This window comes from Zingiber officinale, chromosome 10B (assembly GCF_018446385.1).
Source record: "Zingiber officinale cultivar Zhangliang chromosome 10B, Zo_v1.1, whole genome shotgun sequence".
Taxonomy (NCBI): Eukaryota; Viridiplantae; Streptophyta; class Magnoliopsida; order Zingiberales; family Zingiberaceae; genus Zingiber; species Zingiber officinale.
This window is the reverse complement of record NC_056005.1, coordinates 17,911,946-17,984,034: the sequence shown is the minus strand read 5'-3', so window position 1 is coordinate 17,984,034 and position 72,089 is coordinate 17,911,946. Positions and strand designations below refer to the sequence as shown.

The following is a 72,089-nucleotide window of genomic DNA, read 5'->3' as shown; positions in this document are numbered from 1 at the left end:
AGCGAAAGATAGAGGGATTTACACAATCTACTCACAATATGAAAACTAAAATTGATTGTATACCGGTATGACTTACACAACAAGTACAAGTCCGAATAAAAGGATACCACAAAGCTAAAATCCATGAATGAAACAAAGTATAAATATAAACAGCAAGACATAGCGGAAAAAACATGATCTCAAATGTGATGTGTGTTGGTTGCTACTCGGAAAGCCTAGAGGTTCCACTGTACAAAAATTTTATACAAAGGTTTGAACCTTTTCCTAGCTACCATGTGTTCTTTAAATTAAATTTTGGATCGCCTACGGAACTTAACACGTTTGATCCAAAACTTAATCTATTTGTTCTTTTAGGTTTTGACTTGGATCTCCTGCGGAACTTAACACGTTCGACCCAAATCACCTTAAGTTATTAATTTCATTAAATATTAATTTCCATAATTGGTTCCCAGTACTGACGTGGCGAGGCACATGACCTTCTTGGATATGGGAGCAACCACCACCGACTAGACAAAACCTTTTATAGAAATCTAATATTTAATTTCTTAAAATAACTTTAGGTTAACCGAAAAGAACAATCAAATCACAAGGAAAAAAATCAAAAGAACACAACTTCGAAAAACATATTCGAAATACTAGAACGTAAGCCTCTTGTATTTGGTATTATTTCCATAAATAACTAGTATAATACGGAAAAGGAAAAACTACTAGTTATACCTTCTAGAAAGACCTCTTGATCTTCTACCGTATTCCTCTTCTAACCTCGGACGTTGTGTGGGCAACGATCTTCCGAGATGAGAAACCACCAACCACCTTCTTCTCCTCCTAGCTAGGTTCGGCCAACAATAAGGAAGTTTCACCAAGGAAGAAGATCAAAACACCAACCAAGCTCCAAGAGATGCTAGCTTTCTCTCCTTCTTCTTCTTCTTCTCCAAGTAGTATCCGGCCTCCACAAAAAATCCAAGCAATAGGGATGTTTCGGCCACCACAAGAGGAAGAGAGGGAGAGGATGATGATGGCCGGCCACAACAAGGAACAAAAGAGGGAGAGAAATAATAGAGGTCGTATCTCATGAAGGCACCCCCACCCCTTCTTTTATATTCCTTAGCCTAGGCAAATTAGGAAATTTAATTACAATAAAATTCCCTTAATTTCCTTGACATGATTTAATTGAGAAAAATAAAATAAAATTTCCAATTAAAACAATATTGGCCGGCCACATCAAAAGAAATAAATTAGACAAGTTTTAATCAACAAATTAAAACTTCCTAATTTGTTTCCGGAAATTTTAAAAATAAAATTTCTCTTCAAAAATCTCTTCATGGTTGATAAAAAGAAATTTCTATAATTTTAATTTAACAATATGTGAATAATTTTTAAAGAGAAAATAAAATATCTCACCAATCTACAAATAAGTAAAGAGATCTAATCTCTTTCTTTAATCTTTTGTAGATCTTTTACAAGAGAGATATTTTAATTTTAATTCTCTTTTAATAAATTATATCTTCCACATAATGAAATTAAAATTAAAATCCTTTTTAATTTAATATGGCCGGCCCCTCTAGCTTGGGTTCAAGCTAGGCACCAATTTATGCTTAGGTCGGCCCTAGCTTGGTTCCCAAGCTAGCTTGGCCGGCCCCTATTAAGTGGGTATAGAAAGTGGGTATAGGTGGGTATAGTACTCTATAAATAAGAGGCTACGATAGGGACCGAGAGGAGGAATTGGTTTTGGTCTCCCGATAAAATTAAGCATCCCGTGTTCGCCCCGAACACACAACTTAATTTTATCAATAATAATTCATTCCACTAGAGAACTATTATTGAACTACCGCACCAATCCCAAATTACATTTTTGGGCTCCTTCTTATTATGAGTGTGTTAGTCTCCCTGTGTTTAAGATATCGAATGTCCACTAATTAAGTGAGTTACTGACAACTCATTTAATTAATATCTTAATCCAAGAGTAGTACCACTCAACCTTATCATCATGTCGGACTAAGTCCACCTGCAGGGTTTAACATGACAATCCTTATGAGCTCCTCTTGAGGACATTATCAACCTAGTATCTCTAGGACACGGTTTCCTTCTATAATCAACAACACACACTATAAGTGATACCATTTCCCAACTTATCGGGCTTATTGATTCATCGAACTAAATCTCACCCATTGATAAATTAAAGAAATAAATATCAAATATATGTGCTTGTTATTATATTAGGATTAAGAGCACACACTTCCATAATAACCGAGGTCTTTGTTTCTTTATAAAGTCAGTATAAAAGAAACGACCTCAAATGGTCCTACTCATTACACTCTAAGTGTACTAGTGTAATTATACAGTCAAGATAAACTGATACCTAATTACACTACAACCTTCTAATGGTTTGTTCCTTTCCATTTTGGTCGTGAGCTACTGTTTATAATTTATAAGGTACTGATAACATTATCTTCTGCATGTGACACCACATACTATGTTATCTACAGTATAAATTAATTGAACAACTACAACTAAATGTAGACAATTTGACCAAATGTGATTCTTTATTCATAATGAATGTTTACAAAGCTTAGGCTTTCAGTATACACTCCAACAATGTGGGACTAGCAGCTAGGACCTCTGACCGACACAACACATCATCTATTCACTAACCTGGAAATAAAAGGGAAAGAAAGGGGGTAGTAAGTATAAAGTACTCAGCAGGTATAAAACAAATAGAGCATGATCAATATAGTGTAAGGAAATCAAAGGAAATATAGTCTCAAGTAAAATACTTACTATAAGCGTAATACCACCAACATATTCATCCGCTAATTAAAAGTCTAACCAACAACATAGACTCCACTAACCTGCTCAATTAAAAATAATCAACAAATCGGGAGTACATATAATACATCTAAACCTACATGAATAAATACATGACTAGCATATAGAAAGCATATGATAAGTCCCGACTAACGCAACAACATGCTATCACGAATAGGTCTTGTGGGCGATCAAGGTATATAAATAGTCATTGTCTGTGGGAGAACGCTCTACCATGGATGGTCCCGTAGGCGGACAGAATAAGGTAGCTATCTAGCTCCTCAACCTTTGACTAATAGAGAACGCTCTAACACGGATAGTTCTTTGGGTAGTCATGGTATGTAAGAAGTCACTATCCGCAAGAGAATGCTTTACGATGGATGGTCCCATGGGCAAATAGGGTATATAAGTAGTCACTGTCTGTAGGAGAACACACTACCACGAATGGTCTCATGGGCAGATAAGGTATGCAAGCAGTCACTATCTACGGGAGAAACTCTGCCATAGATGGTCCTGTGTGCAGACAGGATGTATGAGTGTACAAACCAAAAATAATAAGTAAGAAATGACAATCACCTCCAAGTATAGACTCTGCTAACTACACCATGATATGGTCTCCCTAGCATATAGTTACCGACTCAACCCACCAACAAGGGGTCAAATACGATGCTTAACTTGTAACGACCACCCTTCTTACTACTACTACTCTCTAAGGATGACCGTTACTTGACTACTAACTCTACTTAACCGGTATGCTACTTAACTACGAGAAATCCCTATCGAAAAATTTCGGCAGAGTCTCCCCTGTACCGGTGACCAAATCAACAATACAAACAAACTATACTCAGCCACAGGCGGCTGGAACATATATTTTCACAACCAAAAGGAATAACATCACCACGCAGTTTAATGAAATCAAAGCATGCAAGTAATAAATAGCGGAAACAAAATAAAAACATACAGTTAACTAACAGCGGAAGACTAAATGACTCATCTAATACATTCTTAATAAATTCTTAAACTAAGTCCCAAGGCTTCCATAGTCCTGGCATCACACATCCCTCGAACACCTCCTTGTCGCCTTCCTTTCTATATCTTTTTCTTTCCTGTATCTGCAGTAAGAGGAAGTGTAGTCTATAAGCAAAATTTGCTTAGTAAGCGCTATCTAACTCACAAAAACTCGATATGCATGTATATAAATAGAAACATGCTAAAACTGAATGCTAACATGCAAAGCTACTCATGCTCATAAATAGCAAATAACAGTAAGCTAACTCATGCTCTCCTAATAGTAAAGAAACATACTGAAAGGCTAAACATGTAAGACAAGTCTATACTATCATGCTAGCATAAAGAATTTAACTTACTGAATTCTAAACACTTTCTGATTCTTATTAAACTTACTTAATAACTTATTCTTTTATTTTACTTATTTAAAACTTATTCTTTAATACTTGTAAACTTTTGTGAACACATTGTTTTATTAGTTCAAAAGCTTATACTTATAATACTTCAAAATAGTAATCAACTTCTTCTTGGGCCCAGGCATAGTACCATCTTATGCGCGTTCCCTAATAGGTTGGGGTAGCGAGCCACCAATCCTAAAAGAGCAGACCTCGGTCTACCAGGGCCAAGACCTCGGAATTGAACACCTGGATTTGTTTAACGACAACCTCGGAAGTCGGGTACTAGCCTCTTCTTAAAAGTAAAATACTTATAATCTTAATTACTTCTTCTTTAAATGCCTCGGCATTTTAATAGGCACCTTGTGTGCCAAAAATCCCTCAAGTCTTGACTTTGGGATCTACTTAAGGCCTCGGCCTTTTCTTTTCTTTTCTTTATCTCTTTTTACTCTTATCTTTTGGTACTTTTAGTAGGAAACCACAACTAAAGCCGAAATAAATCTGTCCATGCTAAATGAGGTAGTAATGAATCAACAAGATCTACTAACTGGAATTTAAACTTGCTGAAATTGAAGCGTAATACAAAACTAGACTTGCTGAACTTAACATAAACTGTCCATGCTCATAATTTGAGTTCACATGCTTCAATTAAGGAATTAACAAGGAGAAACTAACCTTAAAACTAATCATGTGCATAGAATTAGCAAGGAAAAACTAAGCTACAATGACAAATTCTGCATACCTAACCAATACAAAAGAAACCAGAAACTGATTGCTTTAGAGGAATGCCACTCATGCACATTTAATTACATAAGGAACTAGAACTCTAAATCTACTCATGCTCAAACCTATAGCAACGAAATAGAAAATGAAATCTAATCATGCATATTCAATAGCAAATGGGAAAGTCCAAACAGCATGCTAGAATAAACCAAAAAAAAATCTGAAATGCTAATCTACAATGCTAACCATTCAAAATCTGCCATGCTAGACAATCAAAAATCTGCAATGCAAGCTCTAAAGCTAGGATAGTTTTAATGGGCTGTTCTTGTTCAACTTATAGCACAAAAGGAATGAGTTGTTCTTATTCGGAATTTACTACAAGATTTTGAAACTAAACTTCCAAATCACCCAACTGTGCAGGCTTGTAAACTACAAGGAAGCCAACCAATAAGACTAAATCTGTTACAGGTTCCAAAGCAAAGACAAAGTGCACTAATTCCCTAACAACATAACTGGTTACAGCAGAAAACAACAAATTGTTAATTCAATCTAAAACCTTGTAATGATTTCTGGAAACGAAACTAAACCATCTCGAAACGGCAAATCTCATAGCAAGGGATCACAAGCTACTAATCTTATCCACCGAATTCAAACTTCAATTCAAAGAAATACAATCTGTTTCCCTTCTTCGTACCCTTTTGAGACTCACGGCAACAGCCTCACAACAAGCTCCTTGCGGCATTCATCACAGAAAACAACAAGTAAAGCAAAAACTCGATAGCTACTCTTACCGCAGGTGAGTAAGCAACTTACCTTAGGCTTTTCTTGGACTTACTGCCGACGAGATCAATTCTAGGGCTTCGGAGAACTCGAGCTCTCGGTCCCTCCTTGTGCTTATAGCTTCTTCTTGACGAGAGGATCTCGGGAAGGCGAAGAGCTCTCGGATGAACCTTGGCCGGCCGCTGGAAAACTATGCCCTAGTCGCGACTTTGTTCTCCGCCCGAGAAGTCGCCGCCGTCGCCGCGTGAGAGAGGAGAAGGAATTTTGTTTCGGGTAAATCAAGCCCTAAGTTGCTCTTTTATAACTTGGTGTTCTGTTAACTTGTTAAATAATTTTGCTACCAATTCTAAACAGAACCATCCGCTGGAACAGTTGGTCAGCTAGGTTTTGACCAAATCACAGGTCTGGGTTTCGAATCCCTCAGCCGCGCACCTTTTTTTCCAATTTATTTTAAATGTCCCAACTTATGCTTAAATGGAATTCTTCTCCTTCTTTAATAAGAAACGATCGTTGGATCAGTTGGTTGGCTGCGTTCGGCTTAAGGCGCAGCTCGTGGGTTCGAATCCCGGTTGCAACTTACTTTCTTCCTATTATTTCTCGCTATTAACTTCTATTACTTAAATAAAATTCTTCCTTTATTAAATCAAATAATAACTGCTAGCCCAGTTGGTTAGCTGGGTTTTGCTTAAGGCTCGGTTTGCAAGTTCGAAACTCGGCTGCAACCATTTTCTGCCCATTAATTCTTCTTATTAACTTCTACTCATTAAATAAAATTCTCCCTTTATATGATTAATTAATAACTACTATCCCAGTTGGTTAGTCGGGTTTTGCTCAAGTCAGGGGTTGCCGGTTCAAGCCTCAGCTTGGATATTTTTTTGTCGAAACTTCTTTCGTTTAGTAAAAATACCAAACGACCTCCAAAAATTGCATAAAAATATTCTATAAATTCCTAAAAATCTCTAGAATTTTTCTAAAACATTTCTAGATTTTAATAAGATCTTTTAGGACTCCAAATCATGAAATTTGGGGTGTTACATAACTATCTAGCTACAGTCTACCTACGATAGCTCAATAATACTATTTGATCTAATGGTCAGTTCAAATGCATAGACATGCAATAAGTAACAAGTCTAATGACATGTGTCTAAGTACTACTGTCACGCCCCAGAGGAGTCCCTGCCAGAGGAAATTCCGGCAGCACCTCCCCTGTACGGGTGACAATCTGAACCATTTCTATAGACACAATATACCTCAGCCACAGGCGGCTGGAATATACACACAACCACGCAGTTTATATGCAGCATACTCGGCTGATACAATAAAAAAACACAACCACGCAGTTATATGTAAATCTAACAGCCCACTCGGTTGTACCAAAACCAAACACAGCGGAAATACAATAGACAATACATACAAACTAAAAATGAAGACTACTAGCCGTCTAGGCTTACACCACACAACAAAACAACACTCCAAAAATAAAACTGGAACACAAAGCTAAATACACCAAGTTCATATACCAAAATAAAAGTAACAAAAGCGGAGACAGGTCTTCTGATATGACGTGGGAACTGGCAGGCAGGATACTCCAAGCGACTCCATAAACAACCTGGTACCTGAAAAAAATAGTGTCCACGGGGGTGAGTTCAACAACTCAGCAGATATCTAGTTGACATGTATAGTAAATTATAACAAATAGTAATAACTATGGAGTACAGTCTCCTAGACAAAAGCTGGAAATGCACAATAGAAAAGGCTGAAGAGAACTGTACTCACCAGGACCTCCTATCAGAATAGTCAGGTCGTCAGAGCAAGAGTATCATAAATCCTGTATGCATGTCAAACATATGCATCCATCTAAATGCAGCAAATAAGTGCAGCAAACACAAGCAATAAATGCATAAATGTGTATGATGCCAATGACATGTCCTGGTCACCCCTACTGCCAGTCAGTCATCTCACACACGATGGTGAGACCGAGTGGATAGGGCTGTGACAACCGTGCACTCTGCCATCACTGCTCCTGATGAGTGACCGAGTGGACGAGATGCTGTCGGAGTACATCTATCCTTCTACCCCAAATCATAAGTGGGGGAGCACAATGCTCTCATCTCCCGGTACACGATAACGGGGAGGGATCCCAGCGTGCTACCACGTTGCAGTCACACTACCCATGAGCGTCCCAGCGGAGCACTATCGAGCACTTGCTGCAACACATCCTGCCTAAATATACCACTAACCCATGAGTGGCGGTGTGTGCAGATCCATGTAACTGGCGATGTGCTCAACAATAATGGAGCAGACAATCGCGCAGCATGTAATCATGCGAGATGATGCATGACACTAAGGTAATCCTGAACCTATATATATATATATATATATATATATATATAAAATGTGTACCCTAGCGTCAATGGGTCAAATCTGAAGATCTAAGGTACACCTGTCAGGTATGATAAAAAAAATCTAGTCCGGTATATCAAAAGGCATGGTATGTCATTACCTCTATGATCATAAATAATCTGAAGGGTATAAACATGAATGCTAAACAAGTAACAATCAAAGCATACACAGGTAATGGATAATGACATACCGATGCAGATATAAAACATAATTATCACTACTTGTTAAAATCTACTAAGCATATCAACATAACATATCAAAAGATAAGTCAAGGTACCCGCCTCCAATAGAAAGGATCGTATCCGCAATAGATCCCTCGTCAAGACACCATCTCGTATCAAAGTCCTATAATAGATGGTATACATATTTAGCTAATTACATATAAATTAATTAGCTAAATCAAATCCTCGAGAAGATATCATAAATCCAAATCCAATTAAGCATGATATACTAATACAGAAAGTGTGATCAGATCCTTACAAGTCTGATACCAAACACGTCATACCCCAAATCAAGTCCGAAGCGTCCTCTCTGGTGAAAATCCAAATGGCAGTGTGGTGCTGAGCCGGGACAGAGAAGAGTGGAGACGATACTAGGGCAGAACTCGACGATACAGCAGGGAAAACAAGGAATGAGGTCGGTAGAAGACCTACACTGAAGAGGAGGCGATGGTCAGCAATGTCGCAAGGCAGCGCTGGATCAACTCTGGTGGCCGACGACAGTGCTAGGGTACGGGAGAACACCGGCGGTGGTACTCGGGTGCCGGCGAGAAGGAAACATCGGTTGGAGACTAGGGCACAGGTAAGACAAAGGAGAGTTGGCAACTGCTCTAGGGCAGAGACGCGATGCTCGATTTCCGGTGGTGATCGACCGGAGCAGGCAGCGGTGGAGATGACTAGGGCAAGAGGGAGATAGGGGCCAGCAATCGGGTGGCGCCGGGCAGTCAAGTCGGTGTCGCTGGAGGGGAGAGGGAGGCAGCAGCGCGAGAGGGAAGGGGGGAAGGAAAGTGATCAGGTTTGGGAGAAGATAAAGAGATCAGGAGAAGAAGAGAAGGAAACAGCATCAGGGAAACCGCTCGAGCACGCGGCAGAAATAAAAGAAAAGGAAAAGGAAAAAAATCCAACTTTTCCTCGTTAAAACGGGTAACTTAAACAGGCTTTCCTTGGGCCCAATTTTTATCCCCGTAACCTAAGTCATACGGGCTCCGAAAAATTGCCAAAAAATTTCCAAAAATTTTGAAAAATTCCCTTATGGTGTTTCGCCTATTTTCGATATTTTACATTCTCCCCTACTAATAAAAATTTGGTCCCCAAATTTTGTTATCTATCATCAGCAAGTAATAGCAAAAGCTAACACAGTATAAATGTTGAATGGAACCATAACTTACATACCTCTAGTGAAAAGGTGGGGGTATCGATATCGAGCTCGGATCGTAACCTCAAGCTCCCAAGTAGCCTCCTCGTCCGTATGATACTGCCATCCGACTTTAACTAGTCGGATAGTCTTGTTTCGCAGCTGACGCTCCTTCTGGTCCAGAATCCATACCGAAACCTCCTCATAAGTGATGTCAGGCTGAACGGGAACTGAGATATCTGTCAGTACATGTGTCGGGTCGGGTATGTATCCCTCAGCATAGACACATGGAATACATCGTGAACACTTGCCAGGGACGATGGTAGTGCCAGACGGTAAGCTATCACTCCAATCCTCTCCAAGATCTGGAAAGGTCCAATGTATCGCGGAGCTAGCTTACCTCTGAGGTCAAATCTCTTCACCCCTTTCGTGGGTGAAACTCGCGGAAATACATGGTCGCCTGCAGAGAACTCCAGGGGTGCACGTCTCCGATCAGCATAACTCTTCTGGCGATCCTGCGCCTCTGACATCCTCCATCTGATAATACGAACCAACTCTGCCTCCTGCTGAGCTCTATGAGGTCCCAACAACTAGGCCTCCCCAACCTTATCCCAAAGGGTGGGTGTCCTGCAAGGCCTACCATACAACGCTTCAAACGGTGCCATCTGGATAGCCGAATGAAAGTTGTTGTTGTAGGCGAACTCTACCAATGGAAAATGGTCCTCCCAACTGCCTCCAAAATCCAATACACAAGATTTCAGCAAGTCCTCTAGAGTCTGAATGGTCCGCTTTGACTGTCCATCTGTCTGCAGATGGAAAGCTGTACTGAATCGGAGCTGAGTGCTCAAGGCCTACTGCAGACTCTGTCAGAATCGAGACGTGAACCGAGGGTCTCTATCCAAAATGATAGTCAAAGGGACACCATGTAATCTGATGATCTCCCGGCAATATAGATCTGTCAATCGATCCAGAGAATCAATCTTCTGGATCGCTAAGAAGTGTGCCGATTTGGTTAATCGATCAACGATTACCCAAATCGCGTCATGATCTCGTCGTGTCCTCGGTAAACCCACCACAAAGTCCATGGTAATATGTTCTCATTTCCACTCAGGAATAGGAATCCGCTGAAGTAAGCCGGCAGGTCTCTGGTGCTCGACCTTCACCTGCTGACAAACAAGACATCTCGCTACAAATTCCGTGATGTCTTTCTTCATACCATTCCACCAATAGGAACGCCTCAAATCTTGATACATGTGGGTCCCGCCTGGATGAATCGTAAATCGAGAGCGATGACCCTCCTGAAGTAGCTCCTGCAAGACCGGGTGAGACTGAGGTACGCATAATTTGCCTCGGAAGTATATAATACCCGCTTCATCTCGAGTAAACTCGGTCTGCTGCCCAGAAGCTATCTGGCTGCCAATGGACTGTAAATGTTGATCTCCAGCCTAGGCCTCCTGAATCCTCATCCTGATCGACGACTGAGCAACCATGGTAACCAGAATACCCTGCTCTGTCCGTCCCTGCTCCTCAAGGCCCAATTCGGAGAATCCCTGCATCAAATCCATGACCACTACTCGGTGGCAAGCTAAAGTCGCTCTGGACTTCTTGCTGAGTGCATCGGCAACCACATTAGCTTTCCCCCGATGATAGCTAATGGTACAGTCATAATCCTTCAGGAATTCCATCCATCTCCTTTGTCGGAGATTAAGTTTCTTCTGGGTGAAAAATATATTTGAGACTCTATGATCCGTGAGAATCTCAAAGGTAATGTCGTACATATAATGCCGCCAAATCTTCAAAGTAAAGATGATGGCGGCTAGCTCTAATAATGTACTGGGTAGTTCTTCTCATGCGCCTTCAACTATCGAGAAGCATAGGAGACTACCCTGCCGTGTTGCATCAAAACAGCGCCCAAACCTTGTAGAGAAGTGTCGGTGTAGTGTATGAATCCGTCCTCTCCAGAAGGTAAAACCAAAACTGGAGCCGACACTAATCTCCGCTTCAGCTCCTGGAAGCTGGTCTCGTAGTCCTCGGACCACGTGAACTTCACATCTTTCTTGGTCAAGCGTGTCAGTGGCATAGCTATGCGGGAGAACCCTCGATGAACCGTCTATAATATCGAGACAGACCAATGAAGTTGTGAGTCTCCTGTATAGACTACGACTACTATCCACTGGTAACAAACTCTATCTCCTGTGGATCCACGGTATTTCCTATTGGTAACCATGTGTCCCAAAAATCTCACAGAAGACAATCCCAAAACGCACTACTGAACTTCACATACATATGTTCCCATCGTCATCTCTAGAACTATTCAAAAATAGTGTAAGTGATTCACCTCGGATCTGAAAGAGATCACAATATTGTCAACAAAGACAATGGAAACCGATCCAAACATCCTAGAAATACGAAAATCATCAAGAATAGATCATCTAATGTGAGAGCAACGCTCCATCACAAGAAATACTACATATGTGGGAGCAATGCTCTACCACCAACAAGGCAACCTATATGGGAGCAGCGCTCCACCACCACAATCCAAAATATGTAGGAGCAACGCTCTACCACAGACAATCCATAACATGTGGGAGCAACGCTCCACCACAACAATCCAAAATATGTGGGAGCAACGCTCCACCATAAACAATCCAAAATATGTGGGAGCAACGCTCCACCATAAGCAATCCATAATATGTGGGAGCAACGCTCCACCACAAACAATCCATAATATATGGGAGCAACACTCCACCAAAACATTCCATAAGTGAACAAGACCTCTAACTATCCAACTAAAGACTGCACGAGATCACTCAACCACATATCACTGTGGGCAGGCAAGGGTATAACAACCTAGTAAGTAAATCAAATCCATTGTCAACTCTATCAACATCCTAGTGAGTCACCCACCAATAGGAGAATTAGTTGACAGGGTAATACAACAATTGACATAATGTAGACACTTAACATTCTACATTCAACATAGGTAGAATCATCATGATGCTACCAGCAATACACCTGGCACACGTGCACACACAACATACGTATGATCGACATAATCCTCCAATTAGTACACACCCAACACATTCATAACACAGGTATAAATCAGTGTGATACCTCCAACAATACATACCGAACCCGTGTGCATAAATCAACGTAAGTATAATCGACAATACACCTCAAACAATATTCACCTAACATATATATACACCTATGCTAAGAGTATAATCAACGTAATACTTCCAACAAATCATAATAGACACGAGTGTACACTCAGAACAATTATAATCAACAAGATACCTCCCATAAAACACAAAACACATGTACACATACTATAACACAGATTTAATCGACATGATACCTTCAATAATACAATCAGACACGTACACCTAACTACATAGCTATAATTCACAAGGAACCTACAACAACCATATCGGAACATGTATACAAATACTACTTGCAAATGGATAATCTACCACAAGACTCCTACAACACATAACAATCATATGTACACGCAACATAGATATGAATAATCAACATATTTAACCCAATCAACCCCATATTCCCTATGCTACCTTCTAAGTTATCCAACTAGGTACATACAGTCTAAAATTAAGGTACCCATGGAATAGGATACATCGATCCTCTATAGACTAACCAAACCGACAATGGTATACGGCTAATTCAGTCCTTTCCCACGTCAGTACAAGCCATGTACCCAATGTGCTCAGGATATCCAAATAAGCACGAATAACCCAAAGATCAGCATTTTTATAAAATAGAGTAAGTCAATCCCCTGCTGATCGGACCAACCAAAACAATGAATCGGTAATCGACTATCTAAATCTAACAAATGTACGTTAATCCTCCACAAGCAACTAAGGTATATCGATCTACGACTACCCAAGTCGACAAACGTAAATCAATCTTCTACTGACCGATCTAACAAGAGTAAATCAATATCTACTGATGAAATTAACTAAGATAAAATGGTATACTACTGGCTAAGTCAACATGAATATATAGATACTATCCACTACACAGCTAATAACAGCAGAGGCTGGTGTGTGCCTCCATCTCCTAACCAACTAGTAGTAACAGAAGCTAAAACTACTAGTGGTATGATATTAAAAATCACCAGAGATTGTAATCCTTGATCTATATTAGGGTCGACCATGATCAGTGGTTTACCTAATACATAAAATATATGCTATATCAACTAGACAGGTACTAATAAAGAATGATAATACATGTCATAAACTATAATAGTCAACAGTGCATATACTAACAAAAAGGTAGGATAACAATATACCAACATACCTCCTATAACTTGGAGATGACCTACTGCAGCCAGGTCCCAAAACTCGAAAAGTCACATCGAGAAAACCAAATCATGAAATCCGAAACACAGGAAATAAGTCTCGTAAACCTGGCTCTGATACCAAATAAATTGTCACGCCCCAGAGGAGTCCCTGCCAGAGGAAATTCCGGCAGCACCTCCCCTGTATGGGTGACAATCTGAATCATTTCTACAGACACAATATACCTCAGCCACAGACGGCTGGAATATACACAGAACCACGCAGTTTATATACAGCCTACTCGGCTGATACAATAAAAAAAATACAACCACGTAGTTATATGTAAATCTAACAGCCCACTCGGCTGTACCAAAACCCAACACAGCGGAAATACAATGGACAACACATACAAACTAAAAATAAAGACTACTAGCCTGCTAGGCATACACCACACAACAAAACAACACTCCAGAAACAAAATCGGAACACAAAGCTAAATACACAAATTTCATATACCAAAATAAAAGTAAACAAAAGCGGAGACAGGTCTTCTGATATGACGTGGGGACCGGCAGGCAGGATACTCCAAGCGACTCCATAAACAACCTGGTACCTGAAAAAAATAGTATCCATGGGGGTGAGTTCAACAACTCAGCAGATACCTAGTTGACATGTATAGTAAATTATAACAAATAGTAATAACTATGGAGTACAGTCTCCTGGACAAAAGCTGGAAATGCACAATAGAAAAGACTGAAGAGAACTGTACTCACCAGGACCTCCTATCAGAATAGTCAGGTCGTCAGAGCAAGAGTATCATAAATCCTGTATGCATATCAAACATATGCATCCATCTAAATGCAGCAAATAAGTGCAGCAAACACAAGCAATAAATGCATAAATGTGTATGATGCCAATGACATGTCCTGGTCACCCCTACTTCCAGTCAGTCATCTCACACACGATGGTGAGACCGAGTGGGTAGGGCTGTGACAACCGTGCACTCTGCCATCACTGCTCCTGATGAGTAACCGAGTGGACGGGATGCTGTCGGAGTACACCTATCCTCCTACCCCAAATCATAAGTGGGGGAGCACAATGCTCTCATCTCCCAGTACATGATGACGGGGAAGGATCCCGGTGTGCTACCACGCTGCAGTCACACTACCCATGAGCGTCCCAGCGGAGCACTATCGAGCACTTGCTGCAACACATCCTGCCTGAATATACCACTAACCCATGAGTGGCGGTGTGTGCAGATCCATATAACTGGCGATGTGCTCAACAATAATGGAGCAGACAATCGCGCAGCATGTAATCATGCGAGATGATGCATGACACTAAGCATGGCAATATCCTGAACCTATATATATATATATATATATATATATATATATAAAATGTGTACCCTAGCGTCAATGGGTCAAATCTGAAGATCTAAGGTACACCTGTCAGGTATGATAAAAAAAATCTAGTCCGGTATATCAAAAGGCATGGTATGTCATTACCTCTATGATCATAAATAATCTGAAGGGTATAAACATGAATGCTAAACAAGTAACAATCAAAGCATACACAGGTAATGGATAATGACATACTGATGCAGATATAAAACATAATTATCACTACTTGTTAAAATCTACTAAGCATATCAACATGACATATCAAAAGATAAGTCAAGGTACCCGCCTCCAATAGAAAGGATCGTATCCGCAATAGATCCCTCGTCAAGACACCATCTCGAATCAAAGTCCTGTAATAGATGGTATGTAGATTTAGCTAATTACATATAAATTAATTAGCTAAATCAAATCCTCGAGAAGCTATCATAAATCCAAATCCAATTAAGCACGATATACTAATATAGAAAGTGTGATCAGATCCTTACAAGTCTAATACCAAACATGTCATACCCCAAATCAGGTCTGAAGCGTCCTCTCTGGTGAAAATCCAAATGGCAGTGTGGTGCTGAGCCGGGACAGAGAAGAGTGGCGACGATACTAGGGCAGAACTCGACGATACAACAGGGAAACACAGGGAACGAGGTCGGTAGCAGACCTACACTGAAGAGGAAAAAGGTTCCACAACCCCGCTGAAGAGGAGGAGATGGTCAGCAATGTCGCAAGGCGGCGCTGGATCAACTCTGGTGGTCGGTGATAGTGCTAGGGCACGGGAGAATACCGGCGGTGGTACTCGGGTGCCGGCGAGAAGGAAACGTCGGTTGGAGACTAGGGCACAGGTAAGACAGAGGAGAGGTGGCAACTGTTGTAGGGCAGAGACGCGATGCTCGATTTCCGGTGGTGATCGACCGGAACAAGCGGCGGTGGAGATGACTAGGGCAAGAGGGAGATGGCGGCCAGCAATCAGGTGGCACCGGGCAATCAAGTCGGCGTCGCTGGAGGGGAGAGGGAGGGAGCGCCGCGAGAGGGAAGGGGAGAAGGAAAGTGATCGGGTTTGGGAGAAGATAAAGCGATCGGGAGAAGAAGAGATGGAAACGGCATCGGGGAAGCCGCTCGAGCACGCAGCAGAAATAAAAGAAAAGGAAAAAGAAAAATCCAACTTTTCCTCATTAAAATGGGTAACTTAAATAGACTTTCTCAGGGCCCAATTTTTATCCCCGTAACCTAAGTCATACGGGCTCCGAAAAATTTCCAGAAAATTTCCAAAAATTTTGAAAAATTCCCTTATGGTGTTTCGCCTATTTTCGATATTTTACAACTACAACAACAAGTACAATAGTAGTAATCTCAATCAAAGAAATTCTAGTCATCTAATAATATCTCATCTAATAAATACTCTATAACTACACCTCAGTGTAACATCACTAGCGTATAGGCATGAGCCTAAGTAACAAACCAAGGTTTAGTAGGATATTTGATATCCTATACTATGTTAGAATCTTGCTAATGTATATGTATGAGCCAACATAACAAACAAGAGTCTAGTAGGATACTCGATATTGTACACTACGGTATGATCATCCTAACAATAAGCATGAACTCAAATCATCACCCAGGGGTCTAGCAGGATATCCAACATGTTGGTTAGTCCTAGGAAAATATCCCGGTTCCACTGTACAAAAATTTTTGTACAAGTGTCGAATCTTTCCTTAAATAACCTATTGTGTTCTTTAGAAGTTAAATTAGGAATCGCAGACGGAACTTAACATTATTGATTCCAAATTTAACTTATCTGTTCTTAATGGTTTAGATTTGAATCGCAATCGGAACTTAACACTATTGATTCAAATCCACCTATGTTATAAATTCCATTAAATATTAATTTTCAAAATTGGCTTCCAGGACTGCATGGCGAGGCACATGGCCTTCTTGGATATGGGAGCAACCACCACCGCCTAAACAAAGCCTTTTAAGGAAAGCTAATATTTAATTTCCTTAAATAACTCTAGGTTAACCAAAATAAATAATCGAATCACAAATTCGAAAAAGAAGAAAACACAAACTTGAAAAATAAATTCGATAAACTAGATCTAATTGCCTCTTGTATTTAGAATTCTTACAAAGAAAATAACTAGTATGATATGGAAGAAAATTACTAGTTATACCTTCCCTTTGTAAGCTAACGACCTCAAGATCTTCTGCCGTATTCCTCGCCTCGCCTTGGACGTCGTGTGGGCGACGATCCTCCAAGATGAACACCACCCAAAAGCTTCTTCCTCTTCTTCTAAAATCCAGCCACCACCACCACCAAGGAGAAGAGAGCAAAAGGGAAAAGAGAAGGGAGAGGGTCGGCCACACCAAGAGGGTCTCGAAGCAAGAGAATAAGAATTGTATCTCATGAAGCCCCCTCACCCCTTCTTTTATATTACTTGCCCAAGGCAAATAAGGAAAAACTTTTTACAAAAATTAAAATCATCCTCTAGTTTTTCTTTTTTCCTTTTTATTTTTCCTTTTTCCTTTTTCCTTTTCTTTCCTCTTGATTGAATCAATCACCAACATTAATTTTTGTGATAATTTTTTATTTTTAATTATGGTCGGCCCTTTGCTTGGGCACCAAGCAAGGTGGCCAGCCACCTCATCAAGGGAAAAAAGAAATATATTTTTTAAAATTTTACAAGAAGAAATCCTCTTATAAAATTTACAAGCTCTCTTTCCTAAAGTAAGAGTTAAAAAAGGAAAGTTCTAAAAATTAAAACCATGTTTTAAAATTTAAAACTTCTCTTATAAAATTTCCTTTTTTAACATGATGATAGAAAATTTTAATTTTAAAACTTATCTTCCTTTTTTCTTAAACCATGAGGATGGTTAAAAGGGGAAAGTTTTAAAACTTTTAAAACTCTCTATTAAAACATGTGGCCTAATTCAAATAAGGAAAGTTTTAAAAATTAAAATCTCTCTTTTAAAACTTATAGTTTTCTACAAAGAGAAGATTTTAAAAATTCAAAACAACCCTCCCCTTTTGAATTATTGTGGTCGGCCCCTTCATGCTTGGTCACCAAGCAAAGGGTCGACCCCTATAGAAGAGGATGTGGTCGGCCCCTTGCTTGGTCACCAAGCATTGGACCGGCCCCCTTCTTGGACACCAAGAAGAGCCTTACATTTGGATGGACTTGAGGCTATAATGAGACTACGGCAGGAACCTAAAGGAGAAATTGGTTTTGGCCTTCTGATGAGCTTGAGTATCCCGTGTTTGCCCCGAACACACAACTCAAGTTCATCAATAATAACTCATTCCACTAGAGAGTTATTATAGCACTACTGCACCAATCCCAAATTACATTATGGGCTCCTTCTTATCATGAGTGTGTTAGTCTCCCTGTGTTTAAGATTATGAATGTCCACTAATTAAGTAAGTTACTGACAACTCACTTAATTAATATCAAGCTCCAAGAGTAGTACCACTCAACTTCATTGTCATGTCGGACAAAGTCCGCCTGCAGGGTTTAACATGGCAATCCTTATGAGCTCCTCTTGGGGACATTCTCAACCTAGATAACTAGGACACAGATTCCTTCTATAATCAACAACACACACTATAAGTAATATCATTTCCCAACTTATCGGACATATTGATTTATCAAGCTAAACCTCACCCTTTGATAAGTCAAAGAAATAAATATTAAATATATGTGCTTGTTATTATATTAGGATTAAGAGTACACGCTTCCATAATAACTAAGGTCTAGTTCTTTTATTAAGTCAGTACAAAAAGTGTTGGATCGTGACGTTTCAATAGAGGGGGGTGAATATCGAATAAAGAAAATTCGTTCGAACAAAGTTACGTGCAGCGAAAAAATTAAACAATGCTAACACAAACCAATTTTACTTGGTTCGGAGCCTGTGTCGACTCCTACTCCAAGGCCCGCACACAAGGGTGCTTTCGGTGGGCAATCACTAGCAATTCAAAAAATTATTACAAACTAAGTACTGAAATGCTAATGAAAATTAAAGCGAAACCGACAAGAGAATTAACCAAAGAAGAAGGAGCGCGATGTTGGAGCTTTGTTAGCGTCGCAGGAGCGCAGAGCAGCAGAGCAAGCAGTAGAAGATCTCTTTTTTCAGTTGTGTTAGAAGCTCCCCCCTGACCCTCCTTTTATATGAGGCTCGAGGCGCCCCGGATCCCTTCCGGGCGCCCAGGTGAGACTTGGCAGGTCCAACCCGCGAGCTCCACGTGGCGACGCGCGATCTGGATAAAAACCGCCTCCCGAGCGCCCAGATCCCCTTCGGGCGCCCGTACCACCTTTATCCAGAAACCAGCTTTCCTGCAAGACAAGGTTAGTCCGAGGCAAATGAATAATGTATATCCTGCAAAACAGATCGTTAGCACAATTTATAAGTTTGACATAAAATGTAAGACTTAGATTCCGTCTTTCCGAGACCGGAATCTAGTCACGATCTCAACTTAGATATCCGAAATGGATCTAAGCCAGATTGATGCCTAATGTTCCCTTCCTGGGAACGCGTCCTCACAGTCACTCCCTTCCAGTGACTTACCTTTACTCACCTGTCAGAAGTCCGGTCTGCCCTTCGACCCGTCTGGATTTCTCACCAGCTATCCGGTCAGCCCGTCGACCTAGCTGGACTTCTCGCCAAACGTCCGGTTAGCCCGTCAACCCGCTTGGACTTCTTGCCAAGCGTCTGGTCAACCCGTCGACCCGCTTGGACTTCGTGCCAGACATCCGGTCAGCCCGTCGACCTATCTGGACTTCGTCTGCACACTCGGTCAGAGTGTTAGATCACAACAAACCTAACTTAACCCGATTTGTCATTCATCAAAACTCGAGTTAGACCGTTAGTGCTAACCGCACAAACAATCTCCCCCTTTTTGATGGAATGACAACCTGGTTAAGTTAGTAAAAATATGCGAGTAAAAAAGTTAAACATTTTGTTCTAGCATGAGGTTTAAGTTAGTTTTTAATTTTATTTTGTTTTTCTAACTTAACCATCTATCCCTCCCCCTTTGGCATTCATCAAACAAGGATATAATTTAAACATTTAAAAGTAAAGAACACATAGCTAAAGTACGATGTCAACCTAACTTGGGGGAGTTTGAGCTATCGAAAAACGTTAAATTAATTTTTAAGACTAAGTTTTTTTTTAAGGTAGCTAAAGCATGTAAAACAGTCTTTTGGAAAATAGCTAAGTTTTGAAAGAGTGGCTAAATATAAAGCATTTTAAGATTTATTTTTGCAAAAGTTAATGTTCAAAAATGACTTTGCAAATTCATAGAGGATTTTCAAATCAGAAAAAAAAGCTAATTTTCTAATATAAGTATAAGTTTCAAATTTTGAGGATCAAGGTGAATTTTCAAAATATGTTTCAATTTTGAAGTATTTTTCAAACATAAGGTTTGACAATCAAAGTTTTAAGGCTAAGTTTTCAAAGCTAGATTTTCTAAACAACATTTTTCAAATTTGAAAAAATTTTGAAACTGAGTTTTAAAAGATATTTACTTTTCAAAACTGATTGAAACTAAGTTTAAGAAAATCTGAGTTTATTAAATCAGATTTTTATAACTTGAGTTTAATAAAAATAAGATTTAATAAAATAATTGAAGAATCTAATAAAGGATAGTTTTAAGAAAATATTTGAAAAATAAGATTTCAAAAACTAAGTTTGAAGAACTTTTCTTTTCAAGACTTATTAAGTTTGCAACAATTTTAAATTTGAAATCAAAGACCAATTTGAATACTGAAAAAATATTAGAAAAAATATTATGTTTAAGGTGGAGAAAATAATGTTGGTGTTAAGTGTTGAGTTAATCCTCCCCCTAAACTGGACATCTAAAGTAGTTGTCTAACCAATTAGGTACTTACTGACTATCAGCAGATAGCAGCTTTCACTTGGTTAGTCAAGTTAAGTTCGTTGTAATAAGTTAGTGGTTGACTTAACTGAGTAACTTAGCTTGATTAATGTATGTTTTGTATTTAATGCCCAGACCTATGTCGATGCACTGATATAAGCATCTTAAGTCCAGGCAATTGGCCTATACATCTCACCCCTTTCTATGTTTGTCAATCACAAGCAAGGTAATCCTAGGGTGTTGGTGAGATGCTCAAATACTAGTCCTGGGGGAACATGATTTCTAAAGGGATTTTTCTAGTCTAAGGCTAAAGTTGTTTTGAAATTCTAAAAGTAGGAAGGTTTTAAAAACATTTTAACCTAGAATTTAAAGTAGTTAAATTTAAACAGTTTTGAATTTTTGAAAATCCTAGTCAATTAAACACATTCCTAATTTTCTATGCAGATTGCTCAATTCACTTTCAGGGAGTGGTTTTGTGAATATGTCAGCTAAATTAGATTTGGACTCAATGTATTTGAGTTCAATGTCCCCTTTAGTGACATGATCCCTGATAAAGTGATGCCTAATTTCAATGTGTTTAGTTCTGGAATGATGCACTGGATTTTTTGTTAGGTTAATTGAGCTGATGTTATCAATTAAGACTTTGACATTTGAAAGGTTTACGTTAAAATCTTTTAGGGTGTGCATCATCCATAATAGTTGTGTAACACACTCTCCTATTGCTATATACTCTGACTCAGTTGTAGATAAGGCAACATAGTTTTGCTTTCTACTAAACCAGCTGACAAGTGATGGACCCAATAATTGACATCCGCCACTTGTGCTTTTGCGGTCTAATTGCATCCAGCATAATCTGAGTCAGAATATCCTATTAATTCAAAATTATTAGTCCTAGGATACCAAATGCCTACATTTGTTGTTCCTTTAAGGTATCTAAAGAATCTTTTGACTTGAGTCAAATGAGATTCTTTAGCACAGGTTTGGTATCTGGCACACATACTGACTGCAAATAAAATATCTGGTCGACTTGCAGTTAGGTATAGTAGGCTATCTATGGCACTCCTATAATATTTTAGGTCAACTAGTTTCCCATTTGGATCATCATCTAGGATTGTGTTTACTGCCATAGGTGTTTTTATCTCTTTGGTGTTTTCCATTCCAAATTTTTTAAGTAACTCCTTAGTATATTTTTGTTGATAAATGTAGTTACCTTCATTTGTCTGTTTGATTTGTAATCCTAAAAAGTAGGTTAATTTTCCTACCAGACTCATTTCAAACTCGTGTTCCATTAAACTTGTAAATTCATCTAGGAATTCTGAATTTGTTGAACCAAAAATTATGTCATCTACGTAAATTTGTGTTATAAAAATATCTTCTTTTATTAATTTGACAAATAATGTTGGGTCAATTTGCCCTTGGTTAAATCCTTTAGAAATTAGGTAAGACGTTAGTCTTTCATACCAAGTCCTAGGTGCTTGCTTAAGTCCATATAAGGCTTTCTTCAATTTATAGACATAATCAGGGTGTTCTAGACTCTCAAACCCAGGTGGTTGTCCTACATAGACTTCTTCTTTTATTAGTCTATTTAGGAATGTTGACTTAACATCCATTTGGTATAGTCTAAATCCTTTGTGTACTGCATAACTTAGTAACATCCTAATGGACTCTAGTCTAGCTACTGGGGCATATGTTTCATCATAGTCAAGTCCTTCCACTTGACTGAACCCCTTAGCAACTAGCCTGGCCTTATTTCTAGTAATTTCACCAGTTTCACTTAGTTTGTTTCTAAATACCCATTTTGTTTCTATTATTTTCTTATTCTGAGGTGGTGGTACCAAGTCCCAAACTTCATTACGCTCAAATTGAGCTAATTCTTCTTGCATAGCTATGACCCAGTCTGGGTTAAGTAGTGATTCGGCTATGGTTTTGGGTTCAATTTTTGAGATTAAAGATATTTGACTTAGATTTCTAAAAGAATATCTAGTTTGAACCCTAAGATCTGGGTCACCAATTATTTGATCAGTTGGGTGATTTGGATTGACTCTTATTGTTCTAAGGGGTTTACTCCCTTCAGGTCGTTCTTCATCTTCATGACTTAGGATTTGGTTGGTTCCTTCAGAGTTATTATTTTCTTGAACAGATTCACTTGATTGATGTTGTATTTGTTCTAGATTTTGTTTGGATTCTTCAAATTTCACATTAGTGGTTTCTTCAATTCTTAAGGTAACCTTATTGTAAACCCTGTAGCCTCTACTATTTAGGGATTATCCTAAGAAAATTCCATTTTCAACCTTGGAGGTGAATTTTCCTAAATGTTCTCTTGTGTTTAATATAAAGATTGGGCACCCAAACACTCTAAAGTATTTTATATTAGGTTGTTTATTGTAATACACTTCAAAAAATGTTTTGTTATGGGTTTTGTTTAGTGCTGTTCTGTTTTGTACATAGCAAGCTGTGCTAACAGCTTCTGCCCAAAAATATTTAGGTAAGTTGTATTCATTTAACATCGTTCTAGAGGCCTCAAGTAATGTTCTATTTTTTCTTTCTACAATCCCATTTTGTTGGGGGGTTTTAGGGCACGAAAATTCGTGATGGTAGCCATTTTCAAGACAAAATTTGTTAAAGTTATGATTTTTAAATTCTCCTCCATTATCACTTCTAATTCTTTTAATTTTAAGGTCCTTTTCATTTTCAACTTGTTTACAAAAGTTTGTAAAAATTTCAAAAGTTTCATCCTTATTTTTTAAAAATTTTACCCAAGTGAACCTAGAGTAGTCATCTATTATAACTAGACAGTATAGACTTCCATTTATTGATTTGACTCCATGGGAGTCAAATAGGTCTAAATGTAACAGTTCTAAGATTGAGTTGGTTTGTGATTCATTAGTTGGTTTGTGGGTAGATTTTGTTTGCTTACCTTGTTGACAAGCATTACATATGGTTGAGTCAAGGTTAGGTAATTTTGGTAGTCCTCTAACTAGTCTATTTAGTCTGCTTATATTTCTGAAGTTTGTATGTGACATTCTTCTATGTCATAACCATGTTTCTTCTTTTTGTGTTAAATAACACTTGATTGAAGAAGTGCTTAAGTTAATCGCATAGATGTTGTCTTTCCTAAACCCTTTTAGGCTTATGTTAGGGTTGTCTAGATGTTTGATTAGGCATTCTGTAGATAAAAATCTAACCTTATACCTAGTATCACACAGTTGACTGATACTCAAAAGATTATACTTGAAATTTTTAACAAGTAAAATATTTGTAATAATAAAGTCAATTTTTAGTTCGATGTTACCTATACCAAGTACCTTGAGTTTACCGTTGTTCCCAAAGGCAACTGTTCCTAAGTTTTTGTAGGTGAGTTGAGTGAATTTTGTGTGATCTCCAGTCATATGTTTGGAGCAACCACTATCCAAAATCCACTTAGTTTCCTACAATAGGTAGGAATTGGGGTTAGTCTAACTATTGGACCAAAAAAAATTAAGTTTTAAAATAAATTTTAAGTACATAAATTTTTTAAGTTAAAAAATTTAAGTTAAAAAAAAAAATTTAAACACAACTTTTAAGTTTTAATTTAAAATAAATTTTTTAAGTTTAAAAAATTTAAGTTTTAATTTTTAAAATAGATTTTAAGTTAAGAAAAACTTAAGTTTTAATTTAAAAATAAATTTTTAAGTTACAAAAATTTAAGTTTTAATTTTTAAAATAAATTTTTAAGTTACAAAAAAATTTAAGTTTTAATTTTTAAAATAAATTTTTAAGTTACAAAAAAATTAAGTTTTAATTTTTTAAAATACATTTTTAAGTTAAAAAAGATTTAAGTTTTAATTTTTAAAATACATTTTTAAGTTACAAAAAAATTTAAGTTTTAATTTTTAAAATAAATTTTTAAGTTACAAAAAATTTAAGTTTTAATTTTTAAAATAAATTTTTAAGTTACAAAAAAATTAAGTTTTAATTTTTAAAATAAATTTTTAAGTTACAAAAAATTTAAGTTTTAATTTTTAAAATAAAAAATTTTAAGTTTTAATTTAATTTAATTTTAACTTAATTTTACTTTAATTTAATTTAATTTAATTTTAATTTAATTTAATTTAATTTAATTGTAACTTAATTTAATTTAATTTAATTTAATTTTAACTTAATTTAATTTAATTTAATTTAATTTAATTTTAATTTAAGTTAATTTAATTTAATTTTAATTTAATTTAATTTTACTTTAATTTAATTTAATTTTCTTAGTCATCTCACCCGATCTATGTTTTCAATCAGAGAATCCTATAATTTTGTGAGATGAATTAGATTCAATTTTGGAGTTTGTTTTTAACTTACATTAGATTCAGGTTTAGCTTTGGGTTCAACAAATAGGCGTTCTCTGAATAAACTTCTGGGCTATGGTGAGTCACTCGGGCATCATTAAAGTAACCATGCCTTCGAGGTTTTCCAAATAGTCCTATCCATTGAGTTTAGTACAAAATCTTGGTCTAACTGGTTAGGATTCATAAAGGGTAGCTTCGGTCAGTTCCACTTAGCCAAATGCACCAGGTCGAAGCCATATTTTCCTAGACATGCATAGACTAAGCTTCCCTAACGTACTATTATCCAATATTTCACCAGTACCATTTTTCAAGTTAAACTCGAACTCTTTTTAACTAATCCTAATTACCCTGTCGGGTAGGTTGGTTAGGGTTACCCTGCCGGGTAGGTTAGTTTTGGAGGTGCCAGCTATTCTGGAGCCTCCCCCTTAATTAATGGTCATTTAATTTAATTTTGGTCTTGGTTTATGTCTATTTCTTTTGTAATTATATTTTACTTGGTGATAGTTTACATTTTGTTGAGTTTTACTATGTTTAGATTTTAAATTTTTTTGTTTAGGTTTGTATTTTGGTCTTTGACTTGATTTGTTCGAGTTTATATAAAATATTTCTTCTTTAGGTATGTAGTATTGATTAAGTCCTACTTGCATGATTAAACACGCTTTCGGAACCCAAGCTTGTTTTGTTGGTTTGTGTTGGGTTATTAATGACTTGAATGTTTTATTTGAGTTTGACTTATAGCCAAGTCCGGTTTTATTATAAATTTCTTTTTGATTATTTATTATTAAATCTAAGTTTTTGGATCTTGTTGTGAATTTTTCTAACATTTCTTTTAAATTATTAATTTCATTTTTTAGTGATAAATTCTCCTCCTCAAGTGTTAGATCTTGAGTTGGATTTGAATTTTTTATTTGTTCCTTGAGATTTTGATTTTCTTCAAAGAGCAACTCATTTTCTTTTTCTATTTTAACTAATTTATTGTTTAAGCAAAAAATAATTTTAAAAAATTTCCGGTTTAAGTTTAGGAATACCTCTTCGGAACCTTCGGAAACGAGTACGGACTCATGGCTTGATTCGGGTTCAGACCCGTCTTCTGATTCTTCCTCCGATTCTTCTTCGCGGGCCATCAGCGCGAGGTAACTCTTGTTCTTCTGTTCTTCTGTTCTTCGGCTTCCGATTCATCCGAGGAAGTGTCGTCCCACGTTGCTTTAAGAGCCTTCTTTTTGGTCGTCCTTGGTTTCTCGTTTTTCAATTTCGGACACTCGTTCTTGTAGTGGTCCTTTTTGTTGCATCCAAAGCATGTCACGCTCCTCGGGTCGGTTGGAGAATTGATCCTCTGAAGATCCTTTTTGTTGAAGCTCCTTTTCTTCCTGATGAACATTTTCCTTACCAAGTTTACCAGGTGCTCTTCATCTTCAGAGTTCTGATCAGAGTCGTCTTCAGGTTCAGACTTGTTCTTTATCTTCTCCTTGGAGGAACCTACAAACAAAGCTACACCCTTCTCGGCCCCGACGTTAGTTTGTTCGTGTAGTTCTAATTCACAAAACAACTCATCTAATTTAAGCTTAGATAAATTTTTAGAAATTTTGTAGGCATCCACAATAGATGCCCACAAACTATTATATGGAAACACATTCAGTGCATACCTTATTAAGTCCCAGTTCTTCATTTGGTGGCCTATCGCGTGGAGCCCGTTGAGGATGTCCTTGATTCTCGCGTGCAGCTGACTTGCAGTTTCCCCTTCCTGTATTTTTATATTAAATATTTTATTTAAGAGTAAATCTCTTTTTGTTACCTTAGCATCACTGGTTCCTTCATGCAGCTCGATCAGTTTGTCCCATAACTCTTTGGCATTCTTATGTGGTCTGACCCGGTTTAGTTCTTCTCTAGTCAATCTGCACTGTAGGGTGTTGATTGCCTTGTTCTCTGTTGATGCCTTTTTTTTTAGGTCTGATGTCCAATCTTCTAGATCCAGTAGATTCCCGGAACTGTCTATTGGAATTTTGTAGGGTCTGGTGACGCTCATCCACTGGTCGAAGTCCGTCTTGAGATACACTTCCATTCGCTTCTTCCAATACGGGAAATTGTCCCCGTTGAAAAGGGGAGGTCGTACTGTGCTGAAGCCTTCAAGTTGAGACATTTTAATCCCTGCTGTCACGCCCCCAAAGGAGTCCCTGCCAGACAAAAATCCGGCAACATCTCCCCTGTACCAGTGACAATATGAAGCATCACTACAAACAAGATATACATCAACCACATGCGGCTGGAATATTTATATACACAACCACGCAGTTATAATAACAGCCCACATGGCTGGAATGAAACAATCACAACCACGCAGTTATATATAAAACAGCCCACACGGCTGTACACAGCGGAAAAACGAAAACGGAAAGCCCAATACAACACAATCAACACACTGCTAGCCGGCTAGGCTTTATACAACAACCACATCAACAAATACAACAACACACCAAATACAACAAATATCGAATACAAATAAAGATATACCAAAACCCGAAACGATCGTCGGATGTGACGTAGGACCCGGCAGATAGGATACTCCAAGCGACACACCAACCATATACCTGCTACCTGAAAACATAAATGTACAAATGCGGTGGTGAGTATAGGTAACTCAGCGGGTAATAGAAAAGATAATGCATGGCCTATATATAAACATAGAGATCAAAGGTATACAGTCTCAGTAGGGAATCAAAGAATATGATCCTACTATCATAATCAATGCATCTGAACATATCAGACCTACTAACCTGACATACACACTGTACAAACCACAACCGACATAATGATAGATACATACCCAATCTGGAATCAACACCTGGTACAATGGTCAGTAAACTCCCCATATCTGCAACAGACCTACTCGTGACACCTGTGCAATATAAATACGACTGCAAATACATGTAAAATAGATGACATGTATGCAGCATGACAACCATATGCAACAATCATATCGCAAACAAATGCAACATACCACAAACACATGCAACTAGTATCTACTAGGCATGTATGCAAATATATCTCCAAAGATGCACCGCACATCAAATGTAAATGTGCATGCATGCTCCATGGTCACCCCCGCCACCTCTCTAGACACCACGACCCCTGTATGGCCGAGAGGCTCGGGTCCGTGACAAACCGTACTAGCCTCCAGTACAAGCACCGCTATAGGTGGCCGAAGCGGACGGTCAGCTAAGTAGTTATATAACTACATAGCTAAGGGTCCCTGACCACTCACATATCTAGCCCTCTGACTACTGTACCCTCAAGACTCACTACTCCAGAGTGGTCGAGGCTGACAGAACACTGAGCGGCTGAGTAAGCGCGACAGGACTAGCTCTACTCCAAGCTACCACTCTCCATCAGTGGTCGAAAGGATAGCCATAAACGACCGACGACTCTCTCAACCACAAGGGACACACGAGTCGTCAGCAATGCAATGAATGATGAACATGATATATATATATAATCATGATACAGACAACATCATCATCCATGCAACCCCCAAATCCACATAAGTACCACACAGCATGAATATAATCATAATGATATATCCACATATCTCACCTAACACATGTACACCACTACACATGTATAATCACCCAAAATCTCCAATAATCCCTCTAGACACAAGTACACAGAACATCGGTACAATCAACGTGTATCCTCCAATAAAAACACATCAGGCACATGTATATACAACAAATATACAATCAACACAACTCCTCCAATCATCTCACCAGACAAAAGTATACACGACATACCAATAGACAACCCTCATATGAATACCACCAACGAAGTATCCCCTACCATGCATACTCAACATGTAAAAATACCACAGAGTATAGATAACCAAAGTGCAGACTGTATAGGAATTAAGCAGATCATCATAAGGGTCAAGCATCGGTATCAAGCAGGAAAACAACAAACAAACACGATATAAGGTACAACATCCTAAACCATCACATAAAACCATGCACTAAGCTCAATAAAAATCTACATAGAGCCAAGGAAGAAATACCCGCCTTTAATCTGTCGATCATGATAAGATAAATCCCACGTTGAGACGCTCGCCTCGAAACCAAGTCCTGCGATCACATGATATATATTTAGCTAATTACATAGGTAGCAAATAGCTAAATAAGCTCTTCAATCTAATTAGGGAAAACCCTAATCGAAATAGATTACTTAATTTCTTAATCCATAATCTATTAATTCATCCAAAACTCACTAATCCACACATCTTAAATCCGACTCACATAATGATATCAACCCACAATAACCTATCATAAAATCAAATCTCTATCATAAGTCCACAACAACCCAACATCATCATCAACAACCAACCAAACCACCACATCTAATAATCCAACCAACAATCAATCCAATGATCCTAAGAATGATCACATAACAATCTATATTAACCAATCACCATATCCATAAATTCCAACCCAATACAAACCTCAATCCATCCAACACATACCAATAACCATCATGTATCCATTTACATAAATCGTTCACCCAATAACCATTATAAGTCAACTACAAAACTCACTTATCAAACACTACTCAAACCTCCTTAAAAATCCTTCAATCATTCCAAACACAATCTACAATCCATCTACTAATCCAAACCAATGTGGGAATTAAATCAATCTTCAAAAACTCACCTAAAATCGGATATAGTTGATAGTGTTTCCCCGCCATCTCTAGAGCTATTGCTGCCCCCTCCCACTCCCATCACCTACTAACCAAACAATCCAATCAACCTTTTAACCAACAACTCTAATGCAAGAAAGAACCAATAGTGTATCAATTTAATTCTCATCATAGCTTACCTCCAATTCGATCCCTATTTTCCAGCAAGAACAGTGATGTGTAGTCGGGCTGTGTTGTCTGGGAGATTCAAAGCAGATGCTTCATGTCGGATCCAAGCAAGAAGACTAGTACAACCCCAAGGATCAGGAATGGAATCCCTCTACAAGGAAAGGATCGAAAATACAAGCACTGCTCAAAGCAAAGATCGGCTGGATGAACAGAAGACAAGAATCAATGACATAACCTACCTTCCTGTGGACGGAAGCATGATGACCATAAGCTACGACAAGGCAGTGTCAGTGATCGACGGCGCCGGATCAACAACTAGGGTTCAACCAAAAGGGTGCGAGTAGGTGCTCGGCTCTGCTCCTTGTGAGTACACAATGTCCACGACCACTAATAGGTAAGCGACAGCCAACGTCAGCAATCGGATGGAGGTTGCCTCAGATGACGCTCGCCCTAGCATTGGCTGCTCACGGATGTCCGGCGATCGGCGTGAAGCAAACATCCCGCGAAGCCCTAGTTGCAAAGCCTCCGCCGATCATGAGCAAGAACCCATCGAAGTGGTGATCACTCTATCGGAGATGGTCGGAGCCATCGAGATCCGACACCGCTTCCTCAAGCGATGCGGCTAGGACGAGATCACCGGAGAAAAATCGCTCCCCGTCTGCGTCAGGTCGACTGCTCGCGAGAGAAAAAAGGGGAAATCGGCAAAGTTACAGAGAGGGAGAGGAAGAAAGACTCCATGCCTCGGGAGGGAGAGGGAAGAGGGAGGCTCGGCCGGCGGTGGCCCAAATGGCACCGGCGATCGCGAGCCCGGCGTCGGCAGTGGAGATGAATCGAGGAAGGTGGAGATCGCGCGAGAAATGGGAATCGGGACAGGAAATCAAAAATTTAGGGCTTAAGTTTTTAATTAAATACCTAGGTTAACTTAATTAAATCTTAAGTTAACTTCTTAATTAACTCCCAACTTAAATGGGTATTCCAAACAGGCTCCGCTTAACCCTACCGATTCATCCCCTCAAAACGAGTCATACAACCTCCATTAAATTCTAGAAAAATTTCTAAAAATTCTCAAAAAATTCAATAACATTATTTCTTCAATAAAATTATTACATAATTTTTCGATATCTTACACCTGCACACAATTAAACAAATTGACAAACAAATTCCCAAGACTTAGTCTTGGATTAGTAGTGCGGGAGGAATTAAAAGATAATAAAGGAACTATATTGGTGTTGCACCAATTTAGATTTAATTGCAACACGAAAACTTTCCAAAATGATAATAGTATCAGTTTGGAATTAAACGTAAGACTGAAAGCGAGAGAAAAGAAAAAAAACAAAAAAACAAAAAGAAAATTCCACCCCCTTGTCTGATTGGTGGTTGCACCAAATCAGAGCGGTACCTGCTCTGATACCACTTGTTGGATCGTGACGTTTCGATAGAGGGGGAGTGAATATCGAATAAAGAAAATTCGCTCGAACAGAGTTACGCGCAGCGAAAAAATTAAACAATGCTAACACAAACCAATTTTACTTAGTTCGGAGCCTGTGTCGACTCCTACTCCAAGGCCCGCACACAAGGGTGCTTTCGGTGGACAATCACTAGCAGTTCGAAAAATTATTACAAACTAAGTACTGAAATGCTAATGAAAATTAAAGTGAAACCGACAAGAGAATTAACCAAAGAAGAAGGAGCGCGATGTCGGAGCTTTGTTAGCGTCGCAGCAGCGCAGAGCAGCAGAGCAAGCAGTAGAAGATCTCTTTTTTCAGTTGTGTTTGAAGTTAAGCTCCCCCCCTGACCCTCCTTTTATATGAGGCTCTGGGCGCCTCGAATCCCTTCCGGGCGCCCTGGTGAGACGTGGCAGGTCCAACCAGCGAGCTCCACGTGGCGACGTGCGATCTGGATAAAAATCGCCTCCCGGGCGCCCGGACCACCTTTCTCCAGAAACCAGCTTTCTTGCAAGATAAGGTTAGTATGAGGCAAATGAATAATGTATATCCTGCAAAACAGATCGTTAGCACAGTTTATAAGTTTGACATAAAAAGTATGACTTAGATTCCGTCTTTCCGAGACCGGAATCTAGTCACGATCTCAACTTAGATATCCGAAATGGATCTAAGACGGATCGACGCCTAATGTTCCCTTCCCGGGAACGCGTCCTCACAGTCACTCCCTTCCAGTGACTTACCTTTACTCACTTGCCAGACATCCGGTCAACCCTTCGACCCATCTGGACTTCTCGCCAGCTATCCAGTCAGCCCGTCGACCTAGCTGGACTTCTCGCCAAGCGTCCGGTCAGCCCGTCGACCCGCTTGGACTTCTCGCCAAGCGTCCAATCAGCCCGTCGACCCGCTTGGACTTCGTGCCAGACATTCGGTCAGCCCGTCGACCTGTCTGGACTTCGTCTGCACACTCGGTCAGAATGTTAGATCACAACAAACCTAACTTAACCCGATTTGTCATTCATCAAAACCCGAGTTAGACCGTTAGTGCTAACCGCACCAATAAAAAGAACTTACCTAAAATGGTCCTACTCAATACACTTAGAGTGTACCAGTGTAATTTATTAGTCAAGATAAACTAATACTTAATTACACTACAACTATTCTGATGGTTTGTTCCTTTCCATCTTAGTTGTGAGCAACTGTTTATAATTTATAAAGAACCGTCAACATGATCTACTGTGTGTGACACCACACACCATGTTGTCTACTATATAAATTAATTGAATAATTACATTTAACAAATAAATGTAGATATTGACCAATGTGATTCTTTTATTTCAAAAATAAATGTTTACAAAAGCTAGGCTTTTAGTATACACTCCAACACAACATCCTACACTATGGTATGATAATATCATACATATCAAACAAAATCAAGCATGAAGGATAATGAGACTACATAGTAATAAAATAGATCATCTCTAAGGTCAAGCAAAATAAATATCATATGAATATAGTCAAGGTAATAAAACTACCAATCAAATCACAACTCCTACACTAAGATCAAAGATCTAAAGAAATAAGTCAAGAAATACCCGCCTCATTTGTAGACCGTTCTAATCGTCTTCAGTAGTTCGTCTCGAATCCAAATCTACATATACAGGCATGAAGAATATCTAAGGTTCCATAACCAATTACTCATCCCATTGATTAAATAATCTACATATAATCAGTCAATCTATTAATTAATTAATCAATCTAATTATTAATTAACCCTAAATTGATTAATAACCTCTCAATTAAATCTAGGTTTAAGCAGACAACCTAACCATCCCATCATTATGTATCAATCCATTACACTTAATTAATCCTTAAATATTACAAATGATTTCTTAATCCAATGATTAATCACCTTAATTAACCTGCTAATAGTTAATCAATTATCTTCTTAATCACCTTTATTACCTTAATCTTTCCTCTCTTCTTCTATGATGGCATACGACGATGACTGGTGGCATCCAGGCATCAGCTCATGGTGGCTGTAGTGGAGGCAACAATGATGATCGAATCGGACTGTGGGTGGTTGTTGTTCCGGTGTGGCTGGGCTAGGATTGAGCCATACTGTTTGTTCGTGGTAAGGAGAGGAAGTGGTGTCATCAGGAAGGGAGAGAGAGAGAAGGTGGCCTCCAGGTTGGCCCCGTAGCAACTACTGTGGTGGTGAGCAGAATCGGTGCGCCGACGTCTGAAGTGGACAAAAGCGACGACAGCCGATGGTCGTTCGATAGTGAAGTAGGGTCAGCGACGTCTGGCGATCAAGCAGTGCAATGACACAAGGTGCTCATGAGCAGTGGTGGTGTCAGGAGTGCAGCTGATGGGCTTCTGCTCGGGGCCGACATTGAGGGAGGAATCGGCTGGGGTATGAGGCGTAGTGGGGCTCTCAGGTAACCGGCATGGCGCCGACTGCTTGTGTGAGCACGAAGGGGAAGGCTTCAACTTCTAGAGAGAGACACGGTGAGGTGAGTGACTCCTAGGCTTTTTCTCTGACGACTTTGGAAGGCTCTTCCTTGGTTTACTTTTCCTCTTGGTGGTGGTCGTCTGGTGGATGACCTCTCTCTGGTGGTTCTTGGGGTGATTCAGAGGGTGCCAAGGGATATACTACTAGCTACTTTGGAGTGTTCTTCTCTAGCATAGGGGTTGTCTTCTCTCCGATGTTGTCGTTCATCTATTCGGTACACCTGTTCCTCCCCCCCTCCTTTGTTCTTCATGTTTTCCTCATCTTCCCCTCCCTCCTCTTTTCCGGATCCCGAAAGAAGATATTGTTCAGCCAACTCTCATTACAGCTCACGTCCTTGGAGGTTTCCGATGAATAGATTCTCTCCGGCCACCACGTTGCATGAAAGGAAACTCCTTGGAAAGTATTTTGCATTAATGGCCATTAATTAAAGTATTGCAATTTTAGGAAGCTAGTGTGGCAAATTTAAATTGATTTTAGCTGGGGCCATAGGTCTTAATTTGCTAGATCACGGTGATTCAATCAAGCACGTTGCCTCATCCAATTTGGTTTTCAAACTTAGTGAGTGGCTGGCTTTTCTCCTTTAACTCATCCACGTTGATTGTTGTATCCAATGGGGAAAAACAAAAAAGGGTTCAAGTATTCACCTTTGAGTCAAACCAAGGACTCATTTGAAGAGTGCAGATTTAGTAAATTGCAAGATACGGTCAACATGGCAGCAATTGATTTTGACAAAGCCGCTCCACATGTTGACGTTCACACCATAATGAGGTGGCTAGTGAGTTGGCAGATGTTGGGGCTGGAAATACATCTTCTAATGACCTTCCACATGGGCCTGATGAGCAACAAACTACAACGTCACCACTGGAAGGAGGAGACTATGTCGGCAATTGTGCAACAAGGGGAGAAAGCTAATCAATTGGAAGCCAATGACGCTACAGGAGCTGATAATCATCCTACCTAATCGACACAAAAGAAGACTTGGGCAAGCTTATTCAAGAACAACTGAAAGCCAACATCAGGCATGTCTTTGGAACAATACGAAGCTAAAGGCGACAAACTATCTTTCGATTTTGACAATATGACATTGAAGACTCCCTGGGTTTTTATCTTGTTGGTTGTTTCATGGGCCAACATCAAAGAAGAAATGGGGTGTATGCAATAGCCAGTTGATGGAAGGTTCCTTATAAATTTTTCATGCACAAAAGTGGGTGGGTGGTCTATCGTTTTGATACAAAAGAGGATCGAGATGGAGTCTTACAAGGAGGGTCTTATTTTGCTTTTGGAGTTTCCATTTTTTTGAAGATTATGCCATGGTATTTTCTGTTCCATGAGGATGGCTAGCTAGTCCCAGCTTGGATCCCAATCTATGGTTTACCACAGGATTGTTGATCACAGAAAGTATTGAGTATGGTTGGTTCAGAGGTAAGGAAACCTTTATACACTGATAACTTGACAAGATCAAGGGAGCGACTGGAGTATGCTTGTCTCTTGGTGGAGGTTCCGACCATTGGGGATAGAGTTAATGAAGTATCAATCACATTACCTACTAGAGTTCAGATTGATCTCAGAATTGTTTATGAAATGGTGCCTGATGTGGATCATATTGCATGTCACATGACACTTCAAAATTAATAAAGATTGGAACCCATTGAAACTAAAGATAAGAGTTGTAATAAGGAGTCCCGAGTCATATTTTTTTCCGAGGATAACTAATAAGTGCGTGTGAATTCTAGATTCAAATCTATTTTTAGGTTTTCTTATCAACTTTGAATTAATCTCGCCAATTCAGCAGAATGAATCTGGAACTCTATCTCCCTGTCCACAGAAATAGCTCTCATGATCACTATCATCTCATCACATTAGCAACAATAAAGTTCAGATTTTAATGCATCATCGAATTAAGTAAATCAATTAACAGATCATCAAATCACAACCACAATCAACGACATATAGCAGAGGTAAACAATTAAAAGCTCAAGTAAACATTCACTATTTAAGTTTAATCTCAAGCACAATAGATTAGTTGAACAGAACAAGGGTTTGCCAAACTCAATAACTAACTAAACACATTTTCAGTAAACGAAATGGAAAGTTCAAAATAGAAAGTAAATTGCAAACTATGCTATCAGATCATCAGATCTGAGCAAGGGAATTAGAAATCAAAGGTAAACAAAAACAAAACACATTCCATATTCAAAACCAAGATTCAACCACTCACTCTGTCATGACACAGAAATGCTCCTGGGAACCTCCCTTCAGGCATCCAACGAAGATTGTTCAAGCTCTCATCTAATATCAGATGATTCTCACAGCTCCTGGGTACCTCCCTTCAAGCTCGCAACAGCTGGTAATCACATCGCCCGAAGAACAGAGGATGAACTCTGTGAATTGCTTAACCAGATTGATTGATCAAATTAATCTAGTATTGCTGCGGAATGAAGATCGGAATGGAATTAGAAACTCTTGGGTACCTCCCTTCAAGCTCCGTGGATGGCAAAATTCGCAGATTGGGAACCTCGCTCGATATGGAATGTGGCAGTGAATAGAAATCAATCTCGCGGATTGGGGTACCTCCCTCTGCCACTCTCTGACATCGGATGATGGACGCCAACAGCTCAGAGATCGCCGTCGGTAGAGAAGACTTACTCTTGGATCTGGAATGGGGACGGAAGCATCAGGAGGAAGAAGATAAACAGTGAAAAATCGCGAGGAAAGAAAATGCCCGAGCCCTAAATCACTGTAGCTTCTCACGCCTTTTAAATAAACTTCTAATCTAATCAGATGGTCCATAATTCTTCCATCTTGATCAATGGTCCAAACATCTTAGATTTGGATCAAAAGCTCTGGATCTTCATCAATGGATGTGATCTACTTCCACATGGCTTGAATGGAATAGATCTTCGATGAATAGCTCATATCTCTCTTGATCCTAGATGGACGGTCCAAATTGCTGTAAAACTTGATTGCCTTGTTTAAACTCCTATTCGAGCACAATTTTGGTTCAAATTAATTCGAGTCCAAGATCCTTTGATGCCTACAAAATAACAATCAAATATTAGCATCAAGTAACGATAATTTGTAATTAAGTCCAAGAATAAATGCAATTCATGAAATGTGGTGTAAATATGAGTTTCAACTATGAACAAGACATCAAATCATGCATGTATGAATCAAAATAGTGTAACAAAATCATGATTATCAAATCCCCCACACTTAGTCTTGAACGTCCCATGCAAGTTAAGAAAACTAAAGATCCTACTTTAATGACACCTCCTAAATAAAGTTCTAAATATGCTTAGAAAAATAAAGAAGGAAAACCATCTAAGATTATCACATTCCAAAATCTCAAGCATTCATGGACATCAAACTTTACTCTTGGTTAATAACATAATGACTTCAATATATTATGACTAAATTGAAAATGATTTCACACTAAAATCTCACAAGATTTAATTTTTGGTGGCCCTCATCCTATTTCACATGTAATCACAATGGAGGGCACTCATGCTACTTGTGCTTCTTGCACTACCATATGCTTGCTTATCTTCAACTCTCCACCATGATCATGGATATCCATCACACTATGAAGGTTTATCATAAAGAATAACAAGAAGGAATCAATTACAATTCAAACATTAGTTAGATTGAATAGGAAGAAAGAGTTTGCAATAAATTCTAGTGGAAGATATGGATACCAAAAAATGCTATCTAATGAATTTTGGCCACTCTTCCCTACTTCCATTCTCCCTCAACTCACTTCCAATTACATCTCAAATGATAGATAATCTCATTTCCAATTAATGCAACAAATTAGGTTCAGAAACTCAATGTTAGATGTGTTGTTTTTATCTAACTAGCCGAGCTTACTCCCTTAGATTTGATCATAGGAAGACATTCATTCACTCTCAATTGAAGTATATCTTCTTCACTTCCTTTCAATCCTCAGCCTTTTGAATTCTTGGCACACAAAATAGCTTCAATTCAGATTTTGTACACTGCAGCTTCAATTCTATCAACATTCCTGCACATGACTTTGTAGATTTCAAGATCAATCTGATCATGTTTCCAAATTTGTAACTTTACTTACTTCCATTCTAAAACTCTCATCACATTCCTTTACTCAAAACTTGATACCCATTGAAGAAATGGTATGGTTTTTAGTGCATAAAGCAGTTTTCCAATTTCTGCACAGCATTTGCAGATTTCAGCAATTTCAATTTTCAGCATTTCTGTCTTGTACCAAAGTTACTGCCCTTCTCTTCATTCATTTTTTTTTCAAATCTCAGATTATAATCATGATTGTCTCTTGAATGGAGTAATACTTAACCATTTTATCTACCTATCCTTTTTGCCTTCATTTCTAAATCTACAGCTAACATTTGTTTCTGCACATATTACAGAATTTCAGTTGAGCTTCCACTTGTTTGAATGTTGCATACTAAATTTTGACACATATCTGATACAAAATGCACCTCCATATTTCTAGCTTTACTGCACTTCAATGTTTCAGCAGATTCAGCTATATGCAGAATTCAGCAAGATAACTGCAAACTCATTTCTGCATTTCTAATGTGCACAGATTCAGATTACTGTTTCCGGATTCGGCAACAAAAATCTGTTATGCACAGAACTTAGTCACCTGATAAAGCTCATCATACCACCTTAAAAGTCACCCATTCACAACATTCCTGCTCAGAAATCAAATGTATCAATTCTGGGCACAAGCAAAACGACCGTTTTAATCTCAATGCACTTCCACATCTCAAACCACTCCAATCTTCAATTCTCTCTTTCAATGCCTTCCATCAATCCACCAAAACACTCAATAAGAGACTACACACCTCCCCCACACTTAATCCTTTGTCGGTCCCAGGCAAAAATTCCTTTCCTTTTCTTGCACTTCATTGGTAAAAAGAATTCAAACTTAAACATATTTATTTTAGCACTGGATTCTGCACTCCACAGATTTAAAACTGCAACTACTTCCCTGCACAATCCACTATTTCTTGATCAATTCATCAGCTATAGAATTACTACATATTACAGATTCATTTCAGCAAACTTAAAAGTCAACATTCTTGTACCAAACAACACTTCAATGGGTAAGGAAAGTTGCTACATATTTGTTTCAAGCAATAAGAGATCTTCAAATAGTCCCTCACTAAATTACAGAACTCATAATGCCAAGTTGATACAAAATTTTATACTATTCTTAATATTGAATTCTATTTTGTTCTTTGTTTCTTCATTTGCCTTTACACTTGTAAAAACCTCCATTTTATTTCTATCACAGCTCCCTTTTCCATTTGTTACTGACAATACCAAAATTTAACTTGAGTTTCTATTTTTAACAACCACACTTAATTCCAGCTTCATAGTTACTGATTCCAGAATTCTTGAAACCTGTTCATCGTTTTGTTACTGAAAATACAAGAGCTTCACTTGTGTTTCTCAATAATTTGAGTGTCGCTCCAAAGATTTTTTATTCTATCTTCAAGTGCTTCATTAGTGGAATGATACTTACCAATTGAATTTTGAATTATGATCCATTTTGATAAGATTCCAGTAGCTACAAGAGCCCACTGCTTCAGTTCTGTTTCTGAATTTCTTGCATTGAATTTCTGCAGATTTTACCCAGAGCCTTTGTCTTCCTTACTCCTTCTCAAAGTTTAACTTACATTCTGACATGCTTCATGAAATGAGTAATACCTCATCATTAAAAGTTCCAATCCTATTTTCTTCCATTTAATGCTTCAGTTTCAGTAATTCACAGTTTCTGAATTTTCTCTTCACTTGTTTTTTATTTCAGCAATTCAAATCCTTTGCTATCAAAGTATAAAGTCTGTAGAAATCACGGAAGGCCTCTGATACCATTTGTTTCTGCACCCCACAGAGCTTCACTTGACCCTTTTCACTGATTAAAATTCTACTCTTGAATCTTGATACTACTTTGATACAAACTTTTCACAACCCACTATATTTTCACAAGAGTTTCATATTTCAGATTTAGCTTCATTTGATTTCCTTAACATTCCCAAATCTCTTCTGCAACTTATGTCATTTCTGAAGCTCTTCTTGTCACTGCCCTTTACTGCATTCCACGGCATTGGCGATACTTCTTATGTACTCATTTTCATTAAATCCAACTTAATGTTGTTCAACTTAGAGAGAACTTTACAACCCTTCCATTATTGTGGGATTCCTGCATTTAATTCCTTCCAGATTTGCAACACACAATTCTGAATTTCTGAAGTCAATGGTTTCAATTTTGCTTCTTCTGATTTCCTTTTACTTGTATGGGTGAAGAACCAACTGAACTCACAGCAACACTTCCTTAAACCCAACTCATGCAAGCCCCTACTCAAGCATCAGTTAACTCTTCATCAGAATTGTTCAACTGAATTTTCAGTGATTTTAATTCTATTAAGTTCTGGAAATTGCAAATTCTATACTAACATCAATCATAAGAACATCAAGTTCAATGCAACTCAGCTTACAGAGTGCACAACAGTAATGTTCAGATTTAGCAAGCCTACATCTTCTCTTCACTGTCCATACAATTGTACCCAGATTTCAACAACCAGTCAAGTATTAATTCCTTGTCTCTCCGCTTGAACTTCCCCTTGGCTTGAATGTTGCTCCCAATTTTTGATACACCATTTGATACACAACAGTTTCCAGCTTCCTTGTTTCTGCACTTCCATGTTCTGCAGATTTCCTGTTTCTGTGGATTCATGTTTCTGTTATAAATTCCATTCTGAATTTTCTCCACTTCGATTTGAGTTCACGAATTAGCCAACCTTTAATCCAATTGCTCAACAGCAATGTTTCCAGATTCTACACCAACTCTCAATCTGTTTCTCACTGAAATTCTCACAGCATCCCAGCAGTGATCAGCTTCCATGTTTCCAAAACAGAAATGTTCAAAATCAGTGATATTTCTGAAATCAGTGATGTTCAAAATGGTTGTGACTTCCAGATTTGAGCAGTGAAGATTTCTATGGTTTTCTCGAATGGCAGTGATCAGCATGGCCGGATTTTAGCATTCAGAATTCAGTAATTTCAAAACCTTCTCCCAAACCTATCTATGGTGTTTTAAATGTATCACCATAGTATCAAATTCCAAAATTCAAGGCTATAGAAGCTTGCTCTTGACATGTTCAAACTCAGAGAATGGATACCTTTAGCACAGAATGATAAGAGCCATTCATTCACAAAAGATTTTACAGCATTTTTGCACAAGAAACACCTCCCAAAACCAGCCCTTGCTCAACCATTTTCCAAACCCTGAAACCTTCCTGAATTGTACAGAATTCAAACTCCATAGCCTCTAACATTAAACTCCATGGCATCATCCCAACACTCCATCATCATTAGCTTGAATATGAATTCCGGCCATAAACAAATGCATCCAATTACTCCAAGCACTCAAAAACACAAAACACCTCCCCCACACTTGAACTTTGTCCTCTTGGCCAAATCACTCATCATATAACATTCAAAATATCCACATCCAAAGAAAAATTAAGAATTAAGATAAAATAAAATGATATGATGATTAACAAGAAGATTAGCAAGAAACATGTGGAAGAGTGGAAAACAAAGGATACACTTTCATAAGTATGATCCCATCCATGGAATGTAGTTTTGAAAGAATCAAAGCAAGTTCTAGAGTAACAATAACATAAGTGCATCACTCAATTAAGGTTCATCCTCACTAAGTATAAATGTATCATCTCAATTTACCAATCAAGTGTCCATCATTAAGTAACAACCTTGAGAAAATTAAAAGTCCATTTATGACATTAAGCCCAAAATAAGATACTCAAATCTAGCTCACATTCTCTATCTCTAACATATCATAGGAAAATGTTAAGGGGTGTCATTTTCTTATTCAAAGTCAAAACTAAATGCAATAAGAAAACTTCCTATAGTAAAGAATTAATTTCTCAGAACCAAAATCAACATTTGCACACAAGGAATTTATTGAAGAAAAGACTAAACTCAAAGCATGAATTAAAATGCAAAAGAAAACTAAATTGGAACCAACTCTCCTTTATTCCCGGTGGTTGAAGAAGATTTAGTCAGAGAATCCACTCTGGTAGTGGAGTAATTATGGTTACAATCAAATTCTTTTTATTCATCATTTTGCTTTTGAAAATTCTCTCTGGAGGTTGGAGGCGATTCGGATTAAGTACTCATTTTAAACATCTATTGTGTCCTACAAAAGCAAATAAAAACAACTCCACCCGAACACTTTCATGATAAGAGAATAGTGAAACATAATTAATCTTTACACTAAATGTATCAACATGAGCATCACATTCTATAATTCAAAAACTAGTGCCTTAAAGAAATTTTCTAAAAAATCACAAGAAACACTAACCTTGTCATGTTGAAAGGTACATGTGGGTTCTAAAATGGTGTTTGTGACCTCCTCATCATCAAGTAATGGTTCAAGCTCTGGTTCAGGTGATTCTTGGGATATTGCTTCCAATGTGCAATCCCCTACACTTATATCATCAATATCTAGTTCAGGTGATTGTGCAACTGGAAAAAGTTATTCTTGAGGTATTGCTTTTAATGTGCAATCCCCTACACTTATATCATAAACAAGTAAATGTTCAGTTCCTGCATCATTCATAATATCTACAGCAATAATATTAGTAGAATCAAAAATCTATACAACTACATCATCATCACAAAAAATACTAGAAAAATCTTGTGAAGTAATGGAAGTAGGGTCAGGCCTGACACAATCTCTACTTTCCATCTCCCCACTGGAGTTTTATGTTTGTAGCTGGATGATAAATGATGCAATTTGATCTAATTGAATCTATATATTCAGTATCCTTGTAAATTGTTGCTCTTGATGCTCTCTCATTTGCTTTATAACCTTATTGGCTTTCCATGTTGACACTTCAAATTGAGGATCATTCTTCAAAAACCCATATGAATTTTGGTAGGTTGGATTTAGCTCAATAAATGGTCTTTGTGCATTTTCATACCTGAAATATGAATGATCCACTCAATTAAAATTATAAGTATTAGAAAATGACTCATACCTATTTTGTTGATCCATGGTTGGACAAAATTGATGCTCAAGCTGAAAATACTGACTCTCCATTCCACCTCCAAAATGTTGAAAATATCGATCCATGATAAAATAAATCTCCTGTTCTTACACTACAACACTAACAATCAATATTAGAAGACTCAAGAGCATATAATTTCAAACACATAGATATATTTGTAACGACCACCCTTCTTACCACTAGTCTGTAAGGGTGACCGTTACTAACTTAACTACTAACTCCCTAACGTGGTTAACGCTACCTACTTGACTACTAACTTTTTTTTTAAAACTATTGTCAGGCCTCGAGAGAGATTTCTGCTAGACAAAAATTCCGACAGCACCTCCCCTGTACCGGTGACAATAATCATGGATACATATATAACAATCATATTAAACAAACAACCACGCAGTTCTAATAAATATAAAACATAAAACATCTAAGAAGCTAAACCAAATCATCACATGGTGGCAAAAACTCCAATAGTCTAAATACAAGTATTTATAGATTTCTAAAACTTAGTCCCAAGGCTTCCATAGTCCACACATCACACCTCCATCAGCTCCTTGTCTCCTTCCTTTCATACTTTAGCTTTTCCTTTATCTTTACCTTTATCTGCAGTAGGAGGAAAGTAGTATCTATAAGCATAAAGCTTAGTAAGCGCTATCTAACTCACAAAACCTCGATATGAAAAGCATGTGTACGAAATAAATTCGAAACATGATAAGAACTACTCATGCTTACTAAAAACAGCAAGCAAAGTATAACTAACTGAAATACTAAACATGTGAAGCTAGTCATGCTCATAAATAGCAGTAGAAAGTCTCAATGGCATGCTAATATAAAAGAACTAACTTGCTGAATTTAAAGAGATAGAAATGACTATCTTGCTGAAATAAAACTAAGACAGTTAACTTACTGAAATTGAAACAAAAAGAACTATCTTGCTGATTTCTGAACTTAAATTAAGTTTATTTCTTTTGTTCCAAAAACTTATATATATATATATATATTTCAAAATAGATAATAAACTTCTTCTTGGGCCCGGCATTGTACCACTTTGCGCGCATCCTTAATAAGAGTCGAGGTAGCTAATCCCGAAACTACTAAGGTACTTCTAGGCCTTGTGCCTAGGGGCATCTTGGAGCTCATCCCTTGGACCTTGTGTCCGGTACATGCCCTTTAAAAGTAAAATACTTTTTATCTTTAAATACTTCTTATAATAAAATGTCTTGGCATTTTAATAAGCACCTTGTGTGCCAAAATCCCTAAAGTCTTGACTTCGGAATCTTACTTAAGGCTTTAGCCTTTTTCTTTCTTTTCTTTATCTTTCTTTTACTTATCTTTTGGTAATTTAGTAGAGGATCATAACTAAATCCAAAAGTAGATCTGTTCATGCTAAATGAGGTAGTAAAGAAACTTAAATCTAAACTGCATACTATCCTAAACAAATTCTGCATGCTTTGTTAACAAAATTCTAAAATACTATAAATACATGCTATCCATGTTCATTGCATATCTATAAAAACTAAAACTATATATTGAACACATGTTGTTCAAGTTCATTGCATATATATACAGAAAACTAAGCAAAGCAATAAGAAAATCTGCTTGTCTAACCGCAATAAGAAAATATGCTTGTCTAAAAGCAATGGAAGCTACTGGTGAAGTAAAACAAAACATGTTTCAAAATCAAGCAAAAATGAAAGTCATGTTCTTCTTCTCTTGTTCATAATATAGGCAAATATTGATTGACTTTGCATGACCCCTTGGACTTATTCCGTATACAAATCACACACGTGCTTGGAATTAATGACTTAAATGTTAAACAAGGAAGTATCCACCTCAGTAAACAAAACAAACTGATCATTGCTCATTAAGGTTGATACGGATCAAAGAAGATTCCAAGTTTTCAATATTAAAGCACTCTTCATAAACCAAAACTAGAATGAACGCTGCTATTGTTCATTTCACAACAAAAATGCAAAACAAAACCCCGAGAGCTACTCCTACCGCAGGTGAGAAGCACTTACATCGGGTTCTTGGACTTACAACCGAAGGGAAATGCTTTAGGGTTTCGGTGGAGCTTCGATTCTACCGGTTCCTTGTATCTCCCGAGTTCTCCTTGTCGGAATGGTCACCCACGGGTGAAAACCGGCCGGAAAAGCACGTCGCCGACGCCGGAGGGAGGAACCCTAGCCTTGGCTGCGGTTTCGCCCGAGAGAAGAAAATGGCGTCGCGTGCGTGGGGAGAAAAGGAGAGATTAGGTTTTAGGTTTCGGGAAAAGAAAATAATCTCCTTTAATAACCTGGATTATTTCGGTTCCATCTATTACTTAAATTAATTCCGCCCCATATATGATTAACGAAACAATTACAACTCAGTTGGTTGGCTACTGCTTGGCTCATACTTGGAATCGCGGGTTCAAAACTCGCTGCAACCCCTCTTTTTCCGAGTATTATCTATTACTAACTTCTACCTTATATACATTTTATTCCATATATAATTAACAAAACAACTACAGACCGGTTGGTTGGGCTGGGTTCAGCTGAGATTCGACTCGGGTCAAGGTCTCGGGTTCGAGTCTCACCTTCAACGGTTTTTATCAAAACTTCTTTCTTTTTATAACCCTACTGAACGACCTCCAAAAATTACATAAAAATACTCTAAAAATTCCTAAAAATCTCTAGAATATTTTAAAAAGTATTTCCAAATATTTTTATGGACTTTTAGAACTTAAAATAGGGAAAATTGGGTCGTTACAATTCCCCATACCTTATAAAAAGTTCGTCCTCGAACTTAGAATAGCTCTGGATACTGCTGTCTCATACTGTCCTCCAGTTCCCAAGTGACTTCCTCGTGCTTCTGGTTCTGCCAGATAACCTTCACTAGTGGCACTTCTTTATTTCTTAGTCTCTTGACTGCTCTATCCACTATCTGTGTAGGTCTACTCTCATAACTAAGATCCTCTTGGATCTGCACTGACTGAGGCTGAATCACTTGGCTCGGGTCATGGAGGCACTTCTTTAACATGGAGACATGAAACACATTGTGTATTGCTGACATGTCTTGTGATAATTCCAGCTTGTAAGCTACCTTCCCAATCCTATCTGTAATCAGGTAAGGTCCTACATAGCGAGGACTTAATTTGCCCTTCTTGCCAAATCTCATCACTCCCTTCATAGGAGCAACTTTGAGAAAAACTGAATCTCCTACTTGAAATTCCAGTGGCCTACGGCGTGTGTCAGCATAGCTTTTCTGTCAACTCTGGGCAGTCTCAATCCTCTGTCTGATTTTCTGAATAGCCTGAGTGGTTTCTTCTATCAGCTCTGTCTGAATACCCAGCTCTACTTCCATTTCCTTTCTTTCACCTGCTTCTTGCCAGCATATAGGTGATCTGCACTTTCTGCCATACAACGCCTCATATGGTGCCATCCTGATGGTGGCTTGGTAGCTGTTGTTGTAGGCAAATTCAGCTAAGCACAGATACTTGCACCAATTGCCTTTAAAATCTAGTGCACAAGCCCTGAGCATATCTTCTAGAATCTGATTTACTCGCTCTGTCTGTCCATCAGTCTGAGGATGGAAAGCTGTGCTGAACTTGAGTTTGGTGCCTAGTGCTGTCTGAACACATTCCCAGAAGTGAGAGGTGAAGCGCTCATCTCTATCAGACACAATAGATTTGGGAACTCCATGAAGTCTGATCACTTCCTTAACATATAACTGCGCCAACTGCTCTATAGAGTGGGACACCTTGATGGCTAGAAAATGGGCAAACTTGGTCAATCTATCCACTATTACCCATATTGCATCATATCCATTCGTAGTTCTCGGGAGACCTGTTATAAAGTCCATGGATATGTCTTCCCACTTCCACTCTGGTATTGAAAGAGGTTGTAGCATCCCTCCTGGTCTCTGGTGTTCTGCTTTGACTCTCTGACATATCAGGCAGGTACTGACATATTTAGCTACATCTCCTTTGAGTCCAGACCACCAGAACCTCTGTTTCAGATCTTGATACATCTTGGTGGAACCAGGATGCATAGAGTACGGTGTACTGTGAGCTTCTTCTAAAATTTTCTTTCTCAGCTCTTCATCATTGGGAACACAAAGGCAACTCCCCTGATAAAGAATTCCACTGTCTGATACTCGAAATTCGGAATTTTCTTCTTCTCGTATCCCTTGCTTGATCTTTTGGATATCCGGATCTTCACTTTGCTTCTTCTGTATATCCTCAAGCAGGGTTGACTCTAGAGTCAATGCAGAGAGTTGCCCATAAATAATTTCAAGTCCGAAATCTGACAACTCCTTCTGTAGTGGCAGGGCTAATGATGACAAGGACATCAGGGATGCACTGGATTTTCTGCTTAGTGCATCTGCCACTTTATTAGCTTTACCTGGGTGGTAGAGGATTTCACAGTCATAATCTTTGACCAACTCTAGCCACCTGCGCTGTCTCATGTTTAAGTCCTTCTGAGTGAAGAAGTACTTAAGACTCTGATGGTCTGTGAAGATTCTGCACTGGACTCCATACAAGTAGTGTCGCCAGAGTTTCAGTGCAAAGACCACAGCCGCCAGCTCTAGATCATGAGTGGGGTAGTTCTTCTCGTAGTCTTTGAGTTGTCTGGAAGCATAAGCTATAACTTTTCCTTCTTGCATAAGTACAGCTCCTAGGCCCATCTTGGAAGCATCACTGTAGATGTCAAAACTCTTGTCACTCTCTGGAACTGTCAGAATGGGAGCACTGGTCAGTCTCTTCTTTAGCTCTTGAAAACTCTGCTCACATTTATCTGACCATTCAAACTTCTTATTCTTCCTGGTGAGGGATGTAAGTGGAGAGGCTATTCTGGAAAAGTCTTCCACGAATTTCCTGTAATACCCAGCTAAACCAAGGAAGCTTCTGATCTCCCTGGCATTCTTGGGTCTCTTCCAATTGTTGACCGCTTCTACTTTGGCTGGATCTACTTGTATGCCTTCTCTAGAAACGATGTGACCTAGAAATGCTACCTGCTCCAACCAGAATTCGCACTTTGAGAATTTAGCATAGAGTTGTTTTTGTTGAAGGGTCTGCAGAACTATTCTCAAGTGCGTGTCATGCTCCTCTGGGGTCCTTGAATAGATTAGAATGTCGTCGATGAATACAATTACAAATTTGTCAAGGTATTCTCTGAACACTCTGTTCATGAGGTCCATGAAAACTGCAGGTGCATTAGTCACACCAAAAGGCATGACTACGAACTCGTAGTGTCCGTATCTGGTCCTGAAAGCCTTGTCCTTCACTTTCAACTGATGGTACCCAGAGCGCAGGTCTATCTTGGAGAACACTGTTGCCCCTCTCAACTGATCAAATAAGTCATCGATTCTAGGCAGTGGATACTTGTTCTTGATGGTCACTTGATTCAGAGCCCTATAATCTATGCACATCGGCATAGATCCATCCTTCTTCTTGACAAACAACACAGGAGCTCCCCAAGGTGAGTGACTAGGGCGGATGAAGCCCTTGTCAAGTAGCTCCTGAAGTTGCTCTTGTAACTCCTTTAGCTCTGCTGGAGACATGCGATATGGAGCTTTTGAAATTGGACCGGTACCAGGAACCAGTTCAATCTCAAACTCCACTTCTCTGTTGGGAGGTAGTCCAGGTAGCTCTTCCGGAAATACCTCTGGATACTCACAGATTACCCAAACTTCCTCCTGCTTAGGTCTTTCTTCTTCTTCTGTACTCACAATGAATGCAAGAAAACCAGCACACCCTTTAGCTAGCATCCGTGAGTGTGAGGGAAGAGAGGAATTTCGAGTCTTCCTCTTTGCACTCTAGAAATTCAAAGGATGATTCACCTTCGGACTAAAGATTACTTTCCTTCTGCGGCAACCGTATTTGCTAAGGAAATCCATACCCAAAATGATATCGAAATCCTGCATAGCGAGGACTACCAGATTAACACATAGCTCTCGGTCTGAAATTCTGACTGGTACAGACCGAAGCCACTGACTGGATTCCATGACTTCCCCAGAAGGTAGGGTTGTCAGGAACCTGGAATTCATGCTTTCTATAGGTACCTGTAATTCTTTGGCAAAAGGTATGGATACAAAAGAATGGGTCGCCCCAGTATCAAATAGTGCAGTAGCTATATGCTGAAAAATAACTACTTGACCTGTTACGACCGTGGAGGCACTAGCAGCTTCCTCTTTAGTAAGGGAGAATACTCTGGCATCGGCTGAAACTGGTGGAGCTTCCAACCTTCCTTGACCGAGCTGAGGTCCTTCCAGAGTTGCAAGCATGTAATGTAACTGAGGCTTGCCTCCATATTGTATTGGCTGTGGCTGAGGTGCTTTGAACTTGTTAGGACACTGTTTAGCCATGTGTCCTTCCTGACCACAAGAATAACATCCAGTCTTACCCAAAAGACAGGCTCCCGAATGTGTTCTCCCACATTTGGAGCAGGGAGGGAAATTAGTCTGCTTGTTTTCTGGTCCTCCCTTCTGGTTACTCCCTGAATTCCACTGCTTTCTCTTAGTACCCTTGCCTTTCCAGTTCTGATTATTTAACTGGGGTTTCTGACTTCCCCCAGTCTTGGTTTCTATCTTGATTGGCTTGTGCTGCTCTCGTTGTGCCTTCATGCTGTTCAGGTAATGCTCAGCTACTAAGGCTCTGCTGACCAGCTCTTCGCCAGTCTGGGGCTGATGAGTTCCACTACTCACATTAAGTGCTATTACTGGCTTCAGCATCCTGAGCATCAGTCTGACTCGTTCCTTCTCTGTGCTTACTAGCTCTGGGCAAAGACGAGCTAGCCGGTTGAATCTTTTAACTACTTCCTCCACTGTCAGATCACCCTGTCTGAACTCCATAAACTCCTCGTAGTGCTTATTGGTGATCCTTTGGCAGAAGAACTCGTCATAGAACTCTGTCTCAAAATCAATCCATCTCATCTGATTGACCGCCCTCTTGCTCTTGACTCTCTCCCACCACATGCGTGCGTCTCCAGATAGGCAAAAAGAGGCACACTTGACCTTCTCAACTTCTGGCCAGTCAAGAAGCTCCATGGTGCTCTCCAGTGTCTTGAACCAAGCCTGGGCATCCTAGGGCTCAGTCGTGCCTGAGAAGCTCTCTGGTTTCAGTTTCAGCCACTGTATGAGGTAAGCTTCTTGTCTCTGGGGTGCTGTGACGACTCCCTGGGCAGCTGGTGGAACCTCAGTTACCCCTGGAGTCTCCACAGTTACTGTTTGAGGTGTGGGAGGAACTGGTTGCTGATTCGCCATCAGATTGACGATCACTTGCTGTTGCTCTGCTACTTGTCTCTGGAGTTGAGCAACAACTTCAGAGAGATTTGGTTCAGTTGCTCCTAGCCCTTCGTTCTCCTGAGCCTGGTCCTCAGTACGAGCGGTACGGGGACGTCCTCTTCTTGACATCTAATTATGCAAAGAAAGAAAGACTTGATATATTCTTTATCCTTTCTAACCAAACTTAGGTATATGAATAAAAGAGAAACAAACTTCTATCTTACTAAAGCACATATAAGCAATTTCTCCATACTGCAAATAATAAAGAAGCATAAAAGGAAAAAACTTAAATATTTTCTTACTTGAAGACGGCAAGGATGATGCTGATGTGTGTGTGATGCTGGAGAATGGGAACTGCTCTGATACCAACTGTAACGACCACCCTTCTTACCACTAGTCTGTAAGGGTGACCGTTACTAACTTAACTACTAACTCCCTAACGTGGTTAACGCTACCTACTTGACTACTAACTTTTTTTTAAAAACTATTGTCAGGCCTCGAGAGAGATTTCTGCTAGACAAAAATTCCGACAGCACCTCCCCTGTACCGGTGACAATAATCATAGATACATATATAACAATCATATTAAACAAACAACCACGCAGTTCTAATAAATATAAAACATAAAACATCTAAGAAGCTAAACCAAATCATCACATGGTGGCAAAAACTCCAATAGTCTAAATACAAGTCTTTATAGATTTCTAAAACTTAGTCCCAAGGCTTCCATAGTCCACACATCACACCTCCATCAGCTCCTTGTCGCCTTCCTTTCATACTTTAGCTTTTCCTTTATCTTTACCTTTATCTGCAGTAGGAGGAAAGTAGTATCTATAAGCATAAAGCTTAGTAAGCGCTATCTAACTCACAAAACCTCGATATGAAAAGCATGTGTACGAAATAAATTCGAAACATGATAAGAACTACTCATGCTTACTAAAAACAGCAAGTAAAGTATAACTAACTGAAATACTAAACATGTGAAGCTAGTCATGCTCATAAATAGCAGTAGAAAGTCTCAATGGCATGCTAATATAAAAGAACTAACTTGCTGAATTTAAAGAGATAGAAATGACTATCTTGCTGAAATAAAACTAAGACAGTTAACTTGCTGAAATTGAAACAAAAAGAACTATCTTGCTTATTTCTGAACTTAAATTAAGTTTATTTCTTTTGTTCCAAAAACTTATATATATATATATATATATATATATATATATATTTCAAAATAGATAATAAACTTCTTCTTGGGCCCGGCATTGTACCACTTTGCGCGCATCCTTAATAAGAGTCGAGGTAGCTAATCCCGAAACTACTAAGGTACTTCTAGGCCTTGTGCCTAGGGGCATCTTGGAGCCCATCTCTTGGATCTTGTGTCCGGTACATGCCCTTTAAAAGTAAAATACTTTTTATCTTTAAATACTTCTTATAATAAAATGTCTTGGCATTTTAATAAGCACCTTGTGTGCCAAAATCCCTAAAGTCTTGACTTCGGAATCTTACTTAAGGCTTTAGCCTTTTTCTTTCTTTTCTTTATCTTTCTTTTACTTATCTTTTGGTAATTTAGTAGAGGATCATAACTAAATCCAAAAGTAGATCTGTTCATGCTAAATGAGGTAGTAAAGAAACTTAAATCTAAACTGCATACTATCCTAAACAAATTCTGCATGCTTTGTTAACAAAATTCTAAAATACTATAAATACATGCTATCCATGTTCATTGCATATCTATAAAAACTAAAACTATATATTGAACACATGTTGTTCAAGTTCATTGCATATATATACAGAAAACTAAGCAAAGCAATAAGAAAATCTGCTTGTCTAACCGCAATAAGAAAATATGCTTGTCTAAAAGCAATGGAAGCTACTGGTGAAGTAAAACAAAACATGTTTCAAAATCAAGCAAAAATGAAAGTCATGTTCTTCTTCTCTTGTTCATAATATAGGCAAATATTGATTGACTTTGCATGACCCCTTGGACTTATTCCGTATACAAATCACACACGTGCTTGGAATTAATGACTTAAATGTTAAACAAGGAAGTATCCACCTCAGTAAACAAAACAAACTGATCATTGCTCATTAAGGTTGATACGGATCAAAGAAGATTCCAAGTTTTCAATATTAAAGCACTCTTCATAAACCAAAACTAGAATGAACGCTGCTATTGTTCATTTCACAACAAAAATGCAAAACAAAACCCCGAGAGCTACTCCTACCGCAGGTGAGAAGCACTTACATCGGGTTCTTGGACTTACAACCGAAGGGAAATGCTTTAGGGTTTCGGTGGAGCTTCGATTCTACCGGTTCCTTGTATCTCCCGAGTTCTCCTTGTCGGAATGGTCACCCACGAGTGAAAACCGGCCGGAAAAGCACGTCGCCGACGCCGGAGGGAGGAACCCTAGCCTTGGCTGCGGTTTCGCCCGAGAGAAGAAAATGGCGTCGCGTGCGTGGGGAGAAAAGGAGAGATTAGGTTTTAGGTTTCGGGAAAAGAAAATAATCTCCTTTAATAACCTGGACTATTTCGGTTCCATCTATTACTTAAATTAATTCCGCCCCATATATGATTAACGAAACAATTACAGCTCAGTTGGTTGGCTGCTGCTTGGCTCGTACTTGGAATCGCGGGTTCAAAACTCGCTGCAACCCCTCTTTTTCCGAGTATTATCTATTACTAACTTCTACCTTATATACATTTTATTCCATATATAATTAACAAAACAACTACAGACCGGTTGGTTGGGCTGGGTTCGGCTGAGATTCGGCTCGGGTCAAGGTCTCGGGTTCGAGTCTCACCTTCAACAGTTTTTATCAAAACTTCTTTCTTTTTGTAACCCTACTGAACGACCTCCAAAAATTACATAAAAATACTCTAAAAATTCCTAAAAATCTCTAGAATATTTTAAAAAGTATTTCCAAATATTTTTATGGACTTTTAGAACTTAAAATAGGAAAAATTGGGTCGTTACAATATTAATATTAAAGAACTTGACAATTCAAGAATAAGTCAACATGAAAATATAAAAAGATAAGCAATAAAATCAATAAAGATGTTAAACAAAGAAAACCAACCAATACACAATCTAAAATAAACACACGCTACTAGTTATGGTTCCCCGGTAACGGCACCAAAATTTTGATGTGGACCATATTGCATGTCACGTGACACTTTAAAATTAATAAAGATTGGAACCCATTGAAACTAAAGATAAGAGTTGCATTAAGGAGTCTCAAGTCGTATTTTTTTCCCGAGGATAACTAATAAGTGTGTGTGAATTCTAGATTCAAATCTAATTTTAGGTTTTCTTGTCAACTTTGAATTAATCTTGCCAATTCAGCAGAATAAATCCGGAACTCTATCTCCCTATCCATGGAAATAGCTCTCATGATCACTATCTTCTCATCATATTAGCAACAATAAAGTTCAGATTTTAATGCATCATTGAATTAAGTAAATCAATTGATAGATCATCAAATCACAACCACAATCAACAACATATAACAGAGGTAAACAATTAAAAGCTCAAGTAAACATTCAATATTTAAGTTCAATCTCAAGCACAATAGATTAGTTGAACAGAACAAGGGTTTGCCAAACTAAATAACTAACTAAACACATTTTCAGTAAACGAAATGGAAAGTTCAAAATAGAAAGTAAATTGCAAACTATGCTATCAGATCATCAAAATTGAGCAAGGGTATTGGAAATCAAAGGTAAACAAAAATAAAACACATTCCACATTCAAAACCAAGATTCAGCCACTCACTCTGTCGTGACACAGAAATGCTCCTGGGAACCTCCCTTCAAGCATCCAACGAAGATTGTCCAAGCTCTCATCTAATATTAGATGATTCTCACAGCTCCTGGGTACCTCCCTTCAAGCTCACAACAGCTGGTAATCACATCGCCCGAAGAACAGAGGATGAACTCTGTGAATCGCTTAACCAGATTGATTGATCAAATCGATCTAGTATCATTGCGGAATGAAGATAAGAATGGAATTAGAAACTCTTGGGTACCTCTCTTCAAGCTCCATGGATGGCAAAATTCACAGATCGGGAACCTCGCGCGATCTGGAATGCGGCAGTGAATAGAAATCAATCTCTCGGACTATGGTACCTCCCTCTACCACTCTGACATCGGATGATGAACACCGACAGCTCAGAGATCGCCATCGATGGATAAGACTTACTCTTGGATTTGGAATGGGGACGGAAGCATCGGGAGGAAGAAGATGAATAGTGAAAAATCATGAGGAAAGAAAATGCTCGAGCCCTAGATCACTGTAGCTTCTCACACCTTTTAAATAAACTTTCAATTTGATCGGATGGTCCAAAATTCTTCCATCTTAATCAACGGTCCAAACATCTCAGATTTGGATCAAAAGCTCTAGATTTTCATGAATGGCTATGATCTACTTCTACATGGCTCAGATGGAGTAGATCTTCGATGAATAGCTCATATCTCTCTTAATCTTGGATGGACGGTCCAAATTGCTCTAAAGCTTGATCGTCTTGTTTAAACTCTGATTCGAGCACAATTTTGGTTCAAATTAATCTGAGTTCAAGATCCTTTGATGCCTACAAAATAACAATCAAATATTAGCATCAGATAATGTATTAATAAGATAATTTACAATTAAGTCCAAGAATAAATGCAATGCATAAAATATGGTGTAAATATGAGTTTTAACTATGAACAAGACATCAAATCATGCATGTATGAATCAAAATAGTGTAACAAAATCATGGTTATCAGTGCCCAAATATTGTGAGGTTTGTAAAAAGATTGGTGATCGGAAAGAAGACTATGGTGGTGCGTCGCAATCAAATATGAATATGCCTTATACAGGAAGGCCAAGGTTCAAATCAGCGGGTCATTAGGGGAGAAGGAGATCAAGATCGAGACCGAGATATAGAAGTCGGGCAAGGCAAACCAATCAACAACCGCAGAATGTGGAGGATCTAGTGGCACAAAATGGGTTGGCAATTGTGATGGTGCATAGTCCTAAGCCTGTGGTGGTTGAACCTCCCCTAGATCATGATGAGGTGGACGCGCAGCATATACATTATGAAGAGGTTCCAAACGCACAAGAGTTGTCTGCTATACCTAAGGTTTTAAGTAGCAAGGAGGCCTCTCCCTCTTCAGTGGATCATCAGTCCAAAATATCTAGTAGTGGTGCAACACGATCCTCGACACAATCATCTTCGGTTGCATCAGTGACACTGGGATCGACTTCTTCAGCATCCTCTCAGGATGATTCTATGAGCAATAGAGGGAAGAACAAGGAAGTCATTGGAAGCATAGTGCCCTTACAGAGTGGACAACAACTATAGTTCTGAGCAGCCCGATTGGGAGGTATCAAATGAAGATAACAACATGGAACATTAGAAGCTTTCACAAGTCCCTAAAATATTAGGGGAGCACACCACCTCCTCAAGCAAAAAGATATTCAAGTGATGGCATTATTGGAGACGAAGCTAGATGACAATTCTCTTAACCCTAATGCATAGGTGGTTTTCAAGTATGGGGCATGTTCATAATTTTGATATGTCTAATCATGGTCATATACTACTTCTTTGGGACTTACATAGAGTTGATATGGATATGCTCTCGATAACCGAATAATTAATTCATTGTCGGGTTCGGTGTCGGGTTTCTAGGAGAGATTTCTTGGTGACATTTATTTATGGACTTTATTCCATTGTTGCTTGGAGGCTATTATGGGAGGCTCTAACGGATCTTAGGGCGTCTATATCGGAACCATGGCTGATTCTTGGGGATTTTAACTCTATTATATCGACACTGGATAGACAAAGGGGCTCTTCGGTCACCAATTATGAAATGCGAGATTTCTAAATTTTTTCTTAGATATGCAGTTTGGTGGATCTTCACTCCATTAGATGCCGACTCACTTGGACCAATGGTTCGGTTTCTTGTAAATTGGATAGAGGTTTGGTGGATCTTTTTTGTTAATGACAGATTTTGATGTTTATGTAGAGTTTACGACGCCTGGGTGCCTCTCGGACCACTCTTACACCATAGTGCACACTCTAGTGAAAGATCAACCTCCAAACCGACCTTTTAAGTTTCTTAATATGTGGTCACTGAATGAAGGTTTCATCAAGCTTGTGTTGGACTCATGGTCGGCCCCCGGTTATTGGGAATGCTCAATTTATTCTTAAAGCAAAGTTGACCCGTTTGAAAAGAAGATTGCAAGAGTTGAATAAAAACTATTTTGGGTACATTTTAGAGAAGATAAAAAAAAAAGCAAATGCAGATTTAGAGGAGATACAGAAAGAGGTTATAGCAAGAGGAACTATTCCCATTAACTATGATCATATAAGGAGAAATGTCACTCTACTTGCGGAGGCGGAGAAATAATTTTATCAGCAGTGTACAAAGAATGTTTACTTAAGAAGTTCTGATAAGTGTACTAAATTCTTCCATGATGTAGTGAAGTGGAATAACAAGAGAAATGTCATCATCACAATCACAAAGCGAAATGGGGAGCAAACATCAAGCTTGGGTGAAGTAGCAGATGAATTTGTGGACTTCTTTCATGATCTACTTGGGAAAAAGGTGGCGTGTGACCCTATGGATAGCGGTGGTCTTCCTGGAAGGAAACTCACTCATGGTCAATCTAAGGACTTAATCAAGCCGGTGGAGGTGGAGAAAATTAAAGCAGCCTTATACGACATTGGGAGTGACAAGGCACTGGGGCTGGATGGATATGGAATGAAGTTTTTCACTTCGTATTAGGATATTGTTGGGCCAGAGTTTATCGCAGCAGTTCAAGAATTTTTTCAGAGTGGCGAATTACTTAAACAATGGACCATTCATTGATATCTTTGGTGCCAAAGGTGGACTATGCCCCAAGAGTTTTAGATTACCGGCCCATCTCATGTTACAATGTGTTCTACAAGGTCATTGCAAAGGTACTGGCCGATCGGTTAGTGGGGGTTTTGGGGGACTTGTTGGATCCGGCGCAAGCGACTTTTGTGAAAGGGTGATCTATTGGTGACAACATTAATCTCACTCAGGAGTTGCTACAGAAATATGCGCGCAAAAGAATCTCCTCGAGATGTATAATCAAGGTTGATTTGCAGAAGGAATTTGATACAGTAGATTGTGATTTTCTCATTGTGGCCCTTGTTAGTTTTGGTTTTCCCCAACGATATTTTGGATAGATTAGGAAGTATGTAACTATGACCTCCTATTCTATTTCTCTAAATGGTGTCATCTATGGATTCTTTAGTAGGTGTCGCGGTCTAAGGCAAGGTGGCCCCCAATCTCCCCTACTCTTTGGTATGTGCATAGAAGTATTATCATGCAGATTGTAGGTTGCCTCCTTGATGCTTTCTTTTCACTTCCATCCTATGTGTAAAGAGGTCGGCATCACCCATCTTGCATATGCTGATGATTTGATATTATTTGCACGGACGGATGAGTCCTCAATAAAAGTATTGGTGGATTGTTTGGAGGTTTTTGGCAATGAAATAGGGCTTCAGGATAATTCACTAAAGTCTCATATGTATATGGTGGGGATTGATGATAGAATGAAGGACTGATTGCTCCAACTTATTAGCTTCCAAGAAGGAGGATTTCCATTCCAATACTCGGGGATTCCACCAGTAGCAAAGAAGTTGCGGATTGCAAACTATGGGGCATTACTTGATACTATTACGAGGAAGATTAATTCTTAGCCAAAGCATACTTTATCATAAGTGGGGCGCTTGGAGTTAGTGAAGACGGTGTTTCAAGGAGTGAAGTTTATTGGCTTTCTATGCTCCCTATTCCCGACGGTGTCATTGAAAAGATCAAAGCAATTTGTCATACGTTTGTGTGGTCTTCAAAGCATCCTCCTATTGTTTGGGCCACTATATATCTTTCTCGACATTATGGTGGTTATGGACTTCGTGGCCTTCATGCATGGAATGAAGCTCTTCTTAACAAGACACTATGGGTGATTCAAACAAATACAGATTCACTATGGGTAAGATGGGTGCACCAACATTACCTCAAGTGGATTGATTTTGGGTAATGGGAAGTTAAAGCTTCGGACTCTCCTCTTATTAAATGGCTTGTGGTCATTCGGAATAAAATCCAAGGGGCTACGTTCGTTGGCTGTCTTCGTTATCGTTGCTATGTAGTTGAACTTTGGTGGTAAACAGATTTGAATTGGGTGGCAGATTAACTTTGGTGGCAACGTTCGTGGCAAAATGTGGAAACGTGATGGTACCATTTGATGGTATCATGGAGTTGTATTACGTGTCCTTGCATTCCTTGTCTTATAGTTTTGTACCTAAGTCAAGAGATGTCATGGACTCTCTTGTTGACTGACACCTCATGTATGTTGGCTTAGAATCGATGAATAGCACACCCAAGGCACACACTAATATGCAAAAAAAAAAAAAAAAAATAGAGCGAGGAAGAAGACAACTGATAGAATACTTTCTTAGAAGATGAAAAAAAATGAATTGAATGAATACACATCTCTAGGACCCTTTATATACACCATAAGACTAAGACTAATTCCAATGATTTATCCCTTAAAATTAGGAAGACTAATTCCAGTACTTTATCCCTTAAAGCTAGGAAAGTTTATCACCACTAATGCAAGGAAAAAAAAAGAAAACCACGTAGCCAATAATCATGTCCGGATTATGCTCACATTACCCCTCCTAATCCTGACATGGTTCTAAGTCACGGACGCCGAGTAGTTGTCGCATGGCAGCTAACTTCACTCCTGGCAATGCTTTAGTCAATGCATCGGCTCGCTGTTCTCCAGTATTAACGAACTCAACCACAATTCGTCCCTTCTCAACGCATTCTCTGATAAAATGAAACCTTGTATTTATATGCTTGCTTCGACCATGGAATACCGGATTCTTCATGAGGGCTATGGCAGATTTGTTGTCAACAAATAAAGTTACCAAATTTGGCTCTACACCGGTTAATTCGCTGGCAAGGCTCCTCAACCACAAAGCATGGCAGGTCGCAGTTGTGGCTGCCATGAACTCTGCCTCACAAGATGAAAGTACCACTGTCTTCTGCTTCTGTGAGTTCCAGGACACCAAACTTTCATTAAAATAGAAAGTCATTCCACTTGTGCTTTTCCTTCCATCGAGATCGTCGGCTAAGTGACTGTCCGAGTAGCCGAATACACCAATTTCTTGGGGTCCCTTTATGTTAGCAAGTCCAAAATATATTTTACCTTTCAAATACCTGAGAATTTGTTTGACCACCTTGTGATGCATGATTGTAGGCCTCTCCATGTATCTGCTCGCCATTCCGACAGAATATGACAGGTCTGGCCGCGTGTGTAACAAATATCTCAAACAACTAATGATGTGCCGATACTCCGTGGCGTCAACTAGAGTCCCTTCCAAGTCTTTATGCAGTTGTGTCTTGGGTTCCATTGGATGCTTTGTGGAATTGCAGTCTGTTGTTGGTTAGTCCTAGGAAAATCGTACCGGTTCCACTGTACAAAAATTTTTGTACAAGTGTCGAACCTTTCCTTAAATAACCTATTGTGTTCTTTATAAGTTAAATTAGGAATCGCAAACGGAACTTAACATCGTTGATTCCAAATTTAACTTATCTGTTCTTAATGGTTTAGATTTGAATCGCAAGCGGAACTTAACACTATTGATTCAAATCCACCTATGTTATTAATTCCATTAAATATTAATGTCCAAAATTGACTTCCAGGACTGCATGGCGAGGCACATGGCCTTCTTGGATATGGGAGCAACCACCACCGCCTAGACAAAGCCTTTTAAGGAAAGCTAATATTTAATTTCCTTAAATAACTCTAGATTAACCAAAAAGAGCAATCGAATTACAAATTCGAAAAATAAAATAAAAGAAACACAACTTCGAAAAAAATTCGAAAACTCTATAATCATATGCCTCTTGTGTTTGGTATTTCTAAAAATAACTATACAAAGAAAACTAGTATGATGCGGAAAACAATTACTAGTTATACCTTTCTTTGTAAACAAAAATAACCTCTTGATCTTCTACCGTATTCCTCTTCTAATCTCGGACGTTGTGTGGGCAATGATCTTCCGAGATGAGAACCACCAAGCTCCTTCTTCTCCAAGCTAGATTCGGCCACCAAGAATTCTCCATGAGAAGTAGAGGTCCAGCCACCACCACCAAGCTCCAAGGGATGCTAGAAACAAAACCTCCTTTTCCTCCTTCTCCATGCAAGATCCGGCCACCTTCCAAGCTTCAAAGATTGAAGAGATTCGGCCATCAAGGAGAAGAAAGAAAAAGGAGAGGGAAGAATTTGAAGGGTCGGCCACACCAAGGAAAAGAGGGAGAGAAAAATAATAAAGTTGTTCACCTTTGAAGGCACCTTTACCCCCTCTTTTATAATCCTTGGTCTTGCCAAATAAGGAAATTTAAATAAAAACTTCCTTAATTCTTTTGCCATGAAAAAGAAAAAAAAAATTTAATTAAAAAATAATTTCCTCCTCATAAACATCATGGTCGGCCACTTCTAATTCCAAAACAAGGAGAGTTTAATTTACACAAGAATTAAAACTTCCTAATTTGTTTCCAGAAATTTATAAAAATTTCTCCAATAATTTCTATCCCTTCATGATTGGTTAGTAAAAATGAAATTTTATAAATTAAAATCTTTCTTTTAAACATGTGGATAATTTCCAAAAAGGAAAGTTATCTCTAAAATTAAAATCTCCTTTCAATCTACAAATAAGGAAAGATATAAAATCTTTTCTTAATCTTTTGTAGAAATTAATAAAAGAGAATATTTAATTTTTAAACTCTCTTTTAAATCATGAACATGGTTAAAAAAGGAAAGTTTTCTCAAAATTAAAATTTCCTTTCAATTTACAAATAAGGAAATATTTCAAATCTTTTCTTAATCTTTTGTAGAAAGCTATAAAAGGAAAGATTTAAATTTTAAACTCTCTTTTAAAACCATGATATCCACATAAGAAATAATTTTAATTAAAAATAAATTCCCATTTAATATGGTCGGCCAATCAAGCTTGGGCTCCAAGCTATGGCCGGCCAATTAACTTGGCTCCACCTTTGGGTCTTGGCCGGCCCTAGCTTGGGTTCCAAGCTAGCTTGGCCGGCCACCAAAGAGTGGGTAAGAAGGTGGGTATGTGGTGGGTATAAATCTCTATATACAAGAGGCTACGATAAGAACCGAGAGGAGGAATTGGTTTTGGTCTCCCGATGAAATTAAGTATCTCGTGTTCGCCCCGAACACATAACTTAATTTCATCAATAATAATTCATTCCACTAAAGAACTATTATTGAACTACCGCACCAATCCCAAATTATATTTTGGGCTCCTTCTTATTATGAGTGTGTTAGTCTCCCTGTGTTTAAGATGTCGAATGTCCACTAATTAAATGAGTTACTGATAACTCACTTAATTAATATCTTAGTCCAAGAGTAGTACCACTCAACCTTATCGTCATGTCGGAATAAGTCCACCTGCAGGGTTTAACATGACAATCCTTATGAGCTCCTCTTGGGGGCATTATCAACCTAGATCACTAGGACACAGTTTCCTTCTATAATCAACAACACACACTATAAGTGATATCATTTCCCAACTTATCGGGCTTATTGATTTATCGAACTAAATCTCACCCATTGATAAATTAAAAAATAAATATCAAATATATGTGCTTGTTATTATATTAGGATTAAGAGCACACACTTCCATAATAACTGAGGTCTTTGTTTCTTTATAAAGTCAATATAAAAAGAAACAACCTCTAATGGTTCTACTCAATACACTCTAAGTGTACTAGTGTAATTATATAGTTAAGATAAACTAATACCTAATTACACTACGACCTTCCAATGGTTTGTTCCTTTCCATCTTGGTCGTGAGCTACTATTTATAATTTATAAAGAACCGACAACATGATCTTCTGTGTGTGACACCACACACCATGTTGTCTACTATATAAATTAATTGAACAAATTACATTTAACAAACAAATGTAGATATTTGACCATTGTGATTCTTTATGTTTATACAAAAGCTAGGCTTTTAGTATACACTCTAACATCTGTCATCTTGAACTGAGATAGAATTTTCTTAGCATAAGCTGATTGCCTAAGTAAAATTCGGCTCTTCTATTGCTCCACTTCAATCCCTAAGTAGTAGGAGAGAAGACCCAAATCACTCATCTCAAATTTTGTCATCATTTGTTGTTTGAACTTGTTGATTTTTTCTATGCTACTTCCTGTCACGATGAGATCATCGACATACACTCCAACAAGTATCCTTTCTTCTCCTTCACCTCTTGTATATACTGCATGTTCTTGAGCACATTTTTTGAAGCCAAGCTCTTCCAGACTCCTATTCAAACGCATGTTCCAAGCACGTGGAGCTTGCCACAGTCCATAGAGGGCCTTGGACAACTTGTATACCTTATGTTTCTGATTTTGTACTTCAAACCCTTCTGGTTGAGTGACATATATTTCTTCTTCTAACTCTCCGTTAAAAAATGTTGACTTTACGTCTAGATGGTGTACCTCCCAGCTTTGATTTGCCGCAAGCGGAAATGCAAAAGGAGATTTAGAGGTTATAGAAAGAGGAACTATTCCCATTAACTATGATCATATAAGGAGAAATGTCACTCTACTTGCGGAGGTGGAGAAATAATTTTATCAGCAGTGTACAAAGAATGTTTACTTAAGAAGTTCTGATAAGTGTACTAAATTCTTCCATGATGTAGGGAAGTGGAATAACAAGAGAAATGTCATCATCACAATCACAAAGCGAAATGGGGAGCAACATCAAGCTTGGGTGAAGTAGCAGATGAATTTGTGGACTTCTTTCATGATCTACTTGGGAAAAAGGTGGCGTGTGACCCTATGGATAGCGGTGGTCTTCCTGGAAGGAAACTCACTCATAGTCAATCTGAGGACTTAATCAAGCCGGTGGAGGTGGAGAAAATTAAAGCAGCCTTATACGACATTGGGAGTGACAAGGCACCGGGTCTTGATGGATATGGAATGAAGTTTTTCACTTCGTATTAGGATGTTGTTGGGCCAGAGTTTATCGCAGCAGTTCAAGAATTTTTTCAGAGTGGCGAATTACTTAAACAATGGAACCATTCATTGATATCTTTGGTGCCAAAGGTGGACTATGCCCCAAGAGTTTTAGATTACCGGCCCATCTCATGTTACAATGTGTTCTACAAGGTCATTGCAAAGGTACTGGCCGATCGGTTAGTGGGGGTTTTGGGGAACTTGTTGGATCCGGCGCAAGCGACTTTTGTGAAAGGGTGATCTATTGGTGACAACATTAATCTCACTCAGGAGTTGCTATAGAAATATGTGCGTAAAAGAATCTCCCCGAGATGTATAATCAAGGTTGATTTGCAGAAGGCATTTGATACAGTAGATTGTGATTTTCTCATTGTGGCCCTTGTTAGTTTTGGTTTTCCCCAACGATATTTTGGATAGATTAGGAAGTATGTAACTATGACCTCCTATTCTATTTCTCTAAATGGTGTCATCTATGGATTCTTTAGTAGGTGTCGCGGTCTAAGGCAAGGTGGCCCCCAATCTCCCCTACTCTTTGGTATGTGCATAGAAGTATTATCATGCAGATTGTAGGTTGCCTCCTTGATGCCTTCTTTTCACTTCCATCCTATGTGTAAAGAGGTCGGCATCACCCATCTTGCATATGCTGATGATTTGATATTATTTGCACGGACGGATGAGTCCTCAATAAAAGTATTGGTGGATTGTTTGGAGGTTTTTGGCAATGAAACAGGGCTTCATGCTAATTCACTAAAGTCTCATATATATATGGTGGGGATTGATGATAGAATGAAGGACTGATTGCTCCAACTTATTAGCTTCCAAGAAGGAGGATTTCCATTCTAATACTCAGGATTCCACCAGTAGCAAAGAAGTTGCGGATTGCAAACTATGGGTCATTACTTGATACTATTACGAGGAAGATTAATTCTTAGCCAAAGCATACTTTATCATAAGTGGGGCGTTGGAGTTAGTGAAGACGGTGTTTCAAGGAGTGAAGTTTATTGGCTTTCTATGCTCCCTATTCCCGACGGTGTCATTGAAAAGATCAAAGCAATTTGTCATACGTTTGTGTGGTCTTCAAAGCATCCTCCTATTGTTTGGGCCACTATATATCTTTCTCGACATTATGGTGGTTATGGACTTCGTGGCCTTCATGCATGGAATGAAGCTCTTCTTAGCAAGACACTATGGGTGATTCAAACAAATACAGATTCACTATGGGTAAGATAGGTGCACCAACATTACCTCAAGTGGATTGATTTTGGGTAATGGGAAGTTAAAGCTTCGGACTCTCCTCTTATTAAATGGCTTGTGGTCATTCGGAATAAAATCCAAGGGGCTACGTTTGTTGGCTGTCTTCCTTATCATTGCTATGTAGTTGGACTTTGGTGGTAAACATATTTGAATTGGGTGGCAGATTAACTTTGGTGGCAACGTTCGTGGCAAAATGTGGAAACGTGATGGTACCATTTGATGGTATCATGGAGTTGTATTACGTGTCCTTGCATTCCTTGTCTTATAGTTTTGTACCTAAGTCAAGAGATGTCATGGACTCTCTTATTGCCTGACACCTCATGTATGTTGGCTTAGAATCGATGAATAGCACACCCAAGGCACACACTAATATGCAAAAAAAAATATATATATATATAGAGCGAGGAAGAAGACAACTGATAGAATACTTTCTTAGAAGATGAAAAAAATGAATTGAATGAATACACATCTCTATGACCCTTTATATACACCATAAGACTAAGACTAATTCCAATGATTTATCCCTTAAAATTAGGAAGACTAATTCCAGTACTTTATCCCTTAAAGCTAGGAAAGTTTATCACCACTAATGCAAGGAAAAAAAAAGAAAACCACGTAGCCAATAATCATGTCCGGATTATGCTCACAATGTTTAGGGTGAATATGTTGTTGGCTGAGTGGTTTGAGGCGAGGAAAAATGGGACTGTAAATGCCTATGGTTTCTTCATGTCGAGAGTTCTTGAGGTGGCGTGGCCATCATTGATGAAGGCCAGATATTATGTCGAAGCATAGGGTCATTCTATGATTACTTGCTCATTAGCAATTGACCAATTGTATGAATTTTTTTCTCCATATTTTATTTTTCAATTCAAGCAAATTACTAGCATTACTATTTACTAACCTGATTTATGTAATTAAAAAATCATAAAATCAATATTTCTTTTCCAAATGATAAAAATTCTAGACATTTTTCTATAATTCATTACATTCGAACATTGCCAAATGGAGAAAAACATGATAGAAAATGGTTAATATTTTCAAAAGAATTAGATAAAGTATTTTGTTTTTGTTGTAAATTATTTAGTCAAAAATCAATTACAATTTAATTAGCAAACGAAGGATGTCGAGATTGGAAAAATCTTTTGTACTGAACTTAAAAGTCACGAAACAAGCAGTGAACATATTATAAATATGAATATTTGGTTTGATATTGAAATGAGATTTGTTAAAAATAAAACAATTGATCAAAATTTACAAGAAAAAATAAATAAGGAAAAAGAACATTGGAATAATGTATTAATAAGAATTATTGCTGTAGTTAAAAATCTTGCAAAAAATAATTTGGCATTTCATGGTACAAATGAGAAAATTTATCAAGATAACAATGGAAATTTTTTAGGTTTAATTGAAATGATTGCAGAATTTGATCCGATAATGCAAGAACACCTTAAACGTATTCAAAATGGTAAAATTCATAATCATTATCTGGGGCATAATATACAAAATGAGTTAATAAATATATTAGGAAAAGAAGTAAACAATATTATAATTAAAAAAATAAAAGAAGCAAAATATTTTCCAGTTATACTTATTGTACTCCTGATGTAAGTCATCAAAAACAAATGTCTCTTATAAGTTCAATCAAAATAGAAGAATATTTTATAGAATTTTTAAAAGTAGATGATACATCAGGAAAAGATCTTTTTGATACGTTTATTAATATAATAAAGATAATTGAACTAGATGTAAATGACATAAGAGGACAAGGATACGATAATGGGGCTAATATGAAATGTAAACAACAAGGCGTACAAAAGAGATTGTTAGATATAAATTCTAGAGTTTTTTATATACCATGTGGTTGTCATAGTCTTAATTTAGTACTATGTGATATGACTAATTCTTGTCCTAGTGCTATAATATTTTTTGGTGTGATACAACGTATTTACTAATTATTTTCTTTTCTACAAAAAGATGAAAAATTTTACAAGACCGTGTTTCTAATTTAACTCTTAAACCATTATCACAAACACGTTGGGAAAGTCATCTTGAAAGTGTTAAAGCAATAAAATATCAAGCTCCACAAATAAGAGAAGCTTTATATAAACTTGCAGAAACTAGTGATGATCCTAAAACAAAAAGTGAAGCAAATTCTTTAGCAACATATGAGTTTGAAAATTTTGAATTTTTATTAGGTATGGTTATTTGGTATGATATATTATCTGCAGTTAATACTGTCAGTAAATCTTTACAGTATAAAGATATGAATATTGTTATTGCATTAGATCAGTTAAAAGGTCTTGTTTCTTTTTTTAATGATTATAGAGAAAATGGATTCATATATGCTGTGATTTCTGCTAAAGAGATTGCGAATGAAATGAATATAGAACCAAAATTTCATGAAAAACGTGTAATTAGAAGAAATAAACGATTTGATGAGAATAAAATTAATGAGGTGAAGCTTTCACCTGAAGAATCTTTTAAAATTAATTATTTTAATTATATTATCGTTCTTCACTTCAAAGTAGATTTGAACAATTTAAAATATATGAAGATAATTTTAATTTTTTATATGACATAGAAAATTTAAAATTGCTCAATGATAATTTTTAAAAAATAAAATGTTTAAATCTTGAAATTTTTTTAACACACGACATGTTATCTGATATTGAGGGTTTAGATTTATTTTTAGAATTAAAAGTTTTAAAAGAAATAATAAATCCAGAATTAAAAACCACACTTGAGGTATTGAACCTTATAAAAAAAATAAATTCTTTTCCTAATGCATGGATAGCTTATAGAATATTATTAACTATACCTGTTAGTGTAGCTTCGGCAGAAAGAAGTTTTTCAAAATTAAAATTAATAAAATCTTATTTATGTTCAATAATGTCTCAAGAATGATTAAATAATCTAGCAATTTTATCAATTGAAAAAAATTTATTATCAAAACTTGAATATAAAAATTTAATTAATAATTTTGCATCTCAAAAAGTTAGAAAACTAAATTTTACATAAAAAATTACTTTTAAATTAATATTTGTTTTTAAAAAAAAATAAACCTGCCATTGTCGGTCCCATGTCCGAATGAAAAAGGGTGAGGGGAAATTTTTTTTAAAAAAAATAAAATTATTAAAGACCTAAGTTTTTTGGCCAGGGTCTCATGAAACCTTGAGACGGCCCTGGAGTGCCCTATCACATGTACTCTTTGGAACAAGGTGAAGAGTTGGTTGGAGTTAAGTTATGAAGTTAACTCAGTGGTGGAGCTATTTCATATGCTTGGCCAACACTACAACGATGTAAGCCGGCGAATGAAGGTCCGATATCTTGGAGTTTCTAGTATGATATATGTTCTATGGAAAGCTCGCAACAGGTGTCTCTACGAGGGGAAGAGTTCTGATGTCGATAGGATATTACACAAGGTCCAAATCTATATTTATCATTTTGTGGACTTATGCAAGAATTAAAAAGGTTAACCTCACCTTGAGGTGGCCTTCTCGTAGCTGAGCAGCTTGCAGATTGTGCAAATACTGCGACGAATGCACGTTGGCTGTCTTCATCATCGTTGCTGTGTAGTTTGACTTTGGCGGTAAACAGATTTGAATTGGGTGTTAAATTGAATTTGGTGGCAACGTTTGTGGCAAAATGTGGAAACGTGATGGCACCATTTGATTGGTATCATGGAGTTGCATTGCATGTCCTTGCATTCCTTGTCTTATAGTTTTTGTACGTAAGTCAATATATGTCATGGACTCTCTTGTTGACTGACACCTCATCCATAGGGTGTGAGCTTATGTGTCTAATTCATGATGTATTCTTTTGATTGTATTTTTTGATTGTATGTTGAGATTGTAAAAGCTTGAACATTTATAATATAATTATCTATTTCTGCAAAGGGGAAGGCGGCGAAGAGCATCAAGGAGTTAGGGCTGAGTGAATAGAAAAAGAAAAGGAATTATTTATAGAAATTAAATTTTTTCTCATTTAAATAGGATAATTTAAATAGGATAATTAAATTTTCTCTACCCCCCCCTCCTCCTCCTCCTCCTCTTCTTAAATATATCAGACTTACTGCATTTAAATTCCAAAAATTTTCAAAAAAATTAGTAAGTTAATTTATTAATTAATAATTATTTTTTGTTTATCATATCTTATATTAATATTTTTATCTTTGCATAGTCATACATTTACAGTATATCACTTTTAACGGTATTATGACATGGAACCTTGAATAAAGATTAAAGACTTGCTAAAGGCTTACAAAATACATGATGCTCTACTATTGTTACTAGATACTCATGTAAAATTATCATTTTAGCAAGCATACATCTTGAGGTTTCTTAGTTAAATTGAAAGCCTTTAATAACGAAATCTCTCTTGTTTTTTTATTTGATTAGTATTTTCTACCTTATATCATTAACAATTCGTCTTGGATAAATTTTTGCTCATGCAAATTGTCTTATCCATTCCATTAATTTTCTTTCTTCAAAAATGATTTCAAACATCAGATGTTAACTTTCTCATTCCTATTGCACTAGGAGAAGCATCAGTACTAGGAGAAGCATCAACAGTACCAGATGTCATATTTGGTTAATCTTGTGGAATCTCATTATTTACTTCAGAAATTTATGGAATCTCATAATTTATAATAGATAATAGCACTTTATTTTTCTATTGTAGAATCTACTGGATTCATTTTATAGACTAAAAATGATATTATAATGTATGTTAAAAATTTTTAAAAAAAAAGACAACATAAAGAAAGTAATAATGACTTTCTCATTCAAACTATAGATAAATGGAATAATCATTAACTTTTTTTCATCTTTTTGACCTCCTATTTTCAAATAAAATAAGAAGTCAAGATCATTAAAAAAAAAAAACCTGGACAGCCTTAAACCCTAAATAGTATTCGACGAACTGAGAGTCTGAGATGGTTGTTTAATTGTGTTTTTTATCCAAAACAAAGGCGGAGCTTGAAGCAAGGACAAATTTTTGGGTCACTTGAACTGTTTAATCTCCGCCTTCGCAGTGTCTTCCTCGTCTCGTTGACTCGCTCTCGCCCCTTCGACTGACTCTGAGAGAAAAAGAGACGTGCATTTCAAAATTCTTGCACAGGTATAGGATTTATAACTTATATATGATATAAATATATAGAAGTGCCAATGGTTAAGTACACTTCAAAATTTTAGCGGGTTTATATATAATATAATATATCTATCGGATATCGGATAAGGTATGGATAGAATTTTACAATATCTACTTTCATATCTATATCTATTTATTTAATCGGATATAAAAATTACCTTCATATCCTTCTCTGAGTCGGATATCAAATTTTTTATCGGATTCTAAAAAGAAATTATCATTCCGGTTTCAAGGCCCAAAATCTTTTTCCTAGAATAATAAAAAAAATACTTAAATTCTTATAATATTTACCCACATTTTAGTAAATATGTTTTTAAAACATTAAATCTATACTAAAATTTCTAAAATCTTAAATATATCTATCACAATATTTTAATTTGTGTTCTCTTATTGTTAAGTCATGATGCAGCAACAATTTTGCACCACGGATGTTAACCGAGAATCAACTCGGACAGAGTTTATAATTAGTGAGGAATAGTTTGATTTTTAGTAAAAACTATTTTAAATTATACGTTCAGAAAGATCGTTCGGCTAAGATTGGATATGTCATTTACTCTTTTCTAAAATGTGTGGGAGTGTTACGGAGGACAGTTAAAGCAGCGATTTCTTTCCACCAATGATGCAGCAACAATTTTAATCTGCAATTTTACCAATATAAATGACGTCACCGGAATAAAATGGATTAATTAAATTTCTTAATATGTGAAAAAACAAACACTAAAATACAAGCTGAATTACACTCCTTTATGGAATTGAAGGAGGGGTTCATGCCCCGGCAACGATATAACGGTTAGGTCATCTAATAAATAATTAAAGTATTTAAATTTAAATTTTAATTACGGTGTATTGTATAGTATTTTGTTTTTTAATAAAAAAATGGACCTAAGAATATTTGTTATTTGAATGGGCTATGAGCACTTTCCTACTTATTTTAGATTTTCAAAAAAAAAAAGATAATAGTTTTAATAAAAATTATAAAAAAACAAAGAATAAAATAACTTTAGATAGTAAAAAAATAAAAACATTCAATTGAAACGTGAAGCTAAGACTATCAAACATCTTACTATTTAGGAATATGTAACTTTTTAATAATCAATTCTTAATTAATTTGGTGAAGTCTAAAATTAAATTATGTTAATATCCTTTATTTCTTTTCATACTAAAAATATTTTTAAATTTTATTAATAATTTAAACCTCTTATCTTTCTCAAATCACAGATGCATAATATAATTTCTACTATCTGCATCACTTTTTCTTGCTATCTCAATCCTCATCTATTCTTTATCATTCTCTCTTCTCATTTTCCTCTCCAATTTTTACTATAGATTTCTTTTTCTTATCCTTTTCATATTATAACGCATTAATTCATCTGTTTTAACTCTTCTGTAGATTGATACAACCATATCAATCCATCTGTATCTCATCAATTCTTCTAGAAAAATCACAACCGCACCTATCTATCTTTTATCTCATCGATTCTTTGAATGAAAAGATATTTTGCCTACCTAACTTAAAATATGATTAATAATCTAATTTCTACTTTATTTTAGATTAAGATTTTTTACAATAAATTATAATATTATTTAATTACTTGACAGTAAATATTTATTTTATATAATTTATATATTTTTATGTATTATATTATATATGTTTACGCAAAGATAAATTCATTTTAAAAATTTATTTGGCAGCTTCTTTAACTAATTTGTTAAAAATACCAATTAAAAAAATGATAATCCTATTTAGTCTCATTAACTATTCCAAGAGTTATCGGACCAGTCCCACGAAAATTTTTCACCTGTCACCAGATAAATCGGGAAGCACATGCGCAGTCAGCCCAGCGACCTTTGATTACGTTCCCTATTTGAAGGAAAAATTCCTGTAAATACGTCGTAGTTGAGTTCGAACTACGAGTTCCTGGGTGACAATCTAGATGTCCTACCACGGCGCCTTAACCCGAGAGGCTTAAAAAAAATATCAATTAAAACATTTACATAATAAAATTCATTTAAATAAATTGAAATAATTCGAGTACGCAAAAAACAAAGTAAGATATAAATATTTAGGAAATATTAATAAAGAAAATAAAATCATTTTTTAATAAAACTTATATTTTTAAATGTA

At 37.6% G+C, this 72,089-nt stretch overlaps 2 long non-coding RNA genes across 3 annotated transcripts; both read right to left on the bottom strand.

Moving 5' to 3' along the window:
• Positions 1–36,188: 36,188 nt before the first annotated feature.
• On the bottom strand, positions 36,189–45,810 carry LOC122028726. 2 transcript variants are annotated; one of them, XR_006124934.1, is made up of 3 exons: positions 45,257–45,810; positions 39,674–43,838; positions 36,189–37,183 (listed from the first exon to the last, which is right to left on the bottom strand). It is a non-coding gene; the product is annotated as an uncharacterized LOC122028726 (long non-coding RNA). The 2 variants fall into 2 exon arrangements; XR_006124933.1 differs by having other exon boundaries at positions 42,536–43,838.
• A 5,255-nt stretch (positions 45,811–51,065) lies between these two features.
• Positions 51,066–53,014, bottom strand: LOC122029709. Its single transcript, XR_006125160.1, has 2 exons — positions 52,744–53,014; positions 51,066–51,309 (listed from the first exon to the last, which is right to left on the bottom strand). It is a non-coding gene; the product is annotated as an uncharacterized LOC122029709 (long non-coding RNA).
• Positions 53,015–72,089: the final 19,075 nt, after the last annotated feature.